The 71,092-nt window shown below is 46.4% G+C and overlaps 4 protein-coding genes and 1 long non-coding RNA gene across 7 annotated transcripts; 3 read left to right on the plus strand and 2 right to left on the minus strand.

The window, feature by feature from the left end:
- Window positions 1–4,864: 4,864 nt before the first annotated feature.
- c1galt1lb (core 1 synthase, glycoprotein-N-acetylgalactosamine 3-beta-galactosyltransferase 1, like b) lies at window positions 4,865–13,555 on the minus strand. 2 transcript variants are annotated; one of them, XM_056273648.1, is made up of 3 exons: window positions 13,061–13,555; window positions 8,229–8,893; window positions 4,865–7,086 (listed from the first exon to the last, which is right to left on the minus strand). In XM_056273648.1, the coding sequence occupies exons 1-3, from the start codon at window positions 13,089–13,091 to the stop codon at window positions 6,748–6,750; spliced, it is 1,035 nt and encodes a 344-aa protein (XP_056129623.1). In that variant the 5' UTR covers window positions 13,092–13,555; the 3' UTR covers window positions 4,865–6,747. The 2 variants fall into 2 exon arrangements, with proteins under 2 accessions (XP_056129623.1, XP_056129621.1); XM_056273646.1 differs by having other exon boundaries at window positions 12,282–13,555.
- A 241-nt stretch (window positions 13,556–13,796) lies between these two features.
- On the minus strand, window positions 13,797–42,690 carry os9 (OS9 endoplasmic reticulum lectin). Of its 2 annotated transcripts, XR_008809808.1 has the most exons (16): window positions 42,529–42,690; window positions 41,961–42,143; window positions 31,070–31,133; window positions 30,910–30,986; window positions 28,846–28,944; window positions 28,512–28,713; window positions 28,164–28,325; window positions 27,903–28,018; window positions 27,275–27,332; window positions 26,326–26,408; window positions 26,034–26,219; window positions 24,721–24,922; window positions 24,128–24,295; window positions 22,740–22,849; window positions 21,219–21,719; window positions 15,475–15,584 (listed from the first exon to the last, which is right to left on the minus strand). XR_008809808.1 is itself a non-coding variant. In XM_056273841.1 (15 exons), exons 1-15 carry the CDS (start codon window positions 42,676–42,678, stop codon window positions 15,447–15,449), a joined length of 1,998 nt encoding a protein of 665 aa, XP_056129816.1. In that variant the 5' UTR covers window positions 42,679–42,690; the 3' UTR covers window positions 13,797–15,446. The 2 variants fall into 2 exon arrangements, 1 of the variants encoding a protein (XP_056129816.1); XM_056273841.1 differs by lacking the exon at window positions 21,219–21,719 and having other exon boundaries at window positions 13,797–15,584.
- Window positions 42,691–43,283: 593 nt separating this feature from the next.
- Window positions 43,284–46,194, plus strand: LOC130108185 (uncharacterized). Its single transcript, XM_056275040.1, has 2 exons — window positions 43,284–43,414; window positions 44,663–46,194. The coding sequence occupies exons 1-2, from the start codon at window positions 43,293–43,295 to the stop codon at window positions 45,720–45,722; spliced, it is 1,182 nt and encodes a 393-aa protein (XP_056131015.1). The 5' UTR covers window positions 43,284–43,292; the 3' UTR covers window positions 45,723–46,194.
- Window positions 46,195–56,656: 10,462 nt separating this feature from the next.
- LOC130108514 (uncharacterized) lies at window positions 56,657–57,892 on the plus strand. The gene is made up of 3 exons (XR_008809889.1): window positions 56,657–56,789; window positions 57,258–57,315; window positions 57,460–57,892. It is a non-coding gene; the product is annotated as an uncharacterized LOC130108514 (long non-coding RNA).
- Window positions 57,893–63,732: 5,840 nt separating this feature from the next.
- b4galnt1b (beta-1,4-N-acetyl-galactosaminyl transferase 1b) lies at window positions 63,733–69,975 on the plus strand. The gene is made up of 10 exons (XM_056274858.1): window positions 63,733–63,947; window positions 64,096–64,272; window positions 65,196–65,302; window positions 65,763–65,800; window positions 65,941–66,121; window positions 66,331–66,423; window positions 66,548–66,735; window positions 66,914–67,054; window positions 67,785–68,022; window positions 69,758–69,975. The coding sequence occupies exons 1-10, from the start codon at window positions 63,733–63,735 to the stop codon at window positions 69,973–69,975; spliced, it is 1,596 nt and encodes a 531-aa protein (XP_056130833.1).
- The last annotated feature ends 1,117 nt before the right edge of the window (window positions 69,976–71,092 follow it).

A 71,092-nucleotide genomic window follows, 5' to 3' on the forward strand; every position in this document is an offset into this window, starting at 1 on the left:
GTGTCTCCACCCTTATAAACAATACAGTGACTGCAGGTGTCCCCACCCTTATAAACAATACAGTGACTGCAGGTACCCCCACCCTTATAAACAATACAGTGACTGCAGGTACCCCCACCCTTATAAACAATACAGTGACTGCAGGTACCCCCACCCTTATAAACAATACAGTGACTGCAGGTGTCCCCACCCTTATAAACAATACAGTGACTGCAGGTGTCCCCACCCTTATAAACAATACAGTGACTGCAGGTATCCCCACCCTTATAAACAATACAGTGACTGCAGGTACCCCCACCCTTATAAACAATACAGTGACTGCAGGTACCCCCACTCTTATAAACATTACAGTGACTGCAGGTACCCCCACCCTTATAAACAATACAGTGACTGCAGGTACCCCCACCCTTATAAACAATACAGTGACTGCAAGTGTCCCCACCCTTATAAACAATACAGTGACTGCAGGTGTCCCCACCCTTATTAACAATACAGTGACTGCAGGTACCCCAACCCTTATAAACAATACAGTGACTGCAGGTACCCCCACCCTTATAAACAATACAGTGACTGCAGGTACCCCCACCCTTATAAACAATACAGTGACTGCAGGTACCCCCACCCTTATAAACAATACAGTGACTGCAGGTGTCCCCACCCTTATAAACAATACAGTGACTGCAGGTACCCCCACCCTTATAAACAATACAGTGACTGCAGGTATCCCCACCCTTATAAACAATACAGTGACTGCAGGTACCCCCACCCTTATAAACAATACAGTGACTGCAGGTACCCCCACCCTTATAAACAATACAGTGACTGCAGGTGTCCCCACCCTTATAAACAATACAGTGACTGCAGGTACCCCCACCCTTATAAACAATACAGTGACTGCAGGTATCCCCACCCTTATAAAAAATACAGTGACTGCAGGTACCCCCACCCTTATAAACAATACAGTGACTGCAGGTACCCCCACTCTTATAAACAATACAGTGACTGCAGGTACCCCACCCTTATAAACAATACAGTGACTGCAGGTGTCTCCACCCTTATAAACAATACAGTGACTGCAGGTGTCCCCACCCTTATAAACAATACAGTGACTGCAGGTACCCCCACCCATATAAACAATACAGTGACTGCAGGTACCCCCACTCTTATAGACAATACAGTGACTGCAGGTACCCCACCCTTATAAACAATACAGTGACTGCGGGTGTCCCACCCTTATAAACAATACAGTGACTGCAGGTGTCTCCACCCTTATAAACAATACAGTGACTGCAGGTGTCCCCACCCTTATAAACAATACAGTGACTGCAGGTACCCCCACCCTTATTAAACAATACAGTGGCATAACGACCCAAAACAACCATCGGTTTCATATGCAAATTATCGTGACCATTAACTAGAGTTACTACGGTCATGTGTACTATTCACAGAGGGTTGGCGAATAGTTGCAATCACAGCATTGTAAAATGGTGACAGATGTGCTCTTAGCCCCCCCCCCCCTCCACCGGTTCAGGAATGGTCGTTCCCTCTTCACATATATGGCCTCTTTGACTCCCCGTTCGAACCAGCGTTCCTCCCTATCAAGGAGGTGCACATCCTCATCCCTGAAAGAGTGGCCACTGGCCTGTAGATGGTGTAGACTGTGTAGGTGGTGTAGACTGTGTAGGTGGCGCAGACTGTGTAGATGGTGTAGACTGCGTACGTGGCGCAGACTGTGTAGATGGTGTAGACTGTGTAGGTGGTGCAGACTGTGTAGATGGTGTAGACTGCGTAGGTGGCGCAGACTGTGTAGATGGTGTAGACTGTGTAGGTGGTGCAGACTGTGTAGATGGTGTAGACTGTGTAGGTGGTGTAGACTGTGTAGGTGGTGCAAACTGTGTAGATGGTGTAGACTGTGGAGTCCTGGTCTGAGATGTTAGCTCTCCTGTGTTGTGTCCTCCTCTTGGCCAGCGTCTGTTTGGTTTCCCCGATGTACAAGTCACGGCAACCCTCTTGGCACTTAACAGCTACACTATATTGCTCTGTTTGTGCCGGGGGACCCGATCCTTGGGGTGGACCAACTTCTGGCCCAGTGTGCTTTGGGGTTTGAAAGCAACTGAGATGCGGTGTTTGGAAAATACCCGTCTCAACTGTTCCAGCTCTCCCACCACATACAGAATCACCACTGGTTTACACTTAAGACAGCTGCAGTCCTTCCCCTGTCTTCGATCAGTTGGTGCACTGTTTGGTTGTCTTCCTGGCTTTGACAAACGCCCAGTTAGGATGACCACACTTAACCAGGGCCTGTTTAATGTGGGATCTCTCCTCTTCCCCGGCCGCTGTGTCGGTGGGGACGTTGTCAGCTCGGTGGTGCAGCGTCCTGATGGCTCCTAGTTTCTGCTCCAGTGGATGATGAGAGTCAAACCTTAAGTGCTGATCAGTGTGTGTTGGTTTACGGTAAACGTCTTGGGATTCGGTGAGAGACTAGGTGGGAGAAAAGTCTGGACCTTTTGAAGTGGACATAGTAGCAGGGCTCTCAAGTTTTGAACTGAGTTCAGAGTGAGATTTTGGCGGCGGCGGTGGTGGGGGTTTGGTTGGGGTGGGGACGGGGGTCTGATCTGATAAATGACACGTAAATTCATACAAATAAAAATATTCATCATTTTTTAGTGCAGGTAGAACTGGTGACCTGAACGAGAACAGGATAACGTCACTGAATATGCGCAGTAAGCCCGTATACATGTTCGTTATGAACACAAACGTTATAATGACATAAATGTATAGAAACCTGTAGGTGATCTGCTGCTCTGGAACGGCTGCTGTGAGCTTTCCTAACCTCACCTGAGATTCTGGCTTTCAGTTTGTGTATTTCATGACACAGAGCCACAGTGATGCTCACACCATCTCAAAAACTTTGTATTATTTTTCTTTCATTCAACTCCTGAACTAAGATCTCAGATCTCTCACTATGACGTTAGAGCTCACCTGAGCGGCTGCAGCTCGCCTGTCTGTGTGTCTCTGTGCTGCTCAGGCTGCTGCTGACAGGATTTTCAGAATAAAATGATGCCTGATAGTCAAACAAATCAGTTGTGACTAGTTTAGCTTATAAATAATACTCATGTCTCACTACAATACAAGTAGCAGCACATTAATGTCACATATACTATAATAACTCTGCTCCTGAGCCACTAATGGAAAAGGAAGGGTTGGCATTAAATACTAAATAATTCTCACACTAATTTCAAAGATTCATATTTGGATTAATTGCAGAACATTCTCAGTTGATCGTGTGTAAACAGTTACTGACACTTTGGTTCTTCTTTAAAAAGGACCAGATGTCTTCATTTGCTTTTGAGAGGAATTTTCACCAACATTAAAGTTGTTTAATTATCCACATGTCTGAGCAACAATCGCAAATTAGCTAACATCACCTAACGCCAGAAATTAATATAATATCAATATCTTAGTTTAGTTTCAGGGGAAATCGTTTTACATTCTGTGACGTTTGAAATGTTTAAACTTTAAATACTGACTGCTGCAGATTCTCCACCTCACAGACTCCTCTGCACCTGTTGCTAGGCAACACGTAGCAGTGTCTTGCCATTAACATCGCTGATAAAGCAGCTGGCTTGCTTGAGATGGGTAAAAATATAATATATAACAGTTCAGCAACACGCAAACCTACCACAGAAAACCGGACATTTTCATGAATTTATAACCCGCCCCCCCCCCCAGGACACGTCCGGGGAAAGAGGCCGCTTGGTCACCCTAAGCTAGCTAGGCTAGTTCACACACTCCGGTTAAACCAACTGCCTGGACACAATATTCATAGAGAGTACGAAGAGACAAGTTATCTCAAATGATGAGATAACTTACTGTACACATAGGATATGGTCTTCTCCCACGTCGTTGTCATCCTACTTCGGATTTGTGACCAAGTTAGTAGATAGCTGTCCTCTTCTGTCAAGTTGTTGTAGCGGGACTACCTAAATCTTACCCGGACACAGCAATGCTATTATTTGATTGGCTGTTCGGCAGCTATATTCTTTAATTTGATTGGCTGGTGCGTGGCAGGCCCTTCCCAACGCTATGGGGAATCCACTTGATTCCTACCTGTTCCACTGTTATAAAAAATAGCGGCGCAACTTGGTGGGCGTTAACCTGGTTCTCTGCGTGAGAAATACAAGGTGTGGCGTGTGAGCGTGCGAACGAGTTGAAATGCGTGTGTCTCACGCCCAATGCGTGAGACTTGAGAGCCCTGACATAGTAACATTCTAGAACAGGGGTGTCAAACTCCAGGCCTCGAGGGCTGCAGTGTCTGCAGGTATTTGTTGCAACCATGCACCGCACCACACCACCTGATTAAACTAATTCCTTTCCCTCCTTGATCCAGGAGGCGAGCTAATTAGGGAAATCAGGTGGTGTATTGCACGGTTGCAACAAATACCTGCAGACACTGCAGCCCTCGAGGCCTGGAGTTTGACACCCCTTCTAGAAGCTTCCAGAACTTCAAGTCTACCCTTAAAGACAGGGTCGAGTGAGGCCAGGTTGCTGATCTTTTGCTGAAAGGTCGGTCTTTCGACCTCAGCCAGGGTTCATGGTGTTCCACCTCTGTACTCAGGATTCAGTACATTGCGGGGCTCTTGCAGCTCTTCCATCAGCCTCTTCTCAGCTGCAAAACTGTACTGCCATCAGCTCGTCAGCTTTGATAGACCCTCAGTAATCTCGTTCAACAGGTCTACAACACGTGTGTCCAGGTCCATATCGGTAATTGTGTTTTTAGTCAATTTGAAGCGCGGATGAGTTATAATTCAGTATTTCAATATGAATTCATGACAGACTCAAAGGAAACAGATTTATCATAAAATACGAATTTATTCATATCAATTAAAGTATCAATCATTAAAACGACACTACACTCTGATCATAGTGTATTCACACTCGCTCAAAGCTATTAAGCACATTTATTGTGTCGACACAAGTTGAGTCATTACCAACATAAATAAATCCAAAACATAAATACAGTACTTCACAATGTTCCCTTTAAACAAGATTAGGATGCAGAATCAAATAGATTGTCAATGACTGGGTATTTCTGTTCCAGTATACTTCCATAAGAGCCCCGGAATGGTTACTGACAGGAATCTATATGAGCCAAAGAACCACTGATCCATCACAACCTGCACCGCCCACACCAACGAGTCAGGCCAGTCTCATACCACGGTGTAAGTGGTCCAAATAAATTAACTCTGAAATAAATGTTTATGATTTCGAAAGGAGTCATTATTTAAGACACGATGATATGGTATCGACAGGTCTTTCTGTTTCACACAAAATGAGATCCCACATGCTCCGTGCTCACGTACAGCCAGAGTGCACGTAGTAACCCTAATGTGGGAACCCTAAAGGCATCGCAGTGAGGACCGATTACGTCGCATAATTCTAAGTAAGGCTGAGGGAAGAAACATATTTCAGTGGTAATAAATTAAAAAAAAACAACCAAAAAACCATTAGTCTTAAGATGACTCCCCCCACCCCACAAGAAATATAATGTAATGCAATGACTGATTTTTGAGGGGGAGAAAAAGGTGACATTAGCAAATCTTACCTCATGCAATTCGCCATTTTCAGTTGTCCTGTAACTGGTAATGACCTCCAGCAGAATAAATTCATAAAACAAGTAAAAAGTATCTGTTTATCTACAAAGCAGTAAAGGAAGTGTTCCGTGTATTTCACAAAGGATAATAACTGAAAAGGAACCCGCCGACCACCCAAATTCAAAATAAATTTTGTCAAAGAAATTACAAACATACGTACTAAAATGGAAGAAATAAAAACCCGTCGCTCACTCAAAAAGGCAATCGATAAAATGTTGTCTGGTGGCTTGCCCAAAGGGCGTCCTCCCTACCTCATCAGGATGCAAAATGCTCCTCTCCATCTCAAAGCATTGGCTTCATTGTACGAATGTCACAGTGCAATTTCACGTGTGCAGCTGATGGTTAAAACAATCTCAATCTGCAAGGCACAAGCAAACGAACATTAGGACGAAGGAGAGGAACAGGGCCAGTAACAGCTGACCCACAATCAGCAGCTGATGTAGAGTCATAGGCTAATAGGGTAAGAAAAAAAGAACCGCTAAGCCTGCAGTCTCCAGAAATAGAAGTATTCTCCACTGTAAAACAAGCTTTTCAACAGTAGTCCTAGGAGAGTTCATGGAACGTGTGAAAGTATTCAGCGATGAAGTCAGACTTGTTCTGTCAAAGGTCTCCCAGTAGCAGGGCGTAGTTCATCAAGTGCTCGTGGAATTTTCCAAGACCCGCTATTCAGGAATAGCCAACAGATGAACCTAATTCACACCAGTGTACCCATTACCTGCATGGTAAACCAGAATGCCGAAGAACTGGTAAATGGACTGAAATTAAAACGGTGCTTCAGATACTACTCAAATGAACACTGCTTACCGAATGCTATTAACTCTGAACATAGAGAGTTCCTGGAGTTAAAGTTTTAAAAAAAAAAAAACAACAACAACTAAAAAACAAGACTAAAAGTGAAAAACCAATTCATCCGCAAGGCCAGACTTGCAGTTACATATCAAAACAACTGTAATCCTTCAACATAGGTGGACTTTAACACTGCACTGACTGTTTGCTGAGATGATCTGTCCTAACAAACATCCTTGTCCTCCTAAGCTGTCGTCCATCTTGAGTACAACCACACATCAACCTGTACAACCAGACGCACACGGCACTACCGCCTCTTCTCTGGTGGCACAGCAGGAGGGCCTTTCTCAGCAAAAGGAGGAAGATTAACCTCCTGTCCCTTGTCTAATTTGGGCAGATGTTCCCCCTCTCCACCCCCCTTCCCTTCAGAAGCCATTTCTTTGATTCCGCCCTCTTTGGCGTCTGCCTCCGATGCATCCTGGGAATCTACCGAGTCCAGGATCTCATAGTTCTTGGGAGAGGGGGGCTGATATCGGTGCCTGTAGCCAAAGGCACGCAGGTGGTAGGTGTAGTACTCCAGTACATACATGAGTGTAGCATCCACATAGTGGAAAGACACGGACAGGTCCGAGCAGCAATTTGGGCCCTGGGGATAGTGAAGACAAACAATATTGACAACACGCCAGTATTTTCTTTTCACGCCATGTTCCGGTAACATCAAAAGATAACGTCTTGATGAGAAAAGGTCAGACACATCCACCAGCATGTTAAGGTCTAAAACAAGAAAAATACTGCGAGTTGTTATTCAACAGTCATCAGATTGACCGGCCTATCGTCATGTTTTAAAGTGTGACACCACACCTTTTGTAAAACCCGTTCCATTCCATCCATCCATCCATTATCCGAACCGCTTATCCTGCTCTCAGGGTTGCGGGGATGCTGGAGCCTATCCCAGCAGTCATTGGGCGGCAGGCAGGGAGACACCCTGGACAGGCCGCCAGGCCATCACAGGGCCCACACACACCAACAATAACACCTAGGGACAATTTAGTAGAGCCGAGTCACCTGACCTACATGTCTTTGGACTGTGGGAGGAAACCGGAGCCCCCGGAGGAAACCCACGCAGACACAGGGAGAACATGTAAACTCCACACAGAGGACAACTCGGGATGACCCCCAGGGTTGGACTACCCCGGGGCTCGAACCCAGGACCTTCTTGCTGTGAGGCGACCGCACCATGCCACCACATAGGTTAGTCATTACAATAAGTTAGGCTTTTGTGTGCCCGTGCCATTTTTGTGATTTAACAACATTTGTTTTATAGAACGCTAAAGTCTATTTTGGTTAGTGTTGGCACAATGGCGGTAGCATTAGCATGTTAGCTAACTGGCGTTAGCATGTTAGCTCGCTGGCGTTAGCTTATGGGGATATTTTAGTGCACGACTGACGCGGGTTTGTTCTTTTGTTTCAGTTCTCACTGTCTGTTGATGGTCACGTTCAATAAAGTGTTTACGACAGTTCCTTTTATAAAACCATCACTACCAATCTGACTTTTTTTTTTAAATTGAGACTATCGAGAACCATTTTACAATCTTGTTTTTCACTGAAGAAAAATATCTATCAATGCAGTTAAAATGATGAACAAGCATTTTACCTTTTCTTTTCCTGCTTTAATGCAAATCTGACATGTAATGCTAGTAAAAACAATGTTGTTTCATAACGGTACAACACTAAGATGGTCATTCCCTCTAGCATACACAGAAATTCAACCAGTCTTAATGAACTTGCCTCTGAAATTGGGTAGTAGCAATAGCTCCAGTACCAGAAGCTCTTGGGGAACTTGGTTGTGAGGTGCTGCTCAGGAACAAAGGGGTGAAAGGTCTCCCTATGTGCAGTGTCTCTAGAGTCTCCAGCCTTCACCCCGACTTTCTCCATGCACTGCCCCATCGCCAAGTCCTCTACCGAGGTGGTGTGAGTGCACACCTTGTTTTTGAAGCCTTCCACAAATCTCCGCAGAGCCTCTTTACTCAGCACATAGCCTGCGCCGCCACTCATGTAGCCCTGCTTGGCATAGGGCTTGAATCTTCGCCCAAAGTAGATGGGCTCATCTGGTGTGCGGTTGGCCAGAACCCAGCGCAAATTGTCCACGATGACATAGGTGTCGTCGTCTGCCTTGAGGAACCAGTCGGCCTCGTGACCGTGATGCTCATAAGCATAGTGGTAGGCCCGGATAGTCTTCCAGTAGAGCTGATCGCGGCCCTCCTTTGTGCCCAAGCCTACAGTGGGGAAGTCAGGGTCATCCACAGAGCTCATGAACACTACAATATTGCAGTGTCGGCTCCAGGTGGCCTTCACATGCTTTGCCTTCTTCTCCAGGTTGTTGGGACCTGTCATCACCCAGCAAAGAATACGGACTTTTTTGTATAGCTCATCTGCCATACGACTGTCCTCACCTGGTAAAAAAGAATGATTAAATTAGTGTCACACATTTCATTGCAACACTGTATATCACTCTCTCCACATAAGTCTTATATTTAACAGTAGGTACAATAAGGCTTAAATATTTTTAATGTAAGACTGCCTGATTAAGCATCTAGTCAAACTTTAGTCTAAATTTTGATGACTTGTGCTTTATTTGGACCCAATACCAAGACGTCACACTTTGGCACTGACATAAATCCAGGCTCAACATCTTGGTAGCATTACTCTAAACCTGTACCTCATTATCTTGTGCATACACAATGCACGCTTGAGCAGCAGCTGTCTGCATGACAGAAAAAGAACTATTGTACGTTATTGCCTCACTCTCAAAAAGGCTTGATATGTTTTGTATATTCTTTTATTTCAAATGTATTTCAGAGGCAAATTTTATGTCAGATTTTTATTCCAATAAATTGGCCAAATTGACAACTTAAAACAGCTATTACCGTAACCACAGCTATGTTCAGACTGCAGGCCTGAAGCGCAATCCCCATTGTTTTGCTCAGATCTGATTTTGCTCGTTTCATTGGTCACATTAATTTTTCCGTGACAATATGATAAGTGTGAAGAGACGTCCTCCCGGGAAAAACTCGCATGTGCAAATAAATGAACGACAACTGTAATTTTGTGGCTATACTCTGCATTTTCACTAGCAATGTTCTCAAATGCCGGTCAACTGTGTTGTGTGCCCTCAAGTTTAGAATGAACATAGGAATCTTCCAAAATAGATCTAAAATCAGTGACTTTGCTGTCTTTCCACTGACATCCATTGGTGTCCTTCACCCCCCAACCAAAATATGCCATGACCTCACCTTCACTAGTATGTCATGTGTGTTACCATTCTCCTACACAGAGGGTTGGACGTTACGTTAGTCAAACACTTCTGCCTGAACAGGAAGTGAGAGGCATCACATGATCCTGCCATTCCAGCAGCGCTATTTTTCAAAGCAGAAGCAAAGTAGAGGAACTCGTATCCAGTTCCAGACGGGAATCATATTTTTGATTTGAGATACTTCATTAATCCCCATGGGGAAATTATGCTCTGCATTTAACCCATCCTAGCTGTGTAGCTAGGAGCAGTGGGCAGCCGCCGTGCAGCGCCCGGGGACAAACTCCTCGTCTTGCTCTGCCTCGGTCAGGGGTACAGACAGGAGTATTAACCCTAACATGCATGCTTTCTGATGATGGGGGAAACCGGAGCACCCGGAGAAAACCTACCGCAGACATGGGGAGAACATGCAAACTCCACACAGAGGACAACCTGGGATGACCCCCAAAGTTGGACAACCCCAGGGTTCGAACCCAGGACCTTCTTGCTGTGAGGCGACAGCGTTAACCACTGGGACACCGTGCTGCCGGATATCAATAAACTTAACAATTAACTTATCAATAAACGTCTCAAAACATATAAAGTATGTCTCATTTTTTTCCAAAAGTTGGGGGAAAAAAATAGTTGAACAATGATTCACTCATCCAATTCGTTTGATTTGCAGTATATATGCATATATGCAGTATCTCTGAAAAAACTGAAAACACCGATTTGAAAAAACAAGCAAGGGGACGACAAGTTCGAAAAGGACATAGTTTGTTCTTTTATGATATTACCCTGAAATAAAACTTAGAAATTCGAAGAGCCATTTCATTACATTTACACTCTTTGGCTTATTTTCTGCCTTTTTGCTGCCTGTTGCGCATTCTTTTCATCTCATCTCATCATCAGCCGCTTCTCCGGGGGTCGCGTCGCGGAGGCAGCAAGCTAAGTAGGGCACTCCAGACGTCCCTCCTCCCAGCAACACCCTCCAGCTCCTCCTGGGGGATCCCAAGGCGTTCCCAGACCAAATTGGACATTTGGCACTCTTTTCATTTTGTTAAATTGCCGTTTCTGTTTCCAATATTAATTTCCTGACAGCCAAGCTAATTTGCAGCATCTCTGCATTTTTGCAGCGGCATGGCGGCCCAGTGGTTAGCACTGTTGCCCCACAGCAAGAAGGTCCTGCGTTCGAACCCCAGGCCGTCCCAGGTCATTTCTGTGTGGAGTTTGCGTGTTCTCCCCATGTCTGCATGGGTTTCCTCTCACCATCAAAAAGACATGCATGTTAGGGTTAATACCCCTATGCCTGTGCCCCTGACCAAGGCAACTGGAAGAACTGGAGTTGGTCCCCGGGCGCTGCGGCTGCCCACTGCTCCTATACAATAGGATGGGTTACATGCAGAGAACACATTTCATTGTAACCTGTACAATGACCAAATAAAGTGGCTTTCTCTTTTCTGCCCCTCACAGTAAGCTAACACAGCTATCAATCAACATTCTCAATTAGTTCATGGATTATTTTTGGCCCTAACAAATCACTTAAATAATCTTCGACTGAGTGCTGCTTCCACTTTCTAGTCCTGTTTTTCGAAATTCACGCTTAACAAAAATTCAAATAAATGTTAAGTTTTATCAACTTGATAGGAGTCTGTGCTGCGAGGGCTGCCATGTTTTCAGGGCTTATCCCTGAAAACTCAACACGTAAAAGTGAGACGCAGCACGGAAATAATGTCTTCTACAAAAAAGACAAGCGTTTACTTTTTTGGTAATAGACTCATTAAACATCTTAATGTGTCACACATAGTTTTTATACTGTATGTTGAAGATATTTTTTTTCTTTTAAAGAGTTTGGACGCGGAGGTCAGTACTTGGGTTACATCAACCAGTCACTTGGTCTTTCAGTTGATGTGACCCAGAACTCTGCATAGGAGAGTGGTTTGTTCCAGCCATTTCCCATAATCCCATTGCACAATAGTTTTGCTGAAGTGATGAGTGACAGATCAGTGAAAGACAAAATGTCCTTTTTGTTTGACTTTAACCGTACAGACTCAAGTAGCATGGCCACCTATCGGATATGCATCCGATCTACGTCTCAACTACAACAGACTGCTGTCAAACTTGAGTCTGCAAATCATATCGCGCAAAGGGAAAATTCCAAGACAAAATATATACACTTGCCACAAAAATAATTTGCAAATATTGTTCACTATTTGCCTAAAGAAATGCACGTTTATCTTTTACGTATAGGAGCCAAGAGGATGTGTTCTTGAAATGGCTGGTGCAAATGGGTGTGGTGAAGAAATGCTACAGGGCTGTTTGCTTAAAAAAATGTCAAAGAAAAAAAAACCGAGGCTGGGAGTATGCCACTACTTACACACACAAAGATGTGGAGAAGTGTAAGGAAGCATGCGAATGAACTTATTACTGTCATGTATTACTGCCACGAGGGGTTAAGGACAGGACGTTGTGTTGCTGTAAAGCCCCCTTGAGGCAAATGTGTAATTTGTGATTCTGGGCTATACAAATAAAACTGACTCGGCTGCGTGTACCTTTGTGGTGAGGGTGATGCAGGTTGAACAGCACAGACCTCTCCTTCTTCCAGATCTTCCTGTCATGTTCCAATTCACCCAGTACGTCAACGGGTTTGTCCGGGCCACTCGTTTGGCGCGACAAGAAATTCCTCTCGAACCAGGCCTCCCGCAGGAACACGTAGAGAGTGCAGATTCCCACCAGGAACCCGGCAAAGAAGGAAAACCTGGATCCCAGGGCCTTCATGCTGGCCAGATGTGCCCACTTTCAGATCCTTAACTCAGCGAGTGCTGAGGAAGGACGAAAGGAGTCAGGACAGTTGTATTACAAAGGCCAGAGCCACCGTCTGGTTAGGGGTGGGTATCAAGTACCGATACCTTTAAGGTACCGGTGCCAACGTGGGCCGTACTTCCCACAGCAGGCGAAGCAATCGACTCGACAGCGCTGATAAGCTGATTTGCTAGAGAAATGGTGAAGCCCGTGTCGAGCACTAACTGCAATACCTCAGAAGTGTTACGACCCCATTGCTCAGCACGCTGTTATGCACATTACGCTGACGTCATCTTCTCGACTATAAAAACATCCTATTCATCAAATACGACGGTGTTCATATCTGGCAACTTCCCAGTAAGCCTGAAACAGAAAGGAAGCGCTGGCCAGCGTAATCGTCCAGCATCCGTATCGATGCCTAACTAGATGAAGCCTCCAGCCCGAGTGCCCGCTAGACCGTTACGGCAAAAGCGACAAGCAGGACCCGCTCCTTCCTCCCATCACGACCGGCGGTGGGTGGCTTACCTACCAGACTGGACGGGGCTTCCTCCCGGACACATGTCATCCACCTGCTACTCCATCGTCAGGGCAAACCCTCGGCGGAGGACAGGTTGAAGCGGAGTCCGCCTCGACGACGCTGAGACGTCAGCCCAACTCTCAGCAACGACGAGTCGCTCTCGCTCAACACCCCCCACTTATCGCGACGAGACCCCCCTCTATCGCGACGAGACCGCCCTGTAAACCCGACCGGGTCGGTCCCAGCGCGTCGCGAGAAGCACGGCGGGGAGGAAAACGCGGCTAACGGCCCTGTCGGCGCGACCTCCGCGGCTTCACTTCACGGCTCCTCCACTCGGCGATCCGCCTCTCTCAAGTTGGCGGTTACTTGGCAACGAGCCGGAACGTAATGGCGTTAAGGTCGGCGAGCCGCCGCCCCGGAGACGCGCCTTCCGGCTAGTGACACGCCCGAGACTCGGCGGGCGGGCGGGCGGGCGTGGGGGGGGGGCTGGGAGTTAAAACACAGGGATAACTGGAAGTTCGTCGCACGGCTGAACCGCCCGAGTCGTCTTCCCCGGAAGCCCGTCGAGTATTTCACAGCCGGGTTCCGGCCCGCGAGCCAGCCGAGCGACGGCGACTTCCGCATCGCGCTTTCCAAAATAAAAGCTCTGCTCGTTCGCCGCTACTTCCGCTCTTGAGAACACCGCGTCGTCAGACGTAATTGCATCGACAAGGGATTGGGGAAAAATAAATTATTCAGACAAATGCTGTGGCATTTTTTTCTTCATTTCTAATTCACAAGGAGTAAGCATACAAAGACCAATATTTACAAGGCAGTTCAATATGACTCGATATGAGGCCGGTGTTCTTGTCCAGAGGATGTAGCTCCAGTGAAGCACGCTGTATAAACATGACAACAACGCTCACGTGTCTGTTTTTGACGTGGACGTGTCACAGTTGGCCAAAGGTCGCCTATTCAGACAGCCGACGTCCATCACAACTCTGCAGAGGACAAACTTGCAACGGGACGTGAACGCGGAGGGAAGCCCGTTAGTGTTTGTCTCGGCCACTCCAAAGGTTTAGCAGAAGGGGGGGGGGGGGTTCTGAAGAAAACGGGTGCATTCTTAAACTCAGTGGCAGCCAGGAGCAGTGAGGGTTGAGGAGATCCCGTTTAACATACAGTGCGAAGGGCAAGTCAGGTGTCACGCCCTCCGATTCTCAAGCTCTCTGAATATCTTCATTATCGTAATTATTATTGCGTTCATTAGTCTAAGCTGGAGGGGCTGGCAGGTTCGAACAATAGCTGGGCCCTACTGTTCTGCATGAGATCGTGACGTAACAGCTCATTTAAAATCAAGCCTCCTGGATTTCCGTTAATGTACAACATATCAACTCGGGAACATAGTCAAGCGGGTATTTACACGTCGTTATCTAAAGAACTAGTGATTATTCACAAATTATACAAATTCAGCCCCTGCAGTACGCCTCCGAAGAATCCCTGGGGAGGAAAAACAAAATCGTTGCGGATTCACCGTTCGGCAGACCGGTTGATTGACGGGCGTTCGCTGCGTCTCGTGCACCCACGTGACTCCAGCATGGCGGAAGCAGCCGACTCGTCGGATGCGGAACAGTACTGCTCAGAAGTCACCCCCCCCCCCGTTTCAGGGCACATGGCATTAAACCCAAATGGTGTAATATTCTAAAAGAAGAATGTTTAAAAAGACGTCTTCCCAAAACTTTAAAGTGCTTTAGTATCAGGTGTAAAATGACTACGGTCTACACTTGTGTTCACCGATTATCTTCATCGCCAAACGCAACGCGACAAAACGAGAAAGCTGAAGTGTGAAACCCTCCTTTCGGCAGCTCGCCCCGTTTCTCCCGACCTCCGCTACGCGTCCCGGACGGGGGGGGGGCAGCAAACACAACACCTTGTGCAAACACTCACACAGCTGTTAAGCCACGGAGCCCTTTCCACGTGTTGGGCGACGGGTACGGAGGTGAGCCACTTCCGGGAACGGCGCCAGAAAGGACGAACGCGGGTCATGTGACTAAATACACAGCGTGCTGCTCGCAAATCCCTGGCTCGTGCAGATTCTGTCACACTTACTAAAGGACTTCTGAACAGGTACATTATGCACACACGTATTGTACACCAAGCGGCTGTCTTGCTACACAAACCTTGGCTCCCATTATGGAGGGGGGGGGGCGCGACTTTACTCAACTGAACTTCTCTGACTGAAGCATGGGGGGTTCATCTGGCAACATACAACGTAGGCCTACCGAGGACAGGACACATCTTGTGAATGTGGAAGCGGGTGGTGTTGACGGGCCGGGGAGCGGCAGGAGGCTGCTCCCCGGCAGGCAAGTCTCCATAGGAGTCTGGTGGTTCACTGTCGCAAGGAGTGATGGACGTTAAGTGCTCAGATGTCCACGTCATCCGAGTCAGAGGCGCTGGAGGACTGGGACTCCTCCTGCGACTGTCCCCAGACGAATTTATAGTTATTTTCCAGTTCCTGTTGTCGCTTTTGCTCCTTGAACACCTCCTCTGTGCCTCCAGTCTGAGGAGTGAGAGAAAACAACAGTGAGCTAGCTTATCATCATTTGCATTTACTCCCCCGCGTCAAAAGACTACCATCCTGAAGATTTACATGCAGACATTATATATATATATATATATATATATATATATATATATAAAACTACTAATCAGACCCGTTAGCCCCTAGCTAACAGGTCTGACCCTTTAGCCGAGAGGTTAGTGATGTCGCCTTGTGGTGCAGTACACCCCGTGTCGAATCCCGCACCGGGCAAGAAAATAACCGGTTACATATATATATATATATATATATATATATATGTTATTTATCTCCCATTTTCTCCCCAATTGTACTTGGCCAGTTACCCCACTCTTCCGAGCCGTCCCGGTCTCCGCTCCACCCCTCTGCTGATTCCGGGAGGGCTGCAGACTACCACATGCCTCCTCCCATACATGTGGAGTCACCAGCCGCTTCTTTTCCCCTGACAGTGAGGAGTTTCACCAGGGGGACGTAGCGCGTGGAAGGATCACGCTGTTCCCCCCCAGTTCCCCCTCCCCCCTGAACAGGCGCCCCGACCGACCCGAGGAGGCGCTAGTGCGGCGACCAGGACACATACCCACATCCGGCTTCCCACCCGCAGACACGGCCAATTGTGTTTGTAGAGACGCCTGACCAAGCCGGAGGTAACACGGGGATTCGAAACGGCGACCCCCCTATTGGTAGGAGACGGAACAGACCGCCAGGCCACCCGGACGCTCCACGTGGAGCGTTTTCTTTACCTGCTACACTGACTGTATTGCATGTGGTTGCATCCAAGCTGTGTTTTCTACTCCACTTCTGTGTCAACAGGTAAAAACTACACAGAACTGTGTAAAAAACAAACACAATTTGTTTAAAAATGATTTAAACAGGAGCGTCCGGGTAGCGTAGCGGTCTAGTACGTTGCCTACCAACACGGGGACCACCGGTTCAAATCCCCGTGTTACCTCCGGCTTGGTCGGGCGTCCCTACAGACACAAGTGTCCATGTCTGAGCCGGATGTGGGTGTGTGTCCTGGTCGCTGCACTAGCGCCTCCTCTGGTCGGTCGGGGCGCCTGTTCAGGGGGAGGGGGAACTGGGGGGGACAGCGTGATCCTCCCACGCGCTACGTCCCCCTGGTGAAACTCCTCACTGTCAGGTGAAAAGAAGCGGCTGGCGACTCCACATTTATTAGAGGAGGCATGTGGTAGTCTGCAGCCCTCGCCGGATCAGCAGAGCGAGTGGAGCAGCGACCGGGACGGCTCGGAAGAGTGGGGTAACTGGCCGGGTACAACTGGGGAGAAAAGGGGGGGAAAAAAATCAAAAAATTTTAATAAATACGGTCCGCGGTGGCGTAGCGGTCTAAGCATCGGCTTGGTGTCGATGCAGTTGCCCACTGGGGACTGGGGTTCGCGCCCCGGTCTCGTCAGATCCGACTATGGCCGGACTCGATGAAGCAGCAATCATTGGCAACGCTGTCTTCGGGAGGGGGCGGAGTCGGCTTGTGTTCGTCATGTGAATGCGTCTGTGTGTGTCGGAAAAACAGTGGTTCGGCTTGGATTCGCCTAGTCATGAAAGTGGGGAGGCGGTCTCCTTCGAGACTGCCGGCCGGAGAGATGCAGTTGGCGAACGCATGCAATACGAGGGTGGGTGTTTGAATTAAAATAGGGATCAATTGGCCACTAAATTGGGAGAAAAAAGGGAAAAATCATTAATAAATTTATAAAAAATACTTCATCATACCAGCAGCAACGCGTCACAGCAGCGCAACCTTGTGGATTTTGTTTCCATCGCACATTCAAATAAACCAGTCACATCACAGTGTATCCATGACGCTGTAGTCAAAACCATCTGCTCATTAGTCCATCTGCTCATTAGTCCCGTACCAGTTAATACAGCCTACCCTCTAAACCCTGCACAGCCAACTGCTTTCACCTGGCAAAACTCAACATCCCTGCAGAAATCTCCTCAGAAACACGGCTGACACCCAACCACACCCAACACAGACGCAGTTGGTGTAGCGGCCACATAAAACCCTGCTCCGCCCCGCCTACGTGATGTGATGCATCCACGCCTGGTACCAAGGACAGCATATCATCTCAGCTGTAGGTTGTACCGCAACCCACTGAAGCTGTTACAGCTCACATGTAAGTGAAATGTGCAGCAGTGCCATGTTTGTTCATTCATCCATCATCCGTCCATCCATCATCCATCCATCCATCCTCCATCCATCCATCCATCCATCCATCCATCATCCAACCACTTATCCTGCTCTCAGGGTGGCGGGGATGCTGCAGCCTATCCCAGCAGTCATTGGGCGGAGGGCAGGGAGACACCCTGGACAGGCAGCCAGGCCACACCTGACCTACATGTCTTTGGACTGTGGGAGGAAACCCACGCAGACACGGGGAGAACATGCAAACTCCATACAGAGGACGACCCGGGACGACCCCCAAGGTTGGACTACCCCGGGGCTCGAACCCAGGACCTTCCTTCCTGCTGTGAGGCGACCGCGCCTAAAGGTTGATGTTAACTTCCTCTGTAATGCATGCCGACTTGTTTTCTGTTCCTGTTGTTCTTGTGCGACTAATAATCTGCCCTACACATCTTTCTTTATGCGACCCCTCGCAGTGCCCTGAGCCACTGTACTAGTTAGATCTCAGCAATGTCTTGTTCCCCGATCCCCGACGTTTTACTCAGTAGCTCAAGAGCCCAGTATTTATTCAAGGTCAGCAACACCATCCTGCACGCCTGTACTAACATCTGAAGTGTACTGCTTGGTGAGCAGTGCTTCTGCCAACGGGGTTTTACACAAAACTGATCTATTTTACACCACGACATCTGCCCACATATTCCCCACCCCACTGTACCCACAATATACGCATACAATATACATATATATATATAATGCACCCACAAAATACATATATATATATACCCACAATATACACATGTATATATCATACCCACAATATACATATATAATATACCCACAATATACATATATAATGTACCCACAATATACATATGTGATATACACACAATATACATATGTATATATAATATACCCACAATATACACATGTATATATAACATACCCACGATATACATGTGTATAATATACCCACGATATACACATGTATATATAACATACCCACAATATACATATGTGTATAATATACCCACAATATACATGTATATATAACATACCCACAATATACACATGCATATATAATATACCCACAATATACACATGTATATATAACATACCCACACAGAGCATGGTAGAAGCACTCATCAGTTTCCTCATGGCATTTCCCTCATTTGATTATCCTCTCTTACACACATGCACTGATGCATAAATGTGACCCCCCACACACACACACACCCACAGGAAGATAGCAGCCACCATAAACTTTTCAGAACAACGTATGGAATGCTACAGAGTTTTCGGTGTGCAGTAGCGGTTGTGTAAGGTCCTGTGTTGTGTCACCACACAACCATGTAAAAGCCGCTAATTCGACGAGGTGAACTGGTTTCATTTACCCTGCTGGTTCCGTCTCGTCTCTACACAAGTGACTCACACTGACCATGAAAGAAGGTTGCTGCTACATAATGGTGTGCAACAACCACGACCTGTGGACCATTGGGTGTTCGGGGGCATTACACCCAATGTGTAACCTCTCCAAATACCCAATGGGTAACCTGTCCAAACACCCAATGGGTAACCTGTCCAAACACCCAATGTGTAACCTGTCCAAACGGAGCGAGAAATGAAAACGTTGCAAGCGTGTGTAACTTGGGTCAGTGCAGACAGCCCCGGCCATACAAGCTGTTTTCTACTTCACTTCTGCATCAACGGGTAAAAATGACATAGAACTGTGTAAAAACTAAGTACATCCATCCATCCGTCCATCCATCATCCATCCAGCCATTATCCAAACCGCCACACAGACGATGACCCAGAACAACCCTCAAGGTCGGACTACACCGAGGCTCGAACCCAGGACCTTCCTGCTGTGAGGCGAGCGCGCTAACCACTGCGCCACCGTGCTGGCGCTTCACACAGCAACAGCACCGTGTTGTGTGTTTAATGTGCTGCAGTCAGACAGTGAGGAACATCTGGTGAAAACAGAACATGTTTTCTAAGTCGTGTTAGAACTGTAATGGTATTATTAAGTACTCTTCTCTGTACTCAGTATTGGCAAGTACCCAAATGTAAGTGCTAGGAGGGAAAAAAGCGGTACCGGTGGATCCCTACTTGCTCTCAGGGCAGGTTTATTTCCTGCTGAATTCAAGTGTGGCCTTGCAATGGGGAAGAAATTCCTAGTTTCATATTACCGTATTAACTGGCTGGCTAGACTACAGGCCCGCTGTGTGCATTTAACTCATAACACACTTTTGCTGTTCGATAAAGTGGGTGTAACGCAATGGGTAAAGCAAAGCACTAAAGCACCACCTGTACAGCACAGTGTAGCTTATCTTTCACACATCACCTCAACTTAAGGTACACAAGCTGAAAAACACTGGCCGATGCTCTTTTCTATGGAGAGTCGCTCATTTTTCACCTAAAACTCATTGGAAAAAAGGGGCGTCCGGGTGGCATGGCGGTCTATTCCGTTGCCTACCAACCCAGGGATCACTGGTTCGAATCCCCGTGTTACCTCCGGCTTGGTCGGGCGTCCCTACAAACACAATTGGCCGTGTCTGCGGGTGGGAAGCCAGATGTGGGTGTGTGTCCTGGTCGCCGCACTAGCGCCTCTTCTGGTCAGTCGGGGCGCCTGATCCTTCCACACGCTACATCCCCCTGGTGAAACTCCTCACTGTCCGGTGAAAAGAAGCAGCTGGCGACGCCACATGTACCGCAGGAGGCATGTGGTAGTCTGCAGCCCTCCCCAGATCGGCAGAAGGGGGTGGAGCAGCGACCGGGACGGCTCGGTGGAGCGGGGTAATCAGCTGGATACAATTGGGGAGAAAAAGGGGGAAAAAATTCCCAAAAAAAAAAAATCTCATTGGAAAAAACAGAATTGGAGTGTAAGAAAACACAACCGGCTCACAGGACTGTGGTGGATTCGAGAGCCATGCGGCCCTGATGTGAGCAGCAGTACTGATTTACACGAGAGTGCGGAACGTCCTGGCTGCAGGCCGGCAGCGCAGCGTTTCGGGCGGCTGGTGTGACATAGTCCTCACAAGCCAGGTCACGAGGTTCTCCACATCTTACACAATACTGACCGCTCCCGTCTACTGCGCAGATCTACCTGGGGTCACATGACAATCACACACCAGCGATTTTGACAAAGCTCCCTTTCCCCCATCCACACAACACCACAAAACATCAGACAACACCACAAAACAAGCGTTTTCTAATTCATCCACTTCTCAGAGCGTTTTCTAAAAGATAACATTTCAGGTCATTGGAAACACCAGCGAGCGTGGACGGGAGGCCAAAACAGAGAAAAAGATGTTTTCAAATTTATCCGTTTACTGTGGACACAACTAGTTTGAGTCCGAATTTGAGCCCAAGGATTGAACACAAGATTGTCATTCTTGCGTTCAAGCCCAGTGATTTATTGGCATTCGAAGGCACCATGATCGATATCTATTCCACACCGATGCTTTATTTGTATATTTGTTTACCATCATAACAGCTGTTCTTCTATTCAGCCTCATATTCCGCTTCTGCTGTGGGAAGATGGCGGCGCGAATTCATGTGTGTGGCGGTCTCACCCAGTACCGTCCATGCAGTGTCTTTGTCCACGTCTAAGTTTGTCTTGGTTTGATGGCTGGCAGAGCTGGCGCTGGATCGGCTGGGAGAGCTTGGTCTCCTGTATCCTGTGGGCCCAGGGACCACGGCTCTGCCTGGAGCTGTGCCCGAAGAGGTAACACTGAGGGCGGGCTGACAGGATGCAGAAGCAGGGCAGGCTAAGCTAACTGCTAGCCCATGCAGACCGGCAGGTCCCCTAACAGCGTGGGCGGTGTGGCGGCGGTCTCGCCTAGCCTTGACTGTGTTTTTAGTGTTGTCATGTGGAGGTGTGTCGAAGGTGTCTGGCTGGGAGAGCTGGTGCTGGATCGGCTGAGGGAGCCTGGTCTGCTGCGTCCTGTGAGCCCAAGGACCATGGCCCTGACCGGAGCTGCACCCTAAGAGGAAACACCGACGGCGGTCTGACAGGACGCAGAAGCGGGGCAGGCTAAGCTAACTGCTAGCCCATGTAGACCGGCAGTTCCGACAGTCATCCTGGCTGACGTTCGTTCTCTGGACAGTGACTTTTTTTTCCGTTTAGTTTAGATATATGTGTTAGTTTCGATATATGAGTTCTTGTAGTTTGGATGTGTGTTTTTGTCTTTGTGTTGCACTGATGTGGGCTGGAGAAACCATGTTTCGTTTCATTTAATGTGCACAAGTGCATGAAATGAAACGACAGTGTTTCTGATTCTGATATAGACAATTATTCATGCCATACATGATAAATTTAAGAAAATTTACAGCACATCGACATCGATGAGTGAATGAGAGGGAGGACAGTGGAATGGTGAGGATGCAAGTAGAGGTGACGAAGGTGGATGAGTTTAAATACTTGGTGTCAACTGTCCAAAGAAACGGGGGGTGCAGAAGAGAGGTGAGGAAGAGAGTGCAGGCAGGGTGGAGTGGGTGGAGAAGAGTGTCAGGAGTGATGTATGACAGAATGGTACCAGCAAGAGTTAAAAGGAAGGTTTACAAGATGGTTGTGAGACCAGCAATGTTATATGGTTTGGAGACAGTGGCACTGATGAAAAGACAGGAGGCGGAGCTGGAGGTGGCAGAGTTGAAGATGACAAGATTTTCATTGGGAGTGATGAAGAAGGGCAGGATTAGGAACGAGTATATTAGAGGGACAGCTCAGGTTGGACGGTTTGGAGACAAAGCAAGAGAGACAAGATGGAGATGGTTTGGACATGTGTGGAGGAGAGATGCTGGGTATATTGGGAGAAGGATGCTGAATATGGAGCTGCCAGGGAAGAGGAGAAGAGGAGGTTCATGGATGTGGTGAGGGCGGAGCAGCCGAAAGTAGTAGTAGTAGTAGAGCACATGGACAGTTCCAGAAAAGCAGATTTTCACTTAATCACAGAGGATTCCAAGGGGTTTGTCAGTGAAACAGGAAGTATTAGTATTTAAATTACCAGCAGATTGATGAGCAGCTCCCTGAAAGACTTCGTATCTTCTTCAGTCAGCCACTGTTCCCCTGCCTCCTCCGCATTTTTTCGAGTTAAGATCTTCACTTCAATTTTACCTGGAACACATAAAGATGGGAGCTAGCCATTTGTACCCACAGACCGCTAATTGGCTAAAATAAAAAATGATGGGTTACGGTAACAATTAAACCTGATGAAAAAAGTTACAAACACAACAGTGGATGAAAAGAACATGGATGGATGACACACAGTTTTCATTTCAATGCTCACTTCAGGAGAAGCTACAAACTCAACCCTCCTACAGTGGAAGTGAGGTGAGAGAATTTTTTTTGCCTCATGATGACAGGGTCTAGACTTGTCAATCAATTGTGGGAAACCCCCCCCCCCCCACTAATTTAGAGGAGTTTTGGGTCAAATACCTAACCTAGTTTGGACCCGCACTGGCTCAAGGATCACTTTATTTGGATCTTCAGTAAAAAAGTTCAATTTGGGCATCTAGGTGGCGTGGCAGTCTATTCTGTTGCTTACCAACACGGGGGTCTCTGGTTCGAACCCCCGCGTTATCTCCGGCTTGGTCAGACACACAATTGGCTGTGTCTGCGGGTGGGAAGCCGGATGTGGGTATGTGTCCCGGCCGCTGCACTAGCGCCTCCTCTGGTCAGTTCGGGGCGCCTTTTTGGGGGGAAATAGCGTAATCCTCCCATTTGCTGGTGAAACTCCTCACTGTCAGGTGAAAAGAAGCGGCTGGCGACTCCACATGTATCGGAGGAGGCATGTGGTAATCTACAGCCCTCCCCAGATCGGCAGGGGGGGTGGAGCAGCGACCGGGACGGCTCGGAAGAGTGGGGTAATTGGCCAAGTACAATTGGGGAGAAAAAGGAAAAGGGGGGGGGGGTGTTGAAAAAAAAAGTTCAATTTTACTGTCCTCAGTCTACATATAAATATCTGAGCTCAGCCTTCGATGCGCCACCTCTGGCAAAAACAATGCCATAAATGGCGTGGGTGTGTTATCAACAATGTGCTCCGAATACCAAATATAATAAGTCACACCGAGAGGGCAGCAGCAAAGAGATTCCATGGCGTGTAGATCAATGGTAATATACTCTACCCCTAAAATAAACCCTGACTGGCAGTTGTAAGAGTTCTGTATCCCATCATGGTCATGGCTCTGTGAGGGTCTCCCAATACTGTGGCTGGTTTACTGCTCGTCTACTGATTCCGCAGTTACACACCTAAACATGTTTCTATATATACATATATAGATATATATAGATATAACACACAGATGAGAAGAAAGATATACAAACGGGTATGCTTAAGAAGATAACAGATGGAAGAAAGACAGGCCGTGTGTGTTTGGGCACTCCCCTTCCTACCTTCGGCCTTCAGTCCTGCTTTTTCTAGCTGCTCTTTAACCACGTCCTTTATGTGCTGCCACTGGGGGTCGCCTTCTCCCATCTCCTGAACTTTGACCTCCCCATCGGGGCTGCTGCCCGTCTTATACTTAGTAATTTTGATCTTAACTTGGTCGTCAGCCGCTTGGTCTGGGGTGACGGGATAGAAGAGGGACAAAAAGGCACAGGGTCACCTCAGAACCCAGCGATGGGGTCAGAGGATGGAGGTGGTAAGAGCCAGAAATACATCCACCAGTGTTTCAAAGATCTCCTTGTGAATGTAGGCATTACTTGTGGGTATTTTGACAGATCGCAAGTATTATTATGATGAAGAACAGCTGCTAACTGATGCAAGTAAAATGTCCGTCTGACAGATTCTCACGTGGAGCCACTTCAGTTCTTATGACATCTTACCACAGTACACAGAGTATGTGTGTTAATCTTGGACAAATACTGAGTCCCCACTTCTAGAGGTACTTAACATGGGACTAACAGACATTAACAGATGAGTGAATGTGAAAGATGAGGGCAGACACGGGGACGAGCACACGGGTCCAGGCAGGCTGCATGTTTACCTGGCTGTTTGGGGGCCAGGCTGGGACTTCCCCTTGTAGGATCACTGGCTCGCTGACTGCTTTCTGTTTGCGGCTCCGTCTGCTGGATTTCTTTATCCTCAAGATGGTCGAGTAGCTTGTCAAGGGTGGTCTCAAGTGTCTGCGTCGCCTGAGTGCGGTCAAACTCCCCCTTAAGTCCTTCTGTCTCCAGCTCCTGTTGTGCCTAGCGTACAACGACAAGTGTCCCATTTCAAACCGCTCACTTAGAAAGTTCTCGCCAAATTATGGCTATAAATAGTTTTTGTGGGTTTCAAGCTAGTAAATATTTAATACCATCAGCTGCCAAAGGTTTTTTTTTTCTCTCTCTCCCCCCCCCCTTTTCACCCCAATTTTACTTGGCCAATTACCCCACTCTACCAAGCCATCCCGGTCTCTGCTCCACCCCCCTGCCAATCCGGGGAGGGCTGCAGACTACCACATGCCTCCTCTGATACATGCTGCTTGTTTTCACCTGACAGTGAGGAGTTTCACCAGGGGGACGTAGCACGTGGGAGGATCACGCTACGCCCCCCCCGAACATTCGCCCCGACCGACCAGAGGAGGCACTAGTGCAGTGACCAGGACACACCCCCACATCCGGCTTCCCACCCGCAGACACGGCCAATTGTGTCTGTAGGGACGCCTGACCAAGCCGGACGTCACACGGGGATTCGAACCGGCGAGCCCCGTGTTGGTAGGCAACAGAATAGACCTCTGGCTTGGTCGGACGTCCCTACAGACAATTGGCCACGTCTGCGGGTGGGAAGCCGGATGTGGGTATGTGTCCTGGTTGCTGCACTAGCGCCTCCTCTGGTCAATCGGGGCGCCTGTTCAGGGGGAGGGGTAACTGGGGGGAATAGCGTGATTCTCCCACGCACTACGTCCCCCTGGTGAAACTCCCCACTGTCAGTTGAAAAGAAGCAGCAGCATGTATCGGAGGAGGCATGTGGTAGTCTGCAGCCCTCCCCGGATCGGCAGAGGGGGTGGAGCAGCGACCGGGATGGCTCTGAAGAGTGGGGTAATTGGCCAGATACAATTGGGGAGAAAAACGGGGGTAAAAAAACAATGATGGGAGGGATTCATTATCTTGAGTTACTGTAATAGTTATGACCTTCTTTGCATTTCTGTGACCGTGAATTGCCAAGTTTTTTTCTGTGTACTGCGCAAGTGCACAGGACATCTCAGGAGAGACAGAGTGTAAGGTATGCGGGGCAGGGGGGAGGCAGAAAACAACGCTATATTTTCAATTTTGCCTGCTTCTTGTACACTAAAACGCCATTAATTACACCCGACACCTCGTTTATGATGTTGTCAAACTCCTTCTGCATTTCCTCTTTTATCTCCTCGATCTTGTCCGAGGGCACGGAGAGGTCAGCCATCTCATCCTCGAACTCCTGCAGCAGGTGCACGTCTTCGTCCATCTCATCATCGTGCTTCTTCTCAGCTCCTGCCTCCTGACTGTTGGCTCGGGTTTTAGTTTTCTGTTAAGAGTCAGAAATAAATGCACTTAAACATAGCCCATCAGAGTATATTAAATAATTCTGAGTTGACCCGAATGGACCACCGAGGACCTAGGGGAGCGCTGACCTTTCTGTTGCTCTCTTTGAGGTGCTGGACAAATTTCATCAGGTCTGCTGGTTCCGTGATGATTCTGAAGTTGAACTTCTCAACTACACAGGAGATTAAAATGAAAAGAGTGGGAAATTTAAGAAATAGTAATTTGCAAATAACCTGATTAAAACATTTCTTGACCTGTGTGAGAAAAACTGGTCATAGAAGCTGTCTAGAAACACAGAGGAAACTACATCACACATCACTAGACATGACCACAACACCCCTCCATCCATTATCGGAACCACTCATCCTGCTCTCAGGGTGGCGGGGATGCTGCTGCCTATCTCAGCAGTCATTGGGCGGCAGGAGGGGAGACACCCTGGACAGGCTGCCAGGCCATCACACAGGGCCCACACACACACACACACACACACACACACACACACACACACACACACACACACCTAGGGACAATTTAGTACGGCCGAGTCACCTGACCTACATGTGTTTGGACTGTGGGAGGAAACCAGAGCCCCCAGAGGAAACCCACGCAGACACGGGGAGAACATGCAAACTCCACACAGAGGATGACCCGGGACGACCCCCAAGGTTGGACTACCTCGGGGCTTGAACCCAGAACTTTCTTGCTGTGAGGTGACCGTGCTAACCACTGCGCCACCGTGCCGCCATTACCACAACATAACCCACCTAAACAAAGACCAGCTGAAAAAAACAAACAGGGAGCCATATACAGTGAGATTAAGGACGGCTCACATGGCCTCCTGAAGGGATCACCAGTCTACATCACCACTGTGCAGCTCACAGGATTTACTTTAAATTGTCCCCTGCTCACACCATTAACCTTTGAGCCAGTTCTCACTGTTGCTTCCATTACAGCTCATTCATGTGAGAAGGAGACAGTGAGAGAGCGAGAGAGAGAGAGAGAGAGAGAGAAAGAAAGGAAGCGATATCAATGTATTACCTTCATCACCTTCATCGATGACTTCATTGTTCATTAACATATCTTCACTGTTGGCTGCCTGTAAGATCAAAACACTGTTAGTCTTGTGTGTGTAGTCACAACATGTTGCTGTCCACGGATGAGGAAGAAGAGCGGCTCTGTTGCCAGGCTAAGTTGGAAAGAAAAACCTCGCGGAGGTGGTATCTTCCACCACTTAACAATGGAGGGGGCAGAGAGGGGCAGTTCAGAATGTCGGTGAGGGATATGGGAAGTACGGATGAGGAACAACATCGTCTCCATACGGTATAAAAGTTGTAAAACCACGAAGAAGAAACTAAAGAAGGTTTCTGGTGCCACATGAAATGCACGTCGACGTGACACGGTTCCATGCCGAGCCGTGTTTTGCGTGACACCGGTACATGAACACTAGACACGCGTGGACACGAGCAGGCGGCCGTACGCTGAGGTCCGCTACTGGCGTCATTTTAGTCCACATGGACCCCAGCAGAGGACGGTCCGTGTCTGGTACGTCAAGACTATGAACTGGCCTTTATTGCACATAGCGGTACAAGCAATGCTGTGACTTCACGCCATGCTACATGCTACATGCTTCCGTGATGTGAAGTCTGGCAACAAAAAAAAAACACACCTGGCTCTCCTGCTGGGAGGCAGCATCTTCTGAACCTTCTGGCTTGGTGACTCCATCCCAAAAGTCAGAGTCCTTTGGTTCTTCTTCTTCAGCGTCCTTACTTATACCAGCATGGTCTGCATCAATGAGGACACATGCACTCATCTTTTACACAACAACCTTATTTTACTGATGTACAAAACACACATTTCATCACCTCATGTACAGATACGCAGCAGAATTATAACATCTCAGAAAACAACCAAACTCCAAAAACCTCACCTTTGCTATCTGACCCTGTGAGGTCGGGGTCGCCAGTGGGTGTGGGTGACTCCTCATCAGTTGTTGCCTCCACTGTGGCACCTGCTCCTTCATTACCTGCCAACATCTCATCGAGACTCCTCAGCTCCTCTGAGATCTGCTCGACTTTACGCTTAGTGTCCGCTAGGAGTGGAAGGAGAGAAGGATAGGAAAGAAAAAAGAAAAAGCCAGAGATGGAAACGAAAAAGAAATCAACACTAGTCCCAAGGCTTCCTTAAACTGAGCAGTAAACAGAAACGCTCACACATGCCAACAGCGGTACATTACAGTTCAGCATCTTCTCAAACACCTGGAGTCCTGCTAACTCACAGACTTGAGCCTTGACGTAGTCCATGTACTGCTGAGCACTCAGAGCCGGCTGGCACACGATACCCTGGGGTTTGGCAGTGGACGGTGGCAGCAGGAAGGGGTGCTGGCAGGTAAGGCTGGTGTGGACTGTCAGCACATACCGGCATGACTGAGGCTCGTCCACTCGTGCGATGTAGTCACCCGTGCCTTCCTCACACACAAACTGGAGAAGGAACAGCAACCAAGTCATCTCAGTACAGCCAAGAGATAATCAGGGTCCAAAAACCTTGCTTCCACTGACTTCAAACAAACAATGATTTGAATCAGTATCTGAATTCAAACATCATCTTCCCACCCTGACTTCGGTCTCCCTGGGACTTCCGTTGAGATCACATTTGGAACCGTTTATGTAGGCCTGACTGTGGTAGCGCTTCAGCCGGTGCTGCTTGGAGGCCTGAGAAATAAAGAAGGGGAAGGAATCATTTTAATATTAAAATGACTTGATAAGGGCATCCGGGTGGCGTAGTGGTCTATTCCATTGCCTACCAACGCAGAGATCGCCGGATCAAATCGCCGCATTACCTCCGGCTTGGTTGGGCATCCCTACAGACACAATTGGCCGTGTCTGCGGGTGGGAAGCCGGATGTGAGTATGTGCCCCAGTCACTACACTAGCGCCTCCTCTGGTTGGTCGGGGCGCCTGTTCAGGGGGGAGGGGGAACAGCGTGATGCTCCCACACGCTATGTCCCCCTGGTGAAACTCCTCACTGTCAGGTGAAAAGAAGCGGCTGATGACTCCACATGTATCGGAGGAGGCACGTGGTAGTCTGCAGCCCTCCCCGGATCGGCAGAGGGGGTGGAGCCGCGACCGGGATGGCTCGGAAGAGTTGGGTAATGGGCCGAATACAATTGGGGAGAAAAAAAGGGGGGACATTTTTTTTTTTTAAATGACTTGACAGTGTGTTGTATTGTAATTGCAGGAGGCCAACTGTACCTAAACCCGTCTCTGCAGAACTTAAGTGGATTTATAGGCTTCACTCATTAGTTGCCAATGAAAATTCTTGCAGTTTTCCGACCTATGATAAGTGATCCATGTGTTTGGTTTTTAGATGCATTATGAAGCTCAGATTACATAATATATCTTCTTGGTTTTCAATAGTACTGGGCAGTAAATCCATCAATCCATCCATTATCCAAGCCGCTTATCCCGATCGGGGTCACGGGAATGCTGGAGCCTATCCCAGCAGTCATTGGGCGGCAGGCGGGGAGACACCCTGGACAGGCCACCAGTCCATAACAGGGCCAACACATTCACACCTAGGGATGATTTAGTACGGCTGATCCACCTGACCTACATGTCTTTGGACTGTGGGAGGAAACCAGAGCACCCGGAGGAAACCCACGCAGACACGGGGAGAACATGCAAACTCCCCACAGAGGACGACCTGGGACGACCCCCAAGGTTGGACAGTAAAGGCAGGTTGGGTAATAAATCCATACTTTTATTGGACGTAGAGATGAAGAAGGGGGAGATGCAGGAGGAAAAAATGGACAGGATTCAATGCAGGACCAGTGGGATGGGGTGGTGGCATGTGGGTGGGGAAGTGGGGCACTCACAATGAATTAACGTCAACGTGTTCATTCCAGCCTCCTGCGACTCAGTAAGGAAATTCTATTTTTCCATTTTAAATAGACCAACAAAATGTAACATTGACTCTACTGTGTTTTCTCACCACTGGTTGTGAGAAATGAAAGTCTTGTGAACGTGGCTGCTGAGTGTAGTGTCAGCCTGAACATGTTTCACATACAATTAATTCTACTTATAGTTCCACATCTTTGTATTCCCCTCCCCACTTTTTCTCCCCAATTGTATCCAGCCAATTACCCCACCCTTCTGAGACGTCCCGGTCACTGCTCCACCCCCTCTGCCGATCCGGGGAGGGCTGCAGACTACCACATGCCTCCTCCAACACATGTGGAGTTGCCAGCCACTTCTTTTCACCTGACAGTGAGGAGTTTCACCAGGGGGGACGTAGCGTGTGGGAGCATCACACTATTCCCCCCAGTTACCTCTTCCCCCTGAACAGGCGCTCCGACCGACCAGAGGAGGCGCTAATGCAGCAACCAGGACACATACCCACATCCGGCTTCCCACCCGCAGACACGGCTAATTGTGTGTGTAGGGACGCCCGACCAAGCCGGAGGTAACGCGGGGATTCGAACCGGCGATCTCCGTGTTGGTAGGCAATGGAATAGACCGCTACGCTACCTGGAGGACTGCATCTTTGTGTTCTTAACGAAAAAGCAAGAAATACTGGAGTAATGTATTGTCCCAAACCCTGTAAAAAATTAAAAAATAAAAAAATCTTGCTGTGTACACAGCAAACAAATAAAATGGCGGATGCAAAAATGAATTATACCTTTGCCGTTTCATTGCTCCAGTCAAATTCAGATTCAAAATAGCCAAGGAAGAGAACGTCGCCTTTGATTTCTGTGTCTGTTGAAAGAGCAGAAACTCCACTTGAACTCATCTCTCAACGTCAACACCAAGAAAACAAATGAGCGTAAAGAAATACTTACCTTCAAGGTGGTACTGTCTGATATATTGTCCATGACAGAACTCGTATGTCCACCAGTCCTTCGTCTGCAGAAAGTAGGGATAGAAAACAATACAAACCTCTTGAATTATAGCAAGCCACGCTTCATTAATTAAGGGCAACAGCACATCCTTTATAATAAACTAGCAGAGGTACCCGGCGTTGCCCGGGGAAAATGTTCTCACCAAAACCAACAACACGATCTGATCTTTACGATATAATCGATGGTGAAACATAGGATAGTTTATGATATGATACATGTGATAAACAAATGTTATTAACGAAAATTATCAAATGTCATAAATTTCAATCCATTCATCAAGCTTCTTTGCCACTGTGTGTATTAATCGCTCAGTGCTCAAGCACCTCAGGGTAAACCACGTTGCGTGTCTTGTGGCAACAAAAAATTGTCACGTGCTTTGTGATAAGCAAGTTAAGAGTGCTCACCACTCTCACTCTTGCAACCTCGAATCCAGGGTGATGATCTACACTAATAACTCTGGCATCGAGGCTGAAAAATTCCTTTGATTGATATGACATAACAACGTATGGCATTGAATATCAAAAAGACACCACATTTTGCCACAAAATAAACTAAATTTTGCAAATAAATCAAATTTTTTACGTGGTTTTTGAAATATTTTTGGAACTGTGCAACACCTTTCTTTTTGTTCTACAATTAGTATTTCTGGAGTTTTAAGCAAACATACAAACATACACTCTTGCTATATACGATATAAATAAGAAAGATATATATATATATCTCATCGACCTGTAGGTGTCGTTGTGGTTCGTGAGTTATAGTGCACCTTGGTAAACGAGAAAGAAGAGAGAGGCTTAGATGACCAGAAAGAAAAAGCTAGTGCTTGCCACAAAATAAACTCAATTTTGGAAATAAATCAAATTTTTTACTTTGTTTTTGAAATATTTTTCGAACTGTGCAATCCTTGGAAAGTGGTGATTCTAAAGATACCTTTCTTTTTGTTCTACAATGAGTATTTCTGGAGTTTTAAGCGAAGATACAAACATACACTCTCGCTTTATATATATATATATATATATATATATATATATATATATATATATATATATATATATAGATGTCTCCGAACTGATACAAAAAAAAAAGAATCAGGAATCCGCAACACTTTGTCATTTCACCTCATGTACTTGCACACATGAAGTGAAACGAAATGCTGTTTCCTCCAGCCCACAGCAGTGCAAAATACAAACAAAAGCACATCCATCCTGTTCTTCAAAATCTCTTGCTCCCTCCAGATTCCAAGCAGCTGGTATCAACATTTGTGAATTGATTTGCTACTCCAACGCTGCCTTTCATAGACATATACACACACATATAGGGCCCTGTGATGGACCGGCAGCCTGTCCAGGGTGTCTCCCCGCCTGTCGCCCAATGACTGCTGGGATAGGCTCCAGCATCCCCACGACCCCAATTGGGATAAGTGGCTTGGATAATGGATGGATGGATGGATTCACTACTTTGGTTTCTTCAAAATTGTATTAGAGAAGCCTGGGCCGGGGATGAACTCAAGAGATATCAGCAGAGTTCTGGGAAGAGGCATTGCCAGTGGGTTCATTGCTGTTCTATGAACTCATGCAACAGGTTAATCCAGCACAAGATGATGCATAGCTTGCAATACTCAAAAATAAAACTTAACCGCATCTTCCCATCAGTGTCTGCTGACTGCGTCAAATGCTGCTCTGCTAAAGGATCACGAGCACATCTTTTCTGGTTTTGCCCTAACATTATACAACTTTTGGACTGCAATTTTTGTGTGGCTCTCAAAAGCCAGTGCAGTACTTGGATGAAGGTTAGTAATTTTTCCAATACTTTATTTACAATTTTCAATTTCACCAATACAGAGTATATTGAAAGGACATACAAGACAATACAAAGAAACGACTAGGTGCATAGTAACCACAGGACATTTTAAAATAAGCAAGACATGACCCACAGAAGTAGGGCTGTGTAATGGCGAGAATCTGGTGATACGATACGTATCACGATACAGGGTTACCATTCAATATCACGATATATTGTGATACTGTAAAGAAGGGCGATATATTGCGATTTCATAGGCCTGCGTTCTTTGTGCTTATGCTACTTCCTGTCTCGATTTAGTTGTTGGGTTGGAGTGGAAGAGTCAAATGGCTGAAGATAGATTACAACACTGTTGTCTAGTGGTCGTAGGGTTACACACAACACAAAATGTTTGGCACGAACCTTTACATGTAAACAATTAAACATCCATATAGTGGTTTTGAGAATCGATACAGTATCACAAAAGATAATATTGCAATACTCGAGTGTATCGATATTTTCTTACAACCCTACACAGAAACCAGTGAACAACCAATCATAATCGGCCTATGACGCAACAATCACCTTGTAAAATTTAACATGCAAAAAAAGTAAATTAAAATTTAGCATTTTAAAAGTATGCAGAATTTCATAAGGTTGAATGGATCTCCATGTCTGACACAGAGACTCTAATACATGCATTTGTCTCATCCAGACTTGATTACTGTAATGTTGTGTTCTCAGGTCTGCCACGTGCTGGTACTAAAAGTCTTCAGATGGTTCAGAATGCTGCAGCTAAAATCCTAACTAAATCTAGGAAATTTGACCATATTACAACAATTCTTGCCTCCCTTTATTGGCTTCCTATCCATGTTAGGTCAGAATACAAGGTGCTTCTGCTGACTTATAAAATCTTAAAATCTCCTTAAACCATACATTACATCTCGAGCTCTTCGTTCTCAAAATGCAGGGCTGCTGTGTGTACCCAAAGTTAAAAAGAAGTCAGTTGGTGGCAGGGCCTTTTCCTATTGGGCCCCGTTCTTGTGGAATAACCTGCCTGCTGCCATCAGACAATCAGAGTCTGTTGAGTCCTTTAAATCCAAAATTAAAACTCATCTTTTTGCCTTAGCTTACAATTAGTTGCCTTTAAGTTGAGTGCTTCACAACCTGGACTGCACGGCGGGTCGGTTTTCTGTCTCAATGAATTTACCAACCACTGTTCTGCCGATGAGATTATAGCGTATAGATTATAGCATATAGATTATGACTAACTGATGATTTAATTGATCATGACTAATGACTACTGCAAATTGTTCTCTTCTCTCACGTCTTTTCTCTCTCTCTGAATGATGCCTTCTCCTTTCTCTTTTTCTGTGTGTGAATGGGGTCATGTGCATCTCCCTTGTGTGCAGGTGCAGTCGGTTCTCCTCCCAGGTCTCCGTGGTGATGGTGGTCGCCACTTGGATGCTACCTGCCCTTCCCCTCATCACCTTTTCTTTTTATAAATCCATGTAATTTTTTTTACATGATGATGCTGGTCGCGTGGCTTGGGTCCTGGACTGCTCCGGTGGCATCTGGACACTGCTTGGCATCCTGCGCATCATATTCTTCATAAATTTTATAAGTCCATTATAATTGTGTTATCCTCTTTCAATGTTGTATTGTGTAAATTGTGTACACACAACATCTATTGCACGTTGTCCGTCTTGGGAGAGAGATCCCTCCTCTGTTGCTCTCCCTGAGGTTTCTTCCTATGTTTTCTCCCTGTTAAAGGTTTTTTTTTAGGGAGCTGTTCCTTATCCGATGTGAGGGTCTAAGGACAGGATGTTGTGTTGCTGTTAAGCCCACTGAGGCAAATTTGTAATATTGGGCTACACAAATAAAATTGATTTGATGTGATTTGAATAGATTTGCGCATCTCCTAAAAAAGCTCAACATTTTGAAGTCTGAATGCAAGAATAGCTTTAAAGTTACTTACAACTTGGCTCCAATTTGATTATATTAAAACAAACGCTCTCTTCAGGTCTCTGGTAGATCTTACTGTGGTTGTGCACAGAATTTTCGCTCTTCCAAGTCCATCAGGCTAACTTGGGGCAGCTGGTCTGCACCCCGCTCTACCAGCTCCATGACAGTAACTGCAGGCTGCATGTCGGCGTTCATCTTTCCATATCTAATTTTGATAACCTTGAGCTTGTAACATTTTTTTATGGGGGAGATGGGGGGATTTCCCCCTTTTTTTTCTCCCAATTTTATCCGGCCAATTACCCCAGTCTTCCAAGCCATCCCGGTCTCTGGGAGATGGCTTGGAAGAGTCTGCTCCACCCCCCGCCGATCCGGGGATGGCTACAGACTACCACATGCCTCCTCCGATACATGTGGAGTCACCAGCCGCTTCTTTTCACCTGACAGTGAGGAGTTTCGCCAGGGGGACGTAGCACATGGGAAGATCACACTACCCCCCCCCCCAACAGGTGCCCCGACCGACCAGAGGAGGCGCTGGTGCAGCGACCAGGACATATACCCACATCCAGCTTCCCACGTGCAGACACGGCCAATTGTGTCTGTAGGGACACCCAACCAAGCCAGAGGTAACACGGGGATTCGAACCGGCGATCCCCGTGTTGGCAGGCAACAGAATAGACTGCTATGCTACCCGGACACCCCGAGCTTGTCGCACTGCTTGTGTTCTGTTTGCACGTTTATCACAGACTGTCGTCACTTATCAAAGACTATGATATCAGCAACTGTCGTGCTGAAGTGTCGAATTGACATAGCTGACGCAAGTGTCTCCAATTCTCACTGGTTCACCACATCACACAAATTTCATGACAACATACAAACAAGTCTCTCCTACCTCTAACCAGAGATGAGAAGAGAGTCAACGCATTATGCAGAGATCACTCACTTGGTATGGCTAAAATTGTATTTCCTTTTGCAGTCAGTAGTTATGTTTATTCAGGACCTTTGGCTTGTAGTAAGAAAGGAATTAAGGTCATCGGTTGTCAGGGCCTGTCAGGGCAGGTAGAGAAGCAGATTTGTGCCCAGAAGACTTCCAGTTCAATCCACAAGAAAAGCATGTGTGGATGAAATGAACATGTTCACCCTTCCAAGTTGCTCTTTCCCCCCCAAATGAGGACGTGTAGCAAGCAAAAGAGAATGATCAGCAAACAGCCTCTGCTGCTGGTGTAGCTAGGGGGAGGGATTCCGGGTTTGAGCACCCCCTTGAATATATATTTTTTTTGGAGGGGGGGATTTTTTTCCCCTTTTCTTCCAAATTGTATTGGCCAATTACCCTATTTTCCAAGCCGTCCCAGTCGCTGCTCCACCCCCTCTGCTGATCAAGGGAGGGCTGCCGACTACCACATGCCTCCTCCCATACATGTGGAGTCACCAGCTGCTTCTTTTCATCTGACAGTGAGGAGTTTCACCAGGGGGACGTAGCACGTGGGAGGATCCTCCCCCCTGAACAGGCGCGCTGACTGACCAGACCAGAGGAGGCGCTAGTGCAATGACCAGGACACATACCCACATGCAGCTTCCCACCCGCAGACATAACCAATTGTGTCTGTAGGGACGCCCGGCCAAGCCAGAGGTAACATGGGGATTCGAACCAGTGATCCTCGTGTTAGTAGGCAATAGAATAGATCGCCATGTCACCCGGACGCCCCTGAATATTTTTAAAAGTTCCTAGTGTGACGTTTTTGGATGTAAATGTACAGTGGTGCATCATCACAAAGTCAAGTAACACTGGCCTTGTTTTATACAGCCCCTGAACTCAAATTATGGTCATAATGATAAAATTTTACAATAAACCAATCATACATGTTAACCATTCACTGTTTGAGAGGAGTACTTTTCAACCTATCATGCTACTTACCTTGAAACATGTTATTCTAGTTGCCCTTCCATCCGCTGCCTAAATAGTGAGGCGGCCAATAAGTATGGCAAATAATGTGTTCATGTTCAGTTTGGGAGGGACTTTACTCGGGTTTGATTTTACTAACTGTGATCTCTTGAGAGCTCTGTAATGGATGAATCAAGAGAAAACAAACAAGTGACTTCTTCAGGCCTCTAGAAAAACCAAAAACAAGTCACCCCATGACTTCTGCTTTTCTATGGTATTGTGAAACAGCCTACTGTCACATATTTATGTAACCCAAAACTAAACGCCCATGCACCTCTGCAAACTAACGCTGGTCTACACTGATGATGTAAATAAATTCCTAAGGCAGTGTTCTCAGCTCATTTCTCAGGCGGTGTTCTCGGCTCATTTCTAATCCCCATAGATTACCACCCACTCTTCCACTAGGCCCTTTGAGCACTACAAACATGAGACCATCAAGGAAATGCTCCAGTAGGAAATGACAGACATATGACCGGAGCGCCGTTAATACAAGTAATCCATTTTCATACATCTGTGCTCTGTGCTGTAGTGCACTTGGCTTTCTTTACTTGAAGCTAAATTAAGGAAGATGTAAAATTTTAGCTTGGCGGCAATTTTAATATGTGGGTGCAATGCAATGTTTGAAAATTTGGTGGCCCTAAAGTGTTTAGTGAAAATATCTAGATATTTAGGCTATAATGTAGCCAAATTGCTGCCACAACAATTTGGCTACATTGTAGCCTAAATAGTTAGATTCAGCATCAACGGTAATGTGGATGTTGTACTGGACCATTGTGGTGAAGAGGGAGCTGAGCCGGGAGGCAAAGCTCTCAATTTACCAGTCAATCTTCGTTCCAACCCTCACCTATGGTCATGAGCTTTGGGTAGTGACGGAAAGGGTGAGATCGCGGATACAAGCGGCTGAAATTAGTTTCCTCCGTAGGGTGTCTGGACTCAGCCTTAGAGATAGGGTGAGGAGCTCAGACATCTGGAGGGAGTTCGGAGTAGAGCTGCTGCTCCTTCGCGTCGAAAGGAGCCAGTTGAGGTGGTTCGGGCATCTGATTAGGATGCCTCCTGGGCACCTTCCTTTGGAGGTTTACTGGGCACGTCCAACTGGGAGGATACCCCGGGGTAGACCCAGAACTCACTCGAAGGACTACATGTCCAATCTGGCCTGGGAACGCCTTGGGATCCCCCAGGAGGAGCTGGAGGATGTTGCTGGAGAGAGGGACATCTGGAGTGCCCTACTTAGCTTGCTGCCACCGCGACCCGACCCCAGAGAAGCGACTGATGATGAATAAATGTAGCCAAATTGTATTTGCTGGTAATGGCTTAAAAAATATTGAGATTTGCTTGCCTTTCCAGGGTTCCCACTTTTTATAGAAAATACGTTTCCAGGGCATTTAGCTATCAGCTGAGCTCTCAACAGTCTCTAGATGAATTGTGTAACTTCTCTGGTCACTGAACATTCTGCCCAAACTCCACAAACTGATGTGTCACCACAGCAGCCAAAAATATGGATAAAATACGCAATCTCAGGTGAAAATTACACGAAACCTGCAATCTAAGCAGGCAAAATCTCGTTCTTATAACCTAACTTCAAAATTTTCTGTGACCTCGAAAATATTTTCAGGACATTTAAATCAATTTGATCCTATTCCAGGTGTTTTCCATGATTGAAAACTAGTCTATAAGTTTCCAGGTTTTCCAGCATGTGTGGGAACCCTGCTCTCTCCAACTAATATCATAAAAATTGATATTTGAAGGGTTTTGGGGGGTTTTTTTGGCTGCTGTTCATACTAAGTAAACAGTTTGGGCTCTGAAAATGTGTAAAGGCTATTTACCATTTTTGACAATTTACATACTAAATAATTAATGGCAAAGACACTCAATGAAAACAATCCTTAGCCTTTATAACAACTCCCCCTCTATGCTCCCACTCTCAGCCAAACAGCCCTTCAATAAAACATTTTACCCTACGGCTGGTCAAAAGGAACAAACGTGCAAGGCTGCAGCTGTAATAGGAGGTCCCCATGTGTAAGAGTGTTCAACTACATGAGGAATCAATACTAACCTTGATTAACGCTCCTATGACCGTTTCATATTTTTGTTGACTTTGCACGACCCTGTGGATAAAGGTTGCAGCGTTTCACGGAAGAATGACTTCACTGTCAGAAAGATCTACATCCACCCTCTGGTAGCTCGAGCATTTGTTTTGAAAAGAGAAGTGAGAGATGTAGAGGCGTTTTGGAAAAACAGTGAGGTAGCGCATCTCTACAGGTGGCTCTGCATCCTGCCTGTGTGCTGTAAATCGTCTCGGATCTCATGGGAAACCTGGCCCAGAGAAAAGCATGTGGAGTCATTACACAGCGATATCGAACAGTCTCATTTGCTTATGTCAGTGATAGAAGGGCATCAGGATCAAACTGAGACTTAAATAATCAACAGAGCCTGACCGATAAACTGGCATGCCAACATTATCAGCTGATATGAGCTCATTGCAGATAAATCGGTATCAGTGTTTAGAACGGCCAATAAATGACAATTAAAAAGAGACAGAGAGACGGAAGATGTTCGTTGCAGTTTGCAACTCCACCGTTGGCAACACTAGTGCCTGGAACACCACAAACCACAACAATCAGCTGACCCAAGAGGAGTTGAGCAGAGTAGACTGAAGTTTAGTCCCCCCCCCCTTTTCTCTCCAATTGTATCCAGCCAATTACCCCACTCTTCCAAGCCGTCCCGGTCGCTGCTCCACCCCCTCTGCCGATCCAGGGAGGGCTGCAAACTACCACATGCCTCCTCCCATACATGTGGAGTTGCCAGCCACTTCTTTTCACCTGACAGTGAGGAGTTTCACCAGGGGGAAGCAGCCCGTAAGAGGATGACGCTATTCTACCCAGTCCCCCTTCCCCCCCGAACAGGCACCCCGACCGACCAGAGGAGGCGCTAGTGCAGAACCAGGACACACAACCACATCCGGCTTCCCGCCCGCAGACACGGCCAATTGTGTCTGTAGGGACGCCCGACCAAGCCTGAGGCAACACAGGGATTCACAGGGAATCAGCAATCCCCGTGTTGGTAGGCAACAGAGCAGACCGCCACGCCACCCGGACACCCAATGAAGTTAGTTTTAAATTGGATATTTGACAAATATTGACTCCGGATCCAGCGGCTTCCCCCTGTCGTTAAGCGAGAGCACTCGGAGGTGAGCTAACACTGGGTGAAATTGAGTAAGAAGGAGCAGCTGGATCCGGAGTGACTGTCTGCTGAATATCCAAATTAAAACTAACTTAACTGCGGTGCAGAGTAGCATATGATGGAAATCATCTTTGTTGATGGTAAGCTGACAATTGTCACATGTAATACTGATGCCCCATCACTTCTCCTCTTAGTATAAATAAGCCTGACAACATTCACATCAGCCATGCTCGTTTTTGCTACGGTAACGTGAAACCCGGTACCATCAGTCAAACAGCAAAATTACGTTAAACGTTACGGTAGTTGAGTGGTGTAGGCTGAGCTGCTGATAAATTTAATTGTAGGTTCATTTATGAAAGTGTGGTAGTTCTAGTGAGTACACAAACAACGATCTTATCATTTATCTCTCGTCACTTCTAAAAATTCTCTGTTAACATCACTTACAGCAGTTTATAATGCTGTCCATCGCTAAATCAGTTACCCACAAAGCTAGCTAGCTAATGGCATGTTTATCAGCGCAAGACGGCTAACGTTAATGAGCAGTTAAATTATAGCGTTTAACTTGTTCTGCCTAAATGAAGCAATGGTAAATACGTATATCTGTGACTCGCATGTCTGAACTTACAGTGAGTAAGTTGGAAATTATTAAACCAGAGGGGAAACATAAATACGCGTGAGCTGGACAAGTATTTAACACGGCTTGGCAGCCAAAATTATCTAGCTTCTCTTACAAACGTGTAGTGTGAAATCCAAATGCCACAAGTCCTCGTTGCAGACAGTCATGTCGTATTAGATGCATTAAACAGCAGCGTTTACTCTAGGTCAACTAGAGTTTAAGATGGGTTAGAGTTTTGTACTATTTATGGCAATAAAAGAAATTTATTTATAAACTGCATTATGTCACGCTATCTTGACGAGGACTCATAACTACACAGAATACATGTTGGGGGAAATTTTTTGCTTGTGTGTTTCTGAACAAAAAAAAAGAATCTTCTTCTTCTTTCAGCTTGTTCCTGTTTCTCAGAGGTCGCCACAGCAGATTTTACAGTTTCCATCTGTATCCTGGTAGGGCACAGAACCAATGGCGGCCATTGTTAACCCGGGCCTCGACCGATCCGTTATGGTCTTGTCAATCCGCATAATTATTTGACAAAATTTTACATTGGATGCACTTCCTGACAAAACCATTAACCCTATGGATGGGGGCACAGGTAAAGCACTGGATGCCATCCCAGTATTCATGGACTTGTGTCCATGTCTGTCACCACTGAAATAAATAATGAATATCAGCCGATATATCACTGTGAGATTTTCTAATCCTGAAATATCGAAATTTTTATCGTTCTTAAAAATCTTATTATATCGCTCAGGCTCTAATCAATGAGAAACTCATTGTAGCAGCCTTAACAAAACTATTCTTACTACCTCCCGCTTTTCCTGTTAGAGGTCGCCACAGCAGATCATCCGTTTCCATCTCTTCCTGTCCTCCGCATCTTCCTCTGTCACACCAGCCACCTGCATGTCCTCCCTCACCACATCCATAACCTCCTCTTTGGTCTTCCTCTTTTCCTCTTCCCTGGCACCTCCATATTCAGCATGCTTCTCCCAATATACCCAGCATCTCTCCTCCACACACGTCCAAACCTTCTCAATCTTGCCTCTCTTGCTTTGTCTCCAAACCGTCCAACCTCAGCTGTCCCTCTAATATACTCGTTCCTAATCCTGTCCTTCTTCAGCACTCCCAATGAAAATCTTATCTTCAACTCTGCTACTTCCAGCTATGCCTCCCGTCTTTTCATCATTGCCACCGTCTCCAAAATCATACAACAACACAACATAACACTACGATCTTGTAGACCTTCCCTACTATTAGACAAAATAACAAAAGTAAGAAATTGCATGTGTAAAACAGACTTTCGCTGTGATGAACAGTGATGCGATGACACAGAGGAACAGCAGGGGACGGACCTTCATCAAGCAGGGTGCAGTGTGCATGGGTTTGAGAAGCTCTGGGATGCCAGGCCCTGTGTAGGCCTGCGATTCAGGTTCAGCAGTAGGGTCCTGATGAAACCTCACAGCCTGGGCTGGCAGACGACATTCATATAGCTGCTTGTACTTGCTGGACACCATCATTACCTCCTCAGCCTTGGCCTGCAACAGACAAAACTGGTTCTAAGAACTAATACAGGTGTGTGACTTTCGTTTCATCAGCATAAATATCATATGAGGAAACAGCTTAGTTACTGATGCAATCTTCCATTTAGGTGGAGGAAAGCAGTGTTGCTTAAATAGGTAACCGTTATAACAGCTGTCAAAAACGCTGTGCAGCTTGACACACGCGTACCCCCGCCTCCTTTATACAGCTTGTGTGTCGATTTTATCGAGAGTTCTCACTGAGTTGAATGAGGGAGGCGTTTTCGTTTCTTTGACATCTAAGTGACAATAAATTGGTTCGCTAATGTTAGCTTACTTGCCAGCGTTAGCTAAGCGAGCTATCTTTAGCCGTAGCAAAACAAGCCCTCTTTCTCAAACTCACCTGGCCCAAGATGACGGGATCTGAAAGAATTTGAATCCCATATTTCATTTCATTTAACTCCTCCAAATTCAAAAAGGCTGTGACAAAAAGGGGGGGAATCAATAGGTAAACGTATAATCTCTTTAGCCACCTCACTATTGGAGCAGCCATGATTCTCTCACATCCCCACCTGATCGATAGTCAAACAAAAAAATCCAGACGACCTGACACGGTACATTTGGATTGGCTAATGGGAGCGGTGTGCTCCTCTCCTATAGGTCAACTAATCTGTCAATCAAGCTCCCAGTTTTCTGGAGCGCATCAGTTTATGTTTCAGGTATAACATACGTGAGCGGCGCTCCCCACTTGTGAGTTAACACATTAAACTCCGCCTGTCTGGACTGACGAGGGAAGCAAAAGAGACATACACTTTTAGACACGCTTTAGCCCGCCATTGGTCCACTGTAACAGCCGTGTCACGGACGCATTCGGTGAATTTACATTTCATTAACGTTTAGTTTATGATTTAACGTTCTATTGCAACAAAATCTGAAAGAAAACTGAAAGTGCTGAACCGAAAGAGGACCCCTGGTTTTAAACGTCAGTAAACCCTACAGGCATCAGGTAGTACAGATTTAAACAAACGTTACATTCAGTCGACGCTTGTTTCATTTAATGTTGTCAAACGGAGACAATTCGCGTCTTAAGCTATGACGTAGGCACGTCCCTGTTGCGTAGGCGCGCGCGCGCGAATTTGCTTCCGGCTCCATCGACTTGTTGACAATATGCCTCACTGCTGTGTCCCCCTTTGTTTAAATCGATCAGAGAGTAAAACCGAGACCAAACTGTCTTTCTATCGCTTTCCTCCGAAAGACAAAGATAAGAAGAGGTGGCTGCAGTTAATACGGTAAGTTGCTATTGAAGAAATGCATTGAAAATCGAAGTTTGGCGCCGACTTTTGTGCTAAGTGCAGACTAGCTACCCTGCACTGCAGACTAGGTACTACTGGTAGCTACCCTCTTGTTACCGAAATCCACGTTACATACTAGACAGGTATTTAGATTTTTAGCTAATTCAACAAGCGAGGATCAATATATGTGCTTTTCCATATGTTTTTCTGCTCAATAAGGCTTTAATCAGAGTGTAGTGGAGCGTAAACAAGCATCGGTTAGCCACTTATGTTGTTACTACTACAACCCTGTCTGTGAAGACATACAGTTACTGTAAGCAAGCATTATGTCAGCTACACACTCGGAAAACTGCATTATTCTATGCATTGTTAGCCCATGATTATCTAAAACGAGATGATGCATCTCAAGGGGATTATCATTAAAGAGACTTGGAGTAAATGCATGAATAAGCAGGGGTACATAACGTTAGATAGTCCAGGTGAATGTGCTGTTTCTGCCTGTTTTGTTACAGTAGTTTCACTTCTGACTTTTCCCATATAAATCAAACAATGAAACTTCATATCTACAAAAAATAATGTTTCTGTAGGGAGACTGACATCTAATTCTAAAGCCTTACTATGTAACCTTTCCTTTATGAAAAGGCTATGAAAAGGCTATAATATTTGCCCCCCCCCCAAAAAAATCTGTATTGTATAGTATGTGAATACAATATAACTTGCCCAATCTGTATGGTAGACTGTTTGTATAATATCATTATACAATCTTTACAGTAGAGTATGTTAACACAATAGAAATTGTGTTTTAAATAATTGATGGTTAAAGTGGCATTCTTTAACTTTTTTTATAAAAAATAAAGTTGATTTTGGTCACAATTTACCACTATCTTTCACTGAAGGAGGTAACAGAGGACTGATTTAGCCTATTTCCCATTCACAAATCCTTCACCATCTGTTACAATGCCCATGTTTGTGACTGTGTCTAACCAGACACAGACACAAAAATGGGCATTGTAGCAGATGCTGAAGATTTCATGAATGGGAAATAGGCTGAATTAGTACAGTGTTACCTCCTTCAGTGAAAGATAGTGGTTAATCTTGACCAAAATCAACTTTATTTTTTATCGAAAAAAGTTAAAGAATGCTACTTTAATTGTTCAAATCCAGGGCAGACGATAAGTTACAATGCAGCTTCAAGTTTTCATTGCCAATCATTTCTAAATCTCTCATTCTTTTTTTTTTTTACAGGCGTGATGGCTTTACACCAAGCCCCTGCTCAAGGGTGTGCAGTTGGCATTTTCCAAATGGCAAAGCTGCTGGCCCATCACGTTTTGCTTGGAACGAGGGGAAGACTTTCCCAGGCCACCTCAGCCTTCCACACAAGAAGAGAAAAACAGTACCACTCCCTCCCAGTGGTGAAGAAGGGACAAATGAACTTGAATTACAAAATTCTGACATTGCAACCGCAGAGCCCCCTAGTACTTCAGACAACCCAACCGCAGAGACCCCTAGTACTTCAGACAACCCAACCGCAGACACCCCTAGTACTTCAGACAACCCAACCGCAGACACCCCTAGTACTTCAGACAACCCAACCGCAGACACCCCTAATACTTCAGACAACCCAACCGCAGACACCCCTGGTACTTCAGACAACCCAACCGCAGACACCCCTAGTACTTCAGACAACCCAACCGCAGACACCCCTCGTACTTCAGACAACCCTTTTAACAGTGTTGCGCTGCTAGAGATAGAGGTTGACATGTTGAGAAGAGAGAATGAAAAATTGAAAAGAGAATTGGAGAAACAAAAACAGACCTTTTCCTTCAGCCAAATATCTTCCAATCGTGTCAAAGTAAAATATTTCACTGGCTTACCAGATGTTGCTACCGTCCTGGTTTTGGAAGCACTCTTATCTAAGTTTGAGCTACAATATCATTCGAATTGGACAGTCCAGTCTATGCCACTAGTCGATCAGTTGCTACTGACTTTGATGAAGCTCAAACTTAATTCTGGTCATGAAGACCTTGCAACCAGGTTTAATTGCAGTACAGCCACAGTTACCAACATTTTTATCACCATTGTCAGTGCCCTGTATGACATTTTATATGTTGGTATGCTTGAGAACAACATCCCCTCCATAGAGAAGAACCAGGCATCGTTGCCAGAGTGTTTCCGTCCATTTCCTAACTGTAGGATTGTGCTCGATTGCACAGAGTTAGCAGTCTCCAGGACAGAGAGGCTTGACAAACAGAATCATTTATGGAGCCAGTACAAAAAACGGACCACACAACACACAAAGCCTTAATAGGTGTGGCTCCTAATGGAGTGATAACATTTGTCAGTGACTATTATGGTGGAAGTGCCTCAGACAAGGCTATTACATTAGATTCTGGAGTTCTCAATCATCTATGCCCAGGAGACATGGTGATGGCAGATAAAGGCTTCACAATCCGGGACATCTTGCCAGAAGGGGTTTCACTCAACATCCCGTCTTTCCTTGTTAATGGACAGTTCACACAAGAAGAAGTTAAGAAAAACAAACTCATATCCAGTGCTAGGATCCATGTGGAGCGCTCCATTCAGAGGTTGAAATTGTTCAACATTTTGGACAATATCCCATATCAGTTCACTAAAAACATAAACAAAATACTGAAAGTGTGCGCGTGTCTTACCAACCTACAAACACCAATTCTTCGGGAAATAGCATGAAATGACTTGAATAAATGTAAGCAGAATCAGATTCATGTATTTATACTTTTAATAAAGTAATACTGAATTAAGAACACTGCTTGATTTTTTTAATCAAAACACATTTGTAACAAAATGCATAGTGCAAAAACTAATGTCACTGTAAAAAGTATAAAATGCAAAACATCAACATTGGTAACAAAATGCATAGTGCAAAAACTACTGTCAACGTAAAGAAGAGGATCACCATATGATGAATACAACATTTAAATATGCAAATTTGCATATTTAAATGATAATGATGTACCGTGCATGTTCACATCATGTATACTTTACATTACTTAACCACTTATCCAACCCATATGGTTGGACAGAGTCCTTCAGGGCTCTAACTAAGTGTCTTGTGTTTTATGTTATTATGTTATGCTCTCCTCGAACCATCACCTTAACGTGGTGGAGAGGTTTGAGTGACCCCATGAATCCCGAGAGCTATGTTGTCTGTAGCCTTGCGCTACTGTAGGGTCACACATGGCAAACTGGTCTAGGAGGGAACAGACTAAGAATGGTTCAAGAGCTGTGAAGAGTTGTGCCCCACAGTCCTTAAATACGCACAAAGGTTTAAATTTGATTAATTAAATTTAATTAAAACCCTTGGCAAACTCGTCTGAGGATGACTAAATGAATGCTGGGGTTCATGTGGTTAAGACCATTCTTCTAATATTACATGTTTCCAAACATTTTGGACAAAATAGAACATTTTACATCAAGGTGCCCAGAGATTTCCTGGTGCCCAGCTGACCTGTATCCAACGTGGCCTATAACGTTAATAAGAAACAGATCGTAGCACACATGGTAGCCCTAAAATGGCTGTGATCTTACATGTAAGTCTATATTTCATTAATTCCTAATATGTATTTTAAATTCATTAAACCTTTACAGCGTTACAGTATGTACGATCATAGCCATTCTGGAGCTAGACACATGAAAAGCTAGCCTTGGATCCAAGAACGTCAGAGTTATTTTAACAAGTCAAACGTCGGAAAACAATTATCTACCGACAAAATAAAGCACTGGCAGTCTTTATCCAAGGCTTATGAATCGCCAGTAAACGTGGGATATAACATCAGAAGCCAGAATACCCAACATTACCAAGCTAACGCTAGCTAACCCTGTTAGCTCACTCACCTCAACCTGATAAACTTTCTGTTTCATGGAAGCCTGTACCTTGCCTTTTATAATGCCCCCTGAAACATTTACGTTCACAACTCTATCTGAATTGAAAGCATTGAGACCCTTTTTCACCCTGAGAGGTTCGTCTTTAAAAAAAGACGTTAATGTAAATATATTTACGGGTTCAGACATATTGTTTTGAGTGGAAAATAATGCAGTGAGATTCCCCAAGGCACCGGAAGTATAACCCCGCCCACACGTGACGTCGCGTCGTGACGTCGTGCTTAAGAGCCGAATAGGTACGCGCGCGCTCTCTGTCTCTGTCTCTCGCTCTCTCTCTCTCTCTCTCTCTCTCTCTCGCCCTCTCTCTCTCTCTCTTTCTCTCTCTCTCTCTCTCTCTCTCTCACTCTCTCTCTCTCTCTCTCTCTCACACACACACACACACACAATCACAAATATCAAACACACAAACACGATAGATAGATAGATAGATAGATAGATAGATAGATAGATAGATAGATAGATAGATAGATAGATAGATAGATAGATAGATAGATAGATAGATAGATAGATAGATAGATAGATAGATTCTTTATTGTCTTACTTTAGGAGAATTGTTGCTACAGCATCTACCTGCTGCTGCTGCTACTACTACTACTACACTACTACTACCACTACTACTACTGCTGCTGCTGCTACTACTACTACTACAACTACTACTGCTGCTGCTACTACAACTGCTGCTACTACTACTACTACAACTACTACTGCTGCTACTACAACTACTACTACTACTACTACTGCTGCTACTACTACTACTACTACTGCTGCTGCTACTACAACTACTACTGTTACTACTACTACTACTGCTGCTGCTACTACTACTACTGCTGCGTCTGCTGCTGCTGCTACTTTCAGCTGCTCACGTTAGGGGTCACCCCAGCGGATCTTTCTGTCCTCTGCATCTTCCTCTGTCACGCCAGCCACCTGCATGTCCTCCCTCACCACATCCATATACCTCCTCTTTGGCCTTCCTCTTTTCCTCTTGCCTCCTCCACACATGTCCAAACCACTTCAATTTTGCCTCTCTTGCTTTGTCTCCAAACGGTCCAACCTGAGCTGTCCCTCTAATATACTCGTTCCTAATCCTGTCCTTCTTCTTCACTTCTTCTTCTTTCGGCTTGTTCCCTGTTTCTCAGGGGTCGCCACAGTGGATTTTACAGTTTCCATCGGTAGCCTGTGAGGGCACAGCACCAATGGCGGTCTTGTTAACCCAGGGCTCAACTGATCCTGTACGAAGCCTCGACCGATCCGGTATGGTCTTGTCAAGCCGCGTAATGATTTGGCAAAATTTTAAGCCAGATGCCCTTCCTGACACAACCACTAATCCTATAGACGGGGGAACAGGTAAAGCGTTGGATACCATCCCAGTATTCATGGACTTGTGCCCATGCCAGTCGCCTGAGAATTAATGAGCGAAACTCAGAAAAGAATTGGGAACAACACCAGAGGGCCAAAAGCATCAGCTACTGGTTGATAGAGCAGTAACCCAAGACTCTAAAACCAGACAAACCAACCTGAGCATAGCCTGGATTGAGTACAAGAAAGCCTACAATTCAAACCCCCACACATGGTTACTGGAGTGCTTGGCACTATACAAAGCCATCAGGACACTAATAGCCTTCATCGAAAACTCAGTGCGGCAGTGGAAAAACACTAGAGGCCAACTCAAATACAATCACCTGTCCTACTTCATCACTCCAAATGGAAATCTTAGCATCTTCAACTCTGCCACCTCCAGCGCCGTCTCCTGTCTTTTCATCAGTGCCACCATCTCCAAACCATACAACAAAGCTGGTTTCATCAATAAAGTTTTGAGGGGGAAAAAACAAACAAAGCTGGTTTCACTACCATCTTGTAAACCTTCCCTTTAATTCTTGCTGGTACGCGTCTGTCGCACATCACTCCTAGCACTCTTTTCCACCCATTCCAGCCTGCCTGCACTCTCTCGATTGCAAATGAGAGAGGGCTCAGAGCCAATCCTTTAGGCAATCCCACCTCCTCCTTAAAACTATTCGTTATTCCTACTGCACACCTCACCACTGAGAATTTGTTGGACTGGAGGGATTTCTTAGCATTATCAAATGCACTCCGACATTTCTCAGACTATGGCCGGTGTTAACGGTGGCTAATGTGAAATAAAAAGACAACATCTATTTGATGAACCTGCCGAGTGTAACTTCCTCTTTACTTAACATTTTGGAACATGTGTACAGTGTAAATATACAACAGTTTTATACAATATACAAATATACAACTGAGAACCGAGAATTTCCGTCTTGCTCCTACTGACTTTCATTCCGCTTCTCTACAGTGCATACCTCCACCTCTCCAGGCTCTCCTCCACCTGCACCCTACTCTTACTACAGATCACAATGTCATCCGCAAACATCATCGTCCACGGAGACTCCTGCCTGATCTCGCCCGTCAACCTGTCCGTCACCACTGCAAACAAGAAAGGGCTCAGAGCCAATCCTTGATGTAATCCCACCTCCACCTTGAACCCATCTGTCATTCCAACCACACACCTCACCACTGACACACTTCCCTTATACATATCCTGCACCACTCCTACATACTTCTCTGCAACTCCCGACTTCTTCATACAATACCACACCTCCTCTCTCGGCACCCTGTCGTATGCTTTCTCTAAATCCACAAAGACACAATCCAACTCTTTCTGGCCTTCTCTATACTTCTCCATCAACATTCTCAAAGCAAACATCACATCTGTGGTGCTCTTTCATGGCATGAAACCATACTGCTGCTTGCTAATCATCACCTCTCCTCTTAACCTAGCTTCTATTACTCTTTCCCATATCTCCATGCTGTGGCTGATCAACTTTATACCTCTGTAGTTGCTACAGTTCTGCACATCACCCTTGTTCTTGAAAATCGGTACCAGTATGCTTCTTCTCCACTCCTCAGGCATCCTCTCACTTTCCAAGATTGTGTTAAACAATCTAGTTAAAAACCCACTGCCATCTCTCCTAAACACCTCCATGCCTCAACAGTATGTCATCAGGACCAACTGCCTTTCCACTCTTCATCCTCTTCATAGCAGCCCTTACTTCCTCCTTGCTAATCCACTGAACTTCCTGATTCACTATCCCTACATCATCCAACCTTCTCTCTCTCTCATTTTCTTCATTCATCAGCCCCTCAAAGTACTCCTTCCACCTTCTCAGCACACTCTCCTCGCTTGTCAGCACATTTCCATCTCTCTCCTTGATCGCCCTAACCTGCTGCACATCTTTCGCAGCTCGGTCGCTCTGTCTAGCCAATCGGTACAAGTCCTTTTCTCCTTCCTTAGTGTCTAACCTGTCATACAACTCACCATATGCCTTTTCCTTTGCCTTTGCCACCTCTCTCTTTGCTTTACGCTGTGTCCCCTTGTACTCCTGTCTACTTTCTTCATCTCTCTGACTATCCCGCTTCTTCTTTGCCAACCTCTTCCTCTGTATACTTTGCTGTACTTCCTCGTTCAACCACCAAGTCTCCTTGTCTTCCTTCCTCTGGCCAGATGACACACCATGTACCTTCCTAGCTGTCTTCCTCACTATTTCTGCAGTGGTTGTCCAGCCATCTGGTAACTCCTCCCTGAACTCCACACAACAGTCTTCCTTCTTCAACTTCCACCATTTGATCCTTGGCTCTTCCTTCACTCTCTTCCTCGTCTTGGTCTCCAAAGTCATCCTACAGACCACCATCCGATGCTGCCTAACTACGTTCTTCCCTGTCACCACCTCGCAGTCTCCAATCCCTTTCAGATCGCACCTCCTGCATAAAATATAGTCCACCTGTGTGCACTTTCCTCCACTCTTGTACGTCACCCTGTGTTCCTCCCTCTTCCTGAAATATGTATTCACCACAGCCATTTCCATCCTTTTCACAAAATCCACCACCATCTATCCTTCCACATTTCTCTCCTCAACACCATACCTACCCATCACCTCCTCATCACCTCTGTTCCCTTCACCAACATGTCCACTGAAGTCTGCTCCAGGCACCACTCTCTCCATCCAACTCACTCCAGAATTCTTCTTTCTCTTCCACCTCACACCCAACTTGCGGGGCATATGCGCTGATAACATTCAGCAATACACCTTCGATTTCCAGCTTCATACTCATCACTCTGTCTGACACTCTCTTCACCTCCAGCACACTCTTGACATACTCTTCCTTCAGAATTACCTCATTTCTCCTCCCATTGTAATTTGTGATAATCGACTATACAAATAAAATTGACTAGGCTTGACTCTTCTCAACCCGTTGGTAGGCAGTAATGAACATCACATTCAGAACACTATGGGTTTTGTGGATAAGTTGAGGGACACCGTTATGGAGGGGGATGAAACAATGGTCTCTTATGGTGTTAAGTCTCTCTTCACGTGCGTTCCTGTTGATGAAGGTAGTTCGTGTGAAATTACAGGACGACCCCACCCTTATCAATAGAACCACCCTTAACACTGACCTAGTGTGTCTGCTCCTGAAACTGTCTTCAGTCCACGTACTTCACATACGGGGGGCAGTACTATAGGCAGAGGCATGGGTGTGCTATGGGTTCCCCAGTCTCACCTGTAGTGGCCAACTTGTATATGGAGGAAGTGGAAAAGAGGCTCTGATATCCTATCCAGGGACACCACCTAGCCATTGGTTCAGATTTGTGGACGACACCTGGGTTAAAATTAAATCTCAGGATGTAGCACATTTCACCGACCACATGAACTCTGTGGACACCGCATCAAGTTCACCAGGGAGGATGTGGAACATGACAGGTTAGCCTTCTCAGACTGTTAAATTAGAGTTGGCCATGGGGGACATGTGATTGTTGATGTTTACCATAAACCAACACATACTGATCAGTACTTAAGGTTTGACTCTCATCATCCACTGGCGCACAATCTAGGAGTCATCAGGATGCTGGACCACCGAGCTGACAACTCCCCCACCGACACAGCGGCCGGGGAAGGGGAGAGATCCCACATTAAACAGGCCCTGGTTAAGTGTGGTTATCCTTTTTTTTCCTTTTTTTTTTTGACGTTACCCCCCTTTTTCTCCTCAATTGTATCCTGCCAATTACCCCACTCCTCCGAGCCATCCCGGTCGCTGCTCCACCCCCTCTGCCGATCCGGGGAGGGCTGCAGACTACCGCATGCCTCCTCCGATACAAGTGGAGTCACCAGCCGCTTCTTTTCACCTGACAGTGAGGAGTTTCACCGGGGGGGGGCGTAGCGCGTGGGAGGATCACGCTATTCCCCTCAGTTCCCCCTCCCCCCTGAACAGGCGCCCCGACCGACCAGAGGAGGCGCTAGTGCAGCGACCAGGACACATACCCACATCCGGCTACCCACCCGCAGACACGGCCAATTGTGTCTGTAGGGGCGCCCGGCCAAGCCGGAGGGAACACGGGGATTCGAACCGGCGATCCCCGTGTTGGTAGGCAACGGAATAGCCGCTACACTACCCGACGCGCAAGTGTGGTCATCCTAACTGGGTGTTTGTCAAAGCAGGAAGACGCCCTAACAGTGCACCAGCCGATCGAGGAGAGGAGAAGGACCACAGCTGCCTAAGTATAACCCAGTGGTGATTCCGTATGTGGTGGGAGAGTCGGAACAGTTGAGACGGGTAGTTTCCAAACACCGCATCTCGGCTGCTTTCAAACCCCAAAACACGCTTCGCCAGAAACTGGTCCCCCGGCACAAACAGACCAATATAGAGTAGCTGTTAAGTGCCAGGAGGATTACCATGACTTGTACATCGGGGAAACTAAACAGACGCTGGCCAAGAGGATGGTACAGGAGAGCTACACGTCAGACCAGGACTCCACAGTCTACACCATCTACACAGGCTACACCATCTGCACAATCTACCCCATCTACACAGGCTACACCATCTACACAGTCTACCCCATCTACACAGGCTACACCATCTGCACAGTCTACCCCATCTACACAGGCTATACCATCTACACAGGCTACACCATCTACACAGTCTACACCATCTACACAGGCTACACCATCTGCACAGTCTACCCCATCTACACAGGCTACACCATCTACACAGTCTACACCATCTACACAGACTACACATCTGCACAGTCTACCCCATCTACACAGTCTACACCATCTACACAGTCTCCATCTACACAGGCTACACCATCTACACAGGCTATACCATCTACAGGCCAGTGGCCACTCTTTCAGGGATGAGGATGTGACCATCCTTGATAGGGAGGAACGCTGGTTTGAACGGGGAGTCAAAAAAGTCATCTAGTTCAAGTTCAAGTACTTTATTTGTCACATGCACAGAAATACAAAGTAAAGCATGCAGTGAAATGAAATGGGGTACTCCGTCTGTCATTGTGTGAAAAAGACATAGGCCCAGATAAAAGACAGAAGATCAGTGCATTGTTTCCTTTTTTAAGTCAAAATAAACAATAAATAAAAAACAATAAATAATAATAATTAAAAAAAATCATAGCTGTCTCAAGTATGTGAAGGATCGTATATGTTGAGAGTTCTTATGGCCTGTGGATAGAAACTCCTCTTGAGTCTCTCCGTTTTGGCCCTAAGACTGCAGAGGCGTCTACCAGACCCCAGTAGCCCGAACAGACCATTGTTGGGGGGAGAAGTGTCGCTCACGATCTTCTTGGCTCTCGTCCTCACCCTTCTGGGGTAAGTGTCCTGCAGGATGGGGAGGGATGTTCTGGTGGTGCGTTGAAGAGGGAACGACCATGCATGAACCGGGGGGGGGGGTCTAAGAGTACATCCATCACCATCTTACAATGCTGTGGTTGCAACTATTCCCCAACCCTCTGTGACTAGTACACGTGGCCATTATAACTCTAGTTAATGGTCACGATAATTTACATATGAAACCGATAGTTGTTCGGTCGTTATGCCACTGTATTGTTTAATAAGGGTGGGGATACCCGGCAGTGTCTTAGTGTGAGGAACTAGCAGGGCCCAGAAGAGGGGGGGGGCCTCAGGAAGCCTGGAATGAAAAGTTTGTTTTGGCTTGCACATTTTTATTTTTAACTAATCAGTGTCATAACTTCAGTTAAAACTGACTCAATACATCGGTTGAGGGACTTAAAGAAAATAGTGGAGGCTCTCTGTGTCCCCTCTCACCCCTTACAAAAGGTGCAAAATGGTGTAGTCCGCCCGTCGCTAGCAGCTCTCAGTGCAGCTCATCTGGCCGTGTCGCGAGTGACTGAAGGGAATTTCATCAAGTTAAAACTGGTTAAAAACCACCTCAGATCAGCGGTGTCCCGGAGAGGCTAAACAGCCTGGCACCACTCTCAACTGAAAGCCGGTTAGCAAAACAACTGGACTTTAAAGATCTAATCCAATGACTCTGCAAACAAGAAGTCCCTTCAGTGGGCATTTACCGTGGAATAAACATCATGGGTGTCAGCGTCAGTACCCTAAGATGCATCAAAGGTTGAGGTGGTGCTTTCAATCGCTGCAAGATGGTTAAATTAAGTTACGATAGATTAATGTACTGGGATTGTAAATAATATGCAGAACGCTAGAAAGTGATGCGTGAGAGTCAAAAGAGGAAAGGGGCCCACAGAGACTGCTTACGTATAGGGCCCAGAAATGTGTGCTTACACCCCTGGGGATACCCGCAGTCAGTTGAGACTGAAGAGGTCACTTAGATGAGGGATGAAACGTTCCTCTCAATAAGCGTTGTGTACAGATGAGCTGATTCAGCTTGCTGTGATCTGCTGCCCGGGCTTGTTGAGCATGCATGGCGGTAAAGGAGCTGGGCCTGGGAGTAGGAACGCTGTGTACGCCGGCCTGATTAGGACGGCCAGGGAGTCTGTGTACGCCGGCCTGATTAGGACAGCCTTGGAGCAGGAGCGCCATGCACATAACCCTGATTAGGACACGCGCTACACATGCAAAACAACACGAGGAAAACATGATGATAGTGACAAAGGGAAACCAAAAAAGAAGATCACGCCTGTCTCTGAAAAAGCACCACGCCTTGTTGTTTAAGTATATATCACTACGTCAGCGCTGCAGCATTACCTGTGAACCATTTGTTGTGTGCCGATAAAATGACACGAACCAGCAAGAAGTCGTCTGACTTCTTATTTGCCTATGTCGACCTGAATCAAAGAACCGGGCGAGTCTTTTGCAAAAGATAAGACTCAACAGCGGCAGCTACTATAAGACAGGCTTTTCAAAGGTTTCCATCGCCGCAACCACGAGAGGTCCGTGATCATACAGTCACAACTGTGCACAAACTCTAGGACCACAGGCCCAGCAGTATGCGAGATTAGCAGCGGACAGGTACACGCAAGCACACGCACGCTTTACGTTGCTCTCGGCTGCCCTCTGGCGGACATAAAAATGCAGCGCCCACCTCTGCGTGGGCGTTGCAGCCCGGTGAAAGCACAAATTGTCTTGGACGAAACGTTAGAGGGTCCGGCTCGCGAGGGGAATACAAAACCGCTTCCCAGACCCCCAACCCCGGAACAGGACGTGGTCCGTCACCAGGTCTCCTTGATGTACGGCAGCTGGTCGTCAAACGGAAAACGAAAACAGTTTAATTGGATGGGGGTTTCATTTCAGGACTCCAACGAATAAAAACTAGACAAAAGAAAATGGATTGACTTCTGATAAACGCGCGCGCGCATTAACACTCACAGATGGGAGAGATAGGTAGAGAGAGAGAGGGGGGGGACAGAGAGATAGGTAGAGAGAGAAAGAGAGAGAGACGGAGACAGAGGGGGGAGAGAGAGGGGGAGAGAGAGACAGAGAGATGGGTAGAGAGAGATAGTCTAGTCAGTTAAGGCAAAATGGCTGCAAAAAGTCATTCACATTTGAGCCTATGTTTTTCTGTTAATTTAGAGTCCAATAAAGAAAAAAATGCAAGGAGCCCAAAATTTTAGGTGGGGGAAGTCTCTGAAATGGCCACGCCCACTTTTTAGGCCTGGAAATCAGTATCTCGGCTCCTGAATGTCGCAGAGAGCTGATCATGGGCTCAAAAGAAGCAGAAGCACCACATTTATATAAGCATTATGAACAAACATATACCCCAAAACCTTTACTTTTTCAGATATTTTAAGAAAACTAATTTTTACTGGTCACGTTTCACGTATCAGCTCCTGAAGGTTGTAAAAAGCTATATTTGACATGAATCTCATTCGCTGCCTATGTTATAAAGCATGAAGCACAATACACACACGAATCATGAGTTTAGAAAATATCTTAGTTGTCTGTGGTTCTTCTTATCACTTGGGATGTAATGCCGCCTCTGACCACAATTACAAATTGGCGCTGTTTGTTTATCAAGTGGTTGATTCTACAGGAAAGGAAGCAGAAGTGCACATGTTTCAGTAAAGCTAGTTTACTGTAAACATTTGCCAAAATATGACATGCATGCCTCATCTGGCCTTCATATCAGTGAGTTAATTTGTTCCTGACCTCGTGGATGGATGGTAAGGAACAGTGTTGTTTTATTTTTGTATGTTTACCTTGTAAAACATTATTTTCACCTTAGCTCATATGTGTAGGCCTAACTAGCCTTGCAAGCATGACTTGCTCGATACACTCGACAGCACAGTTGCACAGTTGTAGTATTTGGCTAAGGCATTACCTACTTTTGGACAGTTGGTGTTTGTGTGTCTGCTTGCTCTACACATGTTGGTTAATTTTGGGCATTTTTAGTTGGCTGGTATGAAAGGGTGAAAGTATTTGTAGTAACAACACTTTTATTATGCTATATTTGGACACACTTTTATTGGACTATATTTTGTATCTATGCAGAAGAATAAATAACATTGTTTATTGCATGCTATTTTTGTGGGAGGGTGGATGTATTGTGCCATACCAGTGAAACATCACTCTGTTACAAACTTGTGTACAGAAAAATCAAGTTTAAATTAGTTCTGATTTTCCATGATCAGATGATCCCCCATCCTAACTATGGAACTAGGGAACAAGACCCTGTGCATTGTCTGCAAGGTTAGTTTTCACGTGTGTGCTTCAGTAGTATAATGTTTATGACATCAATGAGTCCAACAGTGTTAGTTTTCATGCGTATTCCTTCAGTAATGTAATGTTTATGACAGCAATGAGTCCAACATTTCATTTCTAAATTCATGACAGGAATCTGGTGGAAGGGACATAACTGCTGTCACAGCTCCTAAGCTGCTTCACCAAGTAAAACTGTTTGAGGAATCCGGACTGATCACCAATGATGCGGATATCAATCTTTCACAGAGACTGTCAGCTGTCAATGCAGAAACTTTACAGGATGGATATAAAATCCACAAGAGTTGCTATGATCGCTATAATAACAGCCATTTCAATTGTGCGAAGGATCGTAAACGGAAAAGAGAACTGGACCTTGCAGATCACCAGACTATTGGGGCAAACACACGAGCAAAGGCTGGGCCTAGTCTTGCGTTTGGAGCCGAACTTTGCTTCTATTGTGAAGAGCCAGCCATTGAGAACCCTCGGAAGAAGGACAAATCAGAACCATTGTTAGCTGCTGCGGGAAAAGAAAAGTCAGCAAAACATGTGAAGGATTTCACAGACAATCTAGCGATGATGGCCAAAGTCCTGAATGATGGCAAAATACTCAGATTACTTGAAACTGATGTTAGATCACGGGAGTTATTCTATCACAGGAAGTGCCACTCAAGATACCGTAACAGGTGAGCCAGCACAACATACCCTTTTAAGTTCAATTCTTAAGTTGAGCTATAGTCGGGCCATATATATATATTTTAATAATTTGATTATTTCTTCTTACTAGATACAGTTCAGCGAGCTGCAGGATAAAGCAAGAAAGAACTTCATCACAGAACTCCCCAGACATGATCCAGTATGCTGAATATATCGCCATGGAGGAAGTAGGGAACTTCATTGATGACAGCTCAGAAAATGTTTTTGATCTTCACAAACTCGAGAATATTTATCTGCAGAAAGTTGAAGATTTGGGCTTCGACCGGCCCAAATCTCACTCTACACGATTTGCTGAGAAACTCTCGAACAGCTGTCTGGACATAAATGTAGTGCAGAAAGAGACAGGGGCACATTACAGGGTTATTAAGAAGGGTAGTTTGGACAATGTAAAACAGCCTGCTACAACTCCCTTGTCCCCCTGTCATTGAATGGGGTTGGACTACCGAAGGGGAGGAACTCTTCGTCAAGTGGAGCACAGTTTCCACAAGAGATACATTGTCTCAAGTAACAGGGGTGTGTAGTTGCAGATCTAATAAGTGTACCTCATGTTCTTGTGCTGGCAGAGGGATGAAATGTCTCATTTATTGCAAGTGCCTCAGCAAGTGTTTGAATCCAGTCTGATGGGATGTGTGAGGTTAAAATAAAGATTTTTTTGGACCTCACATGGTTTGCTTTGTTTCTTTGGTGGTTACTGGGTTCCTCCTCTTATAACAAAGAGTCAACTTGAATACTAGCACTCCATGAGTAGATGTAACACTTTTACTCAAACAAACTGTATAGCCTTATTGCACAGATTTGGCTAAAGTTGATTGCATGCTGCTGATCAATTCAATGGAAAAAAGAACATGTTCATGAATAGCTCAAAACGTGAAGGTTTTAGGGCATACAGTATATTTGTTCAGAGCACTAATATAAATAGTTATTTCCACATCTTTTGAGCCCAATATCAACTCGGGGCAACCTCCGAGAGCTGAGCCTGAGATATAGTCCCAGGGCTAAAAAGTGGGCGTGGCCATGTATGTGACCAGTGAAAATTAGTTTTTTGTAAATACCTGAAAAAGTAAAGGTTTTGGGGTATATGTTTGTTCATAATGCTTATATAAATGTGGTGCTTCTGCTTCTTTTGAGCCCATGATCAGCTCTCTGCGACATTCAGGAGCCGAGATACTGATTTCCAGGCCTAAAAAGTGGGCGTGGCCATTTCAGAGACTTCCCCCACCTAAAATTTTGGGCTCCTTGCATTTTTTTCTTTATTGGACCCTAAATTAACAGAAAAACATTGGCTCAAATGTGAATGACTTTTTGCAGCCTTGACCCCATATTTGCCCTTAACTGACCAGACTATTAACTGACCAGACTAAGAGAGAGAGCGAGAGAGAGAGAGGGGGAGGTAGAGAGAGAGAGCGAGAGAGTGAGGAGAGAGAGGGGGAGACAGGGGGGGGCGAGAGAGACAGAGAGATAGGTAGAGAGAGAAAGAGAGAGACGGAGACAGGGGGGAGAGAGAGGGGGAGAGATAGGTAGAGAGCGAGAGAGAGAGGGAGGTAGAGAGAGAGAGCGAGAGAGTGAGGACAGAGAGGGGGAGAGATCGGCAGAGAGAAAAAGAGAGAGGGGGGGGAGAGAGAGACAGAGAGATAGGTAGAGAGAGCAAGATAGAGGGGGAGAGAGAGAGAGAGACGGAGACAGAGGGGGGAGAGATAGGTAGAGAGCGAGAGAGAGGGAGGTAGAGAGAGAGAGCGAGAGAGGGAGGAGAGATAGGTAGAGAGAGAAAGAGAGAGAGGGGGGAGAGAGACAGAGGGGGAGAGAGGGGGAGAGATAGGTAGAGAGAGCGAGAGACAGAGAGAGAGAGAGAGAGAGAGAGAGAGAGAGAGAGAGAGAGAGAGAGAGAGAGAGAGAGAGAGAGAGAGAGAAGAGAGAGAGAGAGAGAGAGAGAGAAGAGAGAGGGAGGTAGAGAGAGAGAGCGAGAGAGGGAGGAGAGAGGGGGGAGAGATAGGTAGAGAGAGAGAGCGAGAGAGGGAGGAGAGAGGGGGGGAGAGATAGGTAGAGAGAGAAAGAGAGAGGGGGGAGGTAGAGAGAGAGATCGAGAGAGGGAGGGAGGAGAGAGAGGGGGAGAGAGAGACAGAGGGGGGGAGAGAGGGGAGAGATAGGTAGAGAGAGAGAGAGAGAGAGAGAGAGAGAGAGAGAGAGAGAGAGAGAGAAGAGAGAGAGAGAGAGAGAGAGAGAGAGAGGAGAGAGAGAGAGAGAGAGAGGAGAGAGGGGGGGAGAGATAGGTAGAGAGAGAAAGAGAGAGAGGGGGGAGAGAGAGACAGAGAGATAGGTAGAGAGAGAAAGAGAGACAGAGAGAGACAGAGAGAGAGTGAGTGCCGAGAATACACTTACAATATTGGGTTTTGTTTTTCCACGTAGTATTTTGGCATTCCTTCGGTTGGACGTGGATGCTGAACAGCAGGCTGGCCGTGTGACTGGCTGGCTGCGTGACTGGCTGGCTGCATGACTGGCTGGCTGCGTGACTGGCTGGCCGTGTAACTGGCTGGCCGTGTGACTGGCTGGCCCGCGGATGCTGCGCGAGCGCGGCGCGCTGCATCCACAGCAGCGCAGCAGGGGCAGCGTTCAGCGCCGGAACTGGCTCGCAGTGATGCGCCGTCGTCGTTCCGCTCCGCATCTAATGTGACGCCTAATTGACGGCCGTCCGCGAGATCACAAACGCGCGTGGATGAGCAAATAGCGGGAGGGCGACCGACGCTAGTTTACGTGCGTCTGTCCTCTGAGGTGAGACGTTCGCTACAATGCTTTGCCTACAGGCCTGTCGGAGGCTACATATGTATCGGCATCTTGTTTTCTCAGCCAGTCATTAATACTGGATGAGGCTCAGTCCGGCGCGTGCGACACACCGAGTGAATTAATTGGTCCTCTCTCTGAACCCAATTGCGCTATGATTTCTCCAGCAGGACATCCGTTTGGGTTTTGATCTGTGCATGGAATCGGAAGAGGCGCAGGTGCGCGGGCACAATGTTGTTTGTCTGCACTCTTACACCCCCCTGCACGGCCTGTAACGACGCTAATGTCGGGCATTTACATGCGACGGAGCTGATCGATGCACGGATTATTCTGGGCTGCTGATGGCGCGGGCAATAAAAGGTGATTGCGACCCGCAAACGCTGCCATTTAAACGTTGGCTCGGGTTTCGCAATGGGTTCGCGCGAGACACCTTGACCATCACCATCGTTCAGGGTGGGACGCACCGACCTACATGCATTCTTCCACAGACCCTTCCCATGCCGTGGCTTCATGCTGCACCCGCAGGCAACGCCGAAGAATTCAGATTCGGCCCCCAATTAGGATTAAGCCGCTCGCCTCTCCTCTACAACGGCATGCATTCTCACTTGTCCGGTTAGGTTGGAGTAAAGGATGTAATTACATCATCAGAACCCATATTGTATATAAAAAACCCCTTTGCTCAGTGTAGCATGTCCCTTGCTGCAGCAAAACAAGACAAAACTGACAGCGATTCAAGTCGGTCTGCTGAGAAAAGACACGTGAAGCTAGAATTAGCTTCATTTAGTCTCTCGTGTTTATGGAGGCCATTTTACCACGATGTTTGCAAACTCTCTGAAGTTTAAATTGTTTAAATATACTATTATAGTTGTTAACATGTTAATTTTGGTGTCAAGTTAGCTTCATAACAGACGCACTAGCACATGCAATGCGTTACTACCCCAGCTGGGTATTTATCCGGACAGGATAGAGTTTAAAAACCGGCCGTCTTTTTGACCGCCCATGGTCGTTTCCGGTAGGAGTGAAATCCCGGTCGTTCTAGGGTTAAGCAAAGCGAATGACTCGGAACAATCTGAAAATCATCCGAGACGCTTCTAAATAATATCAATGACATTTGACGAAATGGGTCCACAAGTCACACAGGTTCAAATCCCGTGTTTTGCTATTCCTGTTGGAGGAATTCGTCTAAAAAAAATCCTAAATTAATGAGAAGCTGTAATTGCTGTGTTCTCGGTGCTTGCATGGAGAAAACTCGTCGAGACAGCCGTTTCTGGGACAGACGTGTACTTGCTCGGGGCCGGAACAGCTCAGATGAACGATTGCTCTGTGCTGGCCCTCCTGGTCTTTTCCCCTATTGACCCCCCCCCCCCCCCGACCCCAAATTGACAACACTAAATCTTTCTTGGTCATCCCACGACCCTGCGGTATTTCCTCTGGGCAGTGGGGATGACGTGAGAGACTGTTGTAGGGACATGTACGGGAACTGGTGGACCATCATTACGTCATTACGTCATTGCATGGCAGTGAGAACCGCCTGCGGCGCTGTGGCGACATTTTACTCATTTACGACATTTTGCCCAAGTAAGCTTTCTGTTGTTGTCGTGTTTTTCCTCTGCGTGTCTTCTCTCTTGTTTCTTTCAGATGGAGGAAGCACTTTGTCCTGCCTGTCCATCAGCTGCATGGTTTCCGAAGATGCAGGTGCCTTCAGAGGACGCCCTTACGCTGACTGGATAGAGGCAGTTGGGTATATTTTTTGAAGATTTTTTTTAAAGATTGTGTGAATACATTACTTTACTGTACAACGTGTAAAGAAAGTGAGTTCTCTCCATACGGAAATGGTAAAAAAAGGAAGTATATATTTGGGTTTCTTTGCTAAACTGACATACTCCGAGAAAAAATAAATCCCCTGGCCTAATTAGGGTCGTTTGGTTGTCGTTACTGCCAAATATCTATTTCTGTAACAGGCTAATAGAGCCATATGGATCCCACACGGAGTTAGCCAGATGAATCCGACATTGGTATTAGTCTGGAAAACGTCACAGAATGACTTCCGAAGATGGCCTGGCCACCAAGCAGCCAGGACAACCACAGCACGCATCTTCTGGGAAAGCCCAATGGCATCAACAAGCACATGACTCATTACAGATCGCCAGGCTAACCGGCAACCGGGTATCGTGAGATTTCGTGCCATAGTCACGAAATCTAATTTATGAAGCGCTACGGCGGTTAGGATTAGCGTAGTTTTTGTGTTTTCAAAATATATGTAAGTGACCAGCATTCTCCCGCGAGGCCAGACCAGTCAGAGCCAGCATCTTGAGAACGTCACTCACGCAAGATAAACTTGGCTCGTAGGAATGCATTGGATACAACTTCATGGTGCCGGACAAGAACATTTCAGTTACATCGTGTCTCCCAGCACGATTTCATATATTACATTTCGTGACTGTGACACGAAATCTCGCGATACCGGGCTGGGAGTCGCCAGCCGCTTCTTTTCACCTGACAAGTGAGGAGTTTCGCCAGGGGGACGTAGCGCGTGGGAGCACCACGCGATTCCCCCCAGTTCCCCCTCCCCTCTGAACAGGCGCCCCGACCGGCCAGAGGAGGCGCTACTGCAGCGACCAGGACACACACCCACATCCAGCTGCCCACCCGTAGACACGGCCAATTGTGTCTGTAGGGACGCCCGACCAAGCCGGAGGTAAATTCAAACCGGCGATCCCTGCGTTGGTAGGCAACGGAATACACCGCCACGCTAACCGGATACTCCTCCTGTCTTCGTTTTTCTACAATATTTACAGGTCACACTGAATATCCAGGGGTTTTGACCAGAAAACATCAAAAGAATAAGGTGAACGCCCAGCAGACTGGTCCTGGCTCTTCTTTACCTTTGTGTGTCGTGTTGTTTCAAGTTTTAGAATGCGCTCCCTAAGGAAGACAGTGTTGTTAGCCATTTTGGTGTCGGTGGTGCTGGTACTGGCCATCCTCCATTCCTGGCCAACCCGGGCCTACACCACGGTCGACTTGTGGCAGCGGCCAGGACCTGGAGCAGAGAGACATCTAGAGGAAAGGCTCCCAGAACCAGATCACAGATCCAGAGACATCCCCTATCGCTTAAGGGAAAGTGTGGCAAGGTGAGGCCCAAGCAAGGTTCTTTCAACTAAGCAGTTCTGTTTATTGGCCCTTGTCACTTCAAACTCACCATAGGAGACCTGAGTTGGAGACATTATATCTGACATGCTGGATGTCCTCCTGTGTTTTTGTCTCTGGCGAATTCCCCAGTTTGCTGGCTCGCAACGGGTGCATGTGTGAGGGGGAGCGCGGCGGTCTCAAACTGCCGTTTACTCAGCTCTTGTTTCCGCGAGTGTCGGCTCACCCCTTGCACACTGCCTTTGAGGCGTCCGAGCTGGAAGAGATGAAGAGGAGGAGGGCGAAGGAGTACCAGAGTTTCCAGATGAGGTGAGCAGCATCACCAAGCATACGTTGAAATGTTTCATTAGGTAGAGGCTCACTGTTTGGAAATAAGCACTGAGACTGGATTTAATGTCTTTCACAACAGCAACCAGTCAATCCCAGACCAGCACCTCAGGACAACATTATGACAAATCAAATACATCTTGCATTAAGTTCCCTCTCTAGGGTTCAGCCTGTAGAGCTTCTCTAATTGTTTTCACATATTCAAAACACCACTCAGGCTTTAAATGTGTTGCAGATTATTCAAAACAATAAATCCAACATATTGTAGCAAATTCGGGATATAGCCGGGAATCCGCCGCAGCTGGTAAGCGAACCCGGGTCGCCCGCACCACGGGCGACTGCGCTAAGGTCAACTAAATGGCTCCAGTCAACTATAAGAGGTCCGACCCATTAGCCAAGGGCTAGTGAGTCTACACATCCATGGTCGTTACACTACCCCCCCCCCTTCGGGAACCAACATCCTCAGGGTGCACGCGCTTCCGATGGCCTCACGGTCTCACCATCCCACTTCTGACTCCAATGTAGCAAACTCAGGGGCAGCCGGGAAGCGAACCCGGGTTTGCTTCTCAGCTGCCCCCTGAATTTGCTACCCTGGTGTCAGCAGTGGTGTCAGAAGGGGATGTTTAATATACAATGTAGCGAATTTAGGGGGCAGCCGGGAACCGCCGCCACAGCCGGGAAGCGAACCCGGGTTTCCGGCACCATGGGCGACTGCGCTAACCAGTCAACTAAAGGGTCCAACTCGTGAGCCAAGGGCTAGCGAGTCTAGTTATCGGTGGTCGTTATAATATTATCGTTTTCCATAGACAGGTTTTAAGTCTTTATAGACTATTTACAGCTGTAGTTGAATCTGTGTCCATCCTGCTGACCTGACAGAGGTTCTGATATCACTGCCACCCCTTCAGATCTCAGACCGCTGCAGACGTTCTCATCGTTGCAGAGGCCAACAGTCCTTTACAGTACCCAACACAGGGGGTGGAGGTGCGGCCACTGAAAACCATCCTCATCCCAGGTACGACTCGGATTTATTATTTTGATGTAGTATTATTTATTATTTATTTATTATTATTTAGCATTTCAGATTTATTATTTATATTCATTTATCATTTATTATTATATTCCTTATTACAGACTTAAATGCTAAAGATCTTTTAGCAAGAGATTTTAAAACCAAATAATAACTTCATGATCACCTGCAAAATTAGATTGTTGTGACAAGAGCACAATTTAGATACCTGCCAAGGACGATTAAACCCACTAGTGCTTCATAGATATATATATTTAGTTGACCATATATATATATATATATATATATATATATATCCATAGTAGGAAGATTTTAGGATTTTAGGGAGCAGAACATGGCCCAGCGTAAACATTTAGCAGTCGAGTGGTCATTTTCTGTTTGCTGACCAGATATGGAGTAAAAATGTCCCATTGGCTTTACCTGAACTATTGTCATGTGCTTCCAGGGTTGGCCTTACAAGACCTTCCCAAGGACCATTACTCAGTAAGTTTATGAAGTATTTCTCAATACTTTTTCTTCACCTATCAGTTTATCTTACCTTTTCAAGAGGTGCTGGACTCCTAGTGCTGCCGTTTAAATGAAGCATGTACTCTTCCCTGTCACCTCCTGTCTGTCTGCTGTAGGTTAACATCTCTGCCAAGCTGGGAACGCTGAATGTGGCAGCAGAGGTTGAGGGGGTAAAGGTCAAAGGTGATGGTGAGCCGCACATGACTCTGTCCAGTAGCCTTCTGCCTAATCTGAATCGGCAACTGCAATACATCACCTACACCAACACGCTTTTCCACCCCAGCACGGCAGACACAGGTGAGCGGGGTGTTTTGTGGATGATAGGAAAATAGTCCAGCACACGGTACTGGAACCATCCGCTCGTGTCTTCAGAGGCTGGGTAGTTTATGGGCCTTGCAGTCTAAGCAAGAGCTTGAAGCTAGTCATTCACAGAGGCCTGGCACCGGACTGGCCCGTTTGGTATGACGAACTGTGTTGGAAATGTTTGTCCTTCTTGTGTCTTGTAGTGCAGTTTGAGACGGAAGGACATCAAGCCTTCTTCATCATCAAGATAGGCCACGGCGTGACCCCCAAACTCTACAACACAGGACCCAAAGGAGGTACACCACACTGTCCAAAGTCAGCTAATGCCATGATGCAAACTCACAGAACGATGCAGATGTGATTTCATTTCAGAAACCCCGAGGGTCATCTTCTCTTCTCTGGTCTCTCGTTCTCTCGTAGAGTATAACGTCAGCGCCCTGGTCACAATCGCTACCAAAACCTTCCTGCGGTACGATAAGCTTCAAGATCTTATCGACAGTGTGAGGAGATATTACCCTACCGTAACCATAGTAATAGCCGATGACAGCGAAAATCCCAAAAGTGTCTCCGGGCCCTACATCGAACACTACATAATGCCCTTTGGAAAGGTACGGACATGCACGGCGAAGTTCCAGCTTCACCAACACCCACCACTGAATTAACACTCAGGATTTGATAAGAACGTAAAATGAACCCTCGTCTTTCCCACAAGTCTGGTGATGTTCCTCAGGATTAGATCTCTGCCGCTGCTTGTGACCTTCTCTGGGTCCAACCCTTGTCTTTTAGGGCTGGTTCGCCGGGCGAAACCTGGCTGTATCCCAGGTGACCACCAAGTATGTGCTGTGGGTGGACGACGACTTCATCTTCACATCCAACACCAAGCTCGAGAGGCTGGTAGACGTGCTGGAGAGGACCACTCTTGACCTGGTGAGGAACAAGGGAACTGGCCGGTCGGTTTGGCTTCAGGGATGGGGACCACAGGCGTCAAGCCAGCTCTGGCGGTTGCTGAGGAGCTTGAGCACCGCACCCCCCCCCCCACACACACCTCAAAATAATAAACTTGAACACGAATATGCTTAGTCATGTCAAGAATACCTTGCGGAACATGTGTTGATAACTGGAAAGAGATCAGCTGTGTTGTGAACCGTCAGATGATAGAGACCAAACACGATGACGCATGGTTTTAACTGTGAGACCAAATGCTTCAACCAAGGCTTTGGGCATCTTACACCTCAGAACGTCAGAATGACAGCTTCCAGTATAGCATAACTCATGTACAGTGACTCTCGGTCATAGATTCAAAACCATATTACGTTTTTTTCATGGGTAGATTTAAAAAGAGCATCAGACCAGTGGATCTTCAGTTTTGGTGTGCAGAAATGTCGTCTTTACACAAAAAGCCCCATTTTATTTCCGCAACAGTGAGCTTTTTGCTCTTGGAGAATATGGGAAATATACACTTTATGGACTTTCAGGCCGCCTGTCCTTCTAGACGAACACCCACAATCAGTCATAAGCTGGTGTCTATAGTGTAACCCCCCCCCCACTGTGTGTGTGTGTGTGTGTGTGTGTGTGTGTGTGTGTGTGTGTGTGTGTGTGTGTGTGTGTGTGTGTGTGTGTGTGTGTGTGTGTGTGTGTTTGTGTCATCTTGCTTCAGGTGGGTGGCGCGGTGCGGGAGGCCACAGGCTACACTGCCACCTACAGGCAGACCATATCCATTGAGCCCGGGGAGGAGAACGGGGACTGCCTGCACATGAGGAGGGGGTTTCATCACGTCATCAAGGGCTTTCCCAACTGCGTCGTCACTGATGGGGTCATCAACTTCTTCCTGGCTCGCACCGATAAGGTCCAGCAGGTGGGCTTTGACCCACGTTTGGCCCGGGTGGCCCACCTCGGTGAGTACAATGTACCCTTGTCTGAATGGGGTTTTTTTTCCTAACCGAGCTCGGTCGACAAATTTGTTATGAACGTTCATAAAATGTGAAAACTTTGACGAGAGTTGTGGTTTGACGTGAATAAACTGAATGAATGAATGAATTAAAGATTTTTTTTTACTCTTTCGGATTTTCAAAGATTAATAACTTTGTGAAAAAAAACACAAACCTGTTGCTCACTGATTGCCCCTAAAATTGCATATATTTGCATTGAAATGAGTTTTAGATCAATTGCACACAAAAAGTTATAAGATCTACCTAAAACGACCTTGGGCGGTCAAAATGACGGCCGGTTTTTAAACTCTGTATTCTGTCAAGATAAATACCCAACTGAGATATTAAGGCATGACATGTGTTAGTTTGTGTGTTAGGGAACGACTGACACCAAAATTAACATTTTAACAACTGTAATATTATTTTTAAACAATTTAAACTTCAGAGCGACATGGTCGAACTTGAATAGCAAAATGGAAATAGTGGAAAATATTGCCTGAAAAACAAAACGGAAACATATAGTTCTAATCTAATAAACGTCTAATAAACAACTGAAAAGAACAATTGAAACAGTCCCAAACAACGACTGGAACTTAAAAACTACTAGAACGACCGTGGGTGGTCATTTTGACCGTTTTGGATGTTCAGTTTAATAACTTTGTGGGGAAAAAGATACAGACCTGCCGCCCCCTGAATGCTCCTGAAATGGCACATGTTTGCATTAAAATGAATTTTAGATCAATTGCACAAAAAAAGTTACGATAAGACTTACACAAAATGACCATGATTGGTCAAAATGGCCGCGTGTAATTTGCGCGTCATCGTGCGCGTCATGTCACGTGTGTTGTCGCGTCATTTCCTTCGCAACGTTCAGTTATTTTTTTTTACATTTCACATTTTATAGGATTGCTACTGTAAACTACTAATAAGACACGTTAGCCCCTAGCTAACGGCTCTGATCCTTTAGCCGAGCGGTTAGTGATGTCGCCTTGTGGTGCAGTACACCCCGTATCGAATCCCGCACCGGGCAAGAAAATAACCGGTTACATTGGTGGCAGCGGTGGGATCCGGAAGTGTGCAGATCCTCAGAAGTCTCTTCGGAGCGCGGGAATAACAAAGCGCGAGGGCGCGCTTCCGGGGAGGGTGACGACTGGAAACTACTAATAAGACACGTTAGCCCCTATGGGTCTGACCCTTTAGCCGAGCGGTTAGTGATGTCGCCTTGTGGTGTAATATACCCCGTATCGAATCCCGCACCGGGCAAGAAAATAACCGGTTACACTACCTTTGTCAGAGTAGCAGTATGTGTTTTCCGTTTTGTTTTTCAGGTAATAATTCCAACATGTCTGGTTCCAGACGCCGTTCCAGACGCACCGTGAGTGCTTACAGGCGTTGGACAGCGGCCATTTAAAATTATTTGAAAAATAGTATTAAAGTTGTTAAAATGTTAATTTTGGTGTCAGTTAGTTTCATAACAGACACACTAACATATGTAATGCATTAATATCTCAACTGGGTATTTATCTTGACACAATATAGAGTTTAAAAACCGGCGGTCATTTTGACCGCCCATGGTCGTGTTAGGTAGGAGGGAAATCCCGGTCGTTCTAGTGTTAAGTTGCAAGAATCGCACATTTTGTGTGTCTGTGAAATGAGAAGACAGGTTAACTTCGTCTAATTAGTTCATTTATCTCTTTGACAGAGTTTTTCATTGATGGCCTTGGTTCGCTGCATGTGGGCTCTTGTGACGATGTCATCGTTAACCATGCCACCAAGATCAAGTTCCCCTGGGCCAGCCAGTCAGAAAGCGACAAGACCTACACCAAGTTCCGCTACCCACCGGCCTCCTCGGATGCCACGCACACTAAAAATGGTCTCTTGTTCTTCAAGAACCGGTTCCAGTGTTTGACACGTAACTAACGCGTCCTCTCCGCCCTCCTGCCCGCCCGCCACACGTTTCATTTATTTTGCTTATCCTGAGTTGCCAAAGAAGTTCCCCTCCCATGCGTCCTGTCAGACAAGGTTTAAGACGAGCATTTTCAATTTGTCCCTTTGACGATGGCCTTTTGTGAAATTCTTGTCAAGTGAATTTTATGGTTCCACCAGAGCAGCTGTACTGAGTCTCCCCTTAAGAAACATGCCCGCAGAATGCTGCAGTTAGCTGACAGTTCTTGCAACACATTACAGTTCTCTCCAGAGGAGGACCGTGAAAAGTTCTGGAGTAACTGTACAAAGATTTAAAAAAGGACGGTTCAGTGCGAACATATCATCTCGTTTACACAAATTTAAAGGATGATTCAGTTTGTTTTTTGTTTTTTTTTACAAACTGGGTCTTATTTTCATAGTTTTTGCCATTGTGCGTGTCAGTTATGCCATGTTGCTCATCACCTTCATGGTGGAGATCTTGGATATGGGACCACCGCTGGACTCAGCTGCACCACAGCATCTTATGGGACCTACGATCATCAGACATGTTCCAACAAGTCCAATTTAACCCAATTAGTATCATGCATTTGGTCGCCTCTCTCTCTCTCTCCCTCTCGGTCTCTCTCTCTCTCCCTCTCTCTCTCCCTCTCCCTCTCTCTCTCGCTCGCTCGCTCTCTCTCTCTCTCTCTCTCTCTCTCTCTCTCTCTCTCTCTCTCTCTCTCTCTCTCTCTCTCTCTCTCTCTCTCTCTCTCTCTCTCTCTCTCTCTCGTGGCCCTCTCTCATGGTTGTGGTGGTTCAAAACTTTTGAAAAACCCGTTTCATACTGCAAATTGAGTGCTAACTCCTCAGCTGGTTTGACGCCCAAGTACGACCACCAGAGAAGGAGAGGTACACCTGCCGGGGATCTGCACAATAATGAGTTCCCTCCTCTAGTCTAGACCATGTACTTGGAACTGTCAGCAAAAATTTAAGTTACAAGTTCCATCCATCCATTATCCAAGCCGCTTACCCCTACTCAGGGTGATGGGGATGCTGGAGCCTATCCCAGCAGTCATTGGGCGGCAGGCGGGGAGACACCCTGGGCAGGCCGCCAGTCCATCACAGAGCCGAC

The sequence above is a fragment of the Lampris incognitus genome, chromosome 2 (genome assembly GCF_029633865.1).
Source record: "Lampris incognitus isolate fLamInc1 chromosome 2, fLamInc1.hap2, whole genome shotgun sequence".
NCBI lineage: Eukaryota > Metazoa > Chordata > Actinopteri > Lampriformes > Lampridae > Lampris > Lampris incognitus.

Bases quoted from the DNA above. Each gene is read 5' to 3' on its own strand.
- c1galt1lb (XM_056273646.1), bottom strand. From the start codon at position 12,507: ATGAAGGCCCTGGGATCCAGGTTTTCCTTCTTTGCCGGGTTCCTGGTG. The intron at 8,894-12,281 runs GTACACGCAGCC...CTTTTTTACCAG, and splicing joins GCATCACCCTCACCACAAAG to GTGAGGACAGTCGTATGGCA. The intron at 7,087-8,228 runs GCAAGTTCATTA...CACTATCCCCAG, and splicing joins GCTACTACCCAATTTCAGAG to GGCCCAAATTGCTGCTCGGA.
- os9 (XM_056273841.1), bottom strand. From the start codon at position 42,678: ATGGCTGCTCCAATAGTGAGGTGGCTAAAGAGATTATACGTTTACCTA. The intron at 27,333-27,902 runs GTGTGTTTTTTT...TTGATCTTACAG, and splicing joins CCTCCCAGCAGGAGAGCCAG to GCAGCCAACAGTGAAGATAT. The intron at 22,850-24,127 runs GTAGGAAGGGGA...TATGTGTTCCAG, and splicing joins AGCAGGACTGAAGGCCGAAG to GTAAAATTGAAGTGAAGATC.
- LOC130108185 (XM_056275040.1), top strand. From the start codon at position 43,293: ATGCCTCACTGCTGTGTCCCCCTTTGTTTAAATCGATCAGAGAGTAAA. The intron at 43,415-44,662 runs GTAAGTTGCTAT...TTTTTTTTACAG, and splicing joins AGGTGGCTGCAGTTAATACG to GCGTGATGGCTTTACACCAA.
- b4galnt1b (XM_056274858.1), top strand. From the start codon at position 63,733: ATGCGCTCCCTAAGGAAGACAGTGTTGTTAGCCATTTTGGTGTCGGTG. The intron at 65,801-65,940 runs GTAAGTTTATGA...TGTCTGCTGTAG, and splicing joins TTCCCAAGGACCATTACTCA to GTTAACATCTCTGCCAAGCT. The intron at 67,055-67,784 runs GTGAGGAACAAG...ATCTTGCTTCAG, and splicing joins AGAGGACCACTCTTGACCTG to GTGGGTGGCGCGGTGCGGGA.